At 35.0% G+C, this 61,807-nt stretch overlaps 1 protein-coding gene across 1 annotated transcript; it reads left to right on the top strand.

Annotated features, from left to right (window-relative positions):
* Positions 1 to 27,847: 27,847 nt before the first annotated feature.
* On the top strand, positions 27,848 to 55,621 carry PHOT1 (phototropin 1). The gene is made up of 24 exons (XM_011628910.3): positions 27,848 to 28,313; positions 29,966 to 30,848; positions 34,975 to 35,157; positions 36,515 to 36,606; positions 38,104 to 38,389; positions 38,506 to 38,722; positions 40,093 to 40,163; positions 41,178 to 41,284; positions 41,766 to 41,815; positions 41,957 to 42,061; positions 42,448 to 42,507; positions 42,620 to 42,709; positions 43,722 to 43,798; positions 46,012 to 46,096; positions 46,251 to 46,331; positions 46,833 to 46,936; positions 48,162 to 48,211; positions 49,051 to 49,157; positions 49,432 to 49,554; positions 51,980 to 52,031; positions 52,785 to 52,897; positions 53,694 to 53,834; positions 55,144 to 55,277; positions 55,419 to 55,621. Exons 2-23 carry the CDS (start codon positions 30,034 to 30,036, stop codon positions 55,255 to 55,257), a joined length of 3,123 nt encoding a protein of 1,040 aa, XP_011627212.2. The 5' UTR covers positions 27,848 to 28,313; positions 29,966 to 30,033; the 3' UTR covers positions 55,258 to 55,277; positions 55,419 to 55,621.
* The last annotated feature ends 6,186 nt before the right edge of the window (positions 55,622 to 61,807 follow it).

A 61,807-nucleotide genomic window follows, 5' to 3' on the forward strand; every position in this document is an offset into this window, starting at 1 on the left:
TTCTAAAGGGAAAGAAAAATGATTTATCTCATTTACATATATTTGGATGTGCATGTTTTGTTCACAATAATTCTCAATGAAGAGATAAATTGGACCCTCGGGCTATTAAATGTATTTTCATGGGGTGCTCCTCAACAAAAAAAGGATATAAATAGTATGATTTCAAAAATAAGAAATTTTATATTTCTCGGGATGTAACATTCAATGAAAATGATTCATTTTTCCAAAATTCAAGCCATCTGAAAATCGGGAATCGGGGGGAGTATTATGAAATATTTCCTATAATAAATGAAGGAAGCACACAAATCATCCAAAAAGATCAGGAATGACACGAAAATAATGTTGAAAGGGCTTTATATGGATTAAAACATTCTCCTCGGGCTTGGTATGCTATGTTGAGTGATGCTCTCTTTAAAGTAGGATTTAAGAGAAGCTCCGCTGACTCCTCCACATTTGTAAAGAGAAATTTGGAAAGAGTTATTATTGTGTTAATTTATGTTAATGACATTGTTATCATAGGAAGTGATGAAAAATTGATTTCGAACTTAAAGGCTTACTTTCACAAAAACTTTGATAGTAAGGATCTAGAAAAATTGAAATATTTCCTAGGGATTGAAGTTGGCTATCCTAAAAAGTGAATATTTGTTTCTCAACTAAAGTATGTCATGGACTTATTAAAAGAAACTGGAAAATTAGGAGCAAAACCAATTGAAACTTCCTTTGAGATAAATATAGTAATATTAACTCCTCTGATGGAGAATCCCTTGAGGATATTGGAAGATATCAAAGATTAATAGGTAGATTAATATATCTGACTATTACACGTCCTGATATATGTCATGGTATAAGAGTTGTCAGCGAATATATGCATGCTCCTAGAACAAATTACCTTGAAGTCGTTGAAAGACTTCTAAGATATTTAAAGAGTTTTCCTGAAAGAGGAATTTGGATGAAAAATTAATTCACATATCAATATTATGGGCTATACTAATGCAGATTGGGCTGGAAATCAGGATGATAGAAGGTCTACAACAGGCTACTGTATGATGGTAGGAGGTAATCTTATTACTTGAAAAAGTAAAAAGAAGTCTGTGGTTGCCAAATCAAGTGCAGAATTTGAATATCGAGCTATGACATTTGGAACTAGTGAAATTGTCAGGATAAAGTTTCTTCTTCAAGACATGGGATTTCAAACTAAAGAACCAATTGAAATGTTTAGTGATAATCGTTATGCTATTTATATTGCTGCTAATCTTATTTTTCCATGAGAGAACCAAATACATTGAGGTCAATTGTCATTTTGTATGCGAAAAGGTTCAAGATAAAATAATCAGCACCCCTTATATTGGAAATGAATACCATCTTGCTGATATATTCACATAGGCAGTCTCAAAGTCAATGATCTAGCCAATTCTTTTCAAGTTGGGCTCTACTGATATCTTCACATCAACTTGAGGGGAAGTATTGAAAACGCGTTTCCACCTCATTGCCAACCTATTTTACCACAGTTTCCATATTGGTGGTTTTTATCTTTGGGAGGTTAATATATATCACGAGATATGATATACTTTTATGGGATGTAACTATTGCTACCTTCTTCTATAAATTATCTATCTTGAGTCTTGTATTTTTTCATGATAGAAAAAGGATACAATGCTCACCGTAGATGTAGGCCATTGCCGAACCACATAAATATTGTCTTTGTGCATGTGGCTTTCTATTTTTCTAATAGTAAAATGAAAAAGTCATCGAGTGCGTAAAACAATCTCCTAGGTAATGATCCAAACGTTTAGATATATTTATAATTAGACAAGTGTGCCGGAAGTAAATATGACAATTTGATGCAGTCCAACAATACACAATAAACTTCAAGACCGACATTCATGCCTTTAGAGGCATTTTTAGCCTAGTTTGTTGGGCAAACATCACATGACGTGTTTGGATACTATAGGGATCTTGCTGTAGTTTTCAAAATGGGATCATAATACTGATTTCGATATCAAAATGAGAAGTTATGCTTATGCAAAGTCAGGGTAACTTTTAGGACTACTTTGTTTTAAATCATTTTTTCAAGGGTAAAAGTGTCAAGTCCTAATCCAATTTTAATAAATAGTTTTAATTACACTAGAATTAGGATTAGAAGGTCTAAATAAAGTCCATATATAGGGATTAAGTTAGAGTACTGTTCTTATTTGAGTCATTTTTTCCTTGAGTTCTTGTGAATTCAACATAGCTATTGAATTTGGATTTGTTCATTTTCTTTAATTCTGAATCAGTTTATCATTTCCTTTTTTAGGAAGTTTCATGTTATTTAGTATGGATTTGCATCATAATTTTGTCTATTTTAAAAAAATAATTGATGGCTATTCATGTATTTGTTGCTCTATATGAATGATATGCTTATTGTTGAGAAGAATTGTTTAAAAATACGTAAAATGGAAGACTCAACTTAGCATAGAATTTGAGATAAAAGACATAGGGTTGATTAAAATTTTTTTGGGTATGGAGATATGTAGATATAGAAAGTTGGGCAAATTAGAAGAGTACATTGAGAATGTTATCGCCAAATTTTGGATGGAGAATTCAAAGCTTATGGGTACTCCTTTTGCTACATATTCAAATTTTCAAAAGCATTATCTTTGAGTACAACAACAAAAAAGAATACATGGCATGTGTTCCTTGTGTAAGTGCAGTTGAAAGCTTCATGTATGCAATGATTTGAACTCATATAGATATTTTTCATGCCATTAGTATTATTAACAAGAATATGTCCATGAAAGGAACATTGACCTATAGTGAAAAAAATATTACTTAAGGGATCCATCAAGGTGGGTCTATTGTTTGACAGTGGCATCAAGATTGGTAATGAGGTTGTTGGTTATATTGATGCTAATGTGTGTGATTTGAACTATAAAAGATCTATTATAAGTTATATGTTTACACTTGTTGAAACTTCGATTAGTTGGAGGTCGATACTACAACCCACAACTACCTTATCTATGAGCGAAGCAAAATATATAGTTGTTATCGGCCCATGATAGAAAAAACTATTGTGATAATTAAAGTGCAATATATTTGATGGTTTATCATGTGAGGATGAAGCATATTAATGTCATATATCATTCTATCCGTTAGATAATAGTTGAGGGTGATATCTTGATAAAAAAATGCCACCAAAAAAAATGTTGTAGTGATACTTATAAAATTCATATATTACATAAGTTCAAGTTGTGCTTAAATTTGATTAATGTGTTTTTCAGATGAGTGCCCTTGGGAGTGCTTAGAGAGAAGAGGGTCACACAGAATCTCTTTTGGTGAGTTCAAGTCAAAGTGGAGATCCATTGAATTGGCTTCCATTCAAACGAAACCTATGTCGAGGTATTTTTTGGATTTCTTAATTTTTTTGGGATTGGTTTAGGTCTCCTATTTTTGTAAAGAATGAATCCTAGGTTTTAAAAATACTTTCTTACTTTCATGATTAATCCTAACCTTCACTATCCACATATAATTGACTTAAGAGATCAGGATCGCCATATGTGATTTCCTTTGGGGGTTTCTATTTATGTTATATATGTCCTTGTTATAAGAGATATTTGGGGTTTCTTCTTATGTTATATCTATCCTTGTTATAAGAGATAAGAAAGGCTATAAGTGATTGCCTTTTGGGGTTTTTTTTTTTTTTTTCTCTTTTAGATATGGACGGGGTTTCAATGAGTCGGACTACTCATATGTACATATGCAGCTCCCTACAAAAATTCATTTAAGATGATTTTTTTTCTTATTGTTTTTTTTTATAGATTCATCATTTAGGCGAAAAGAAAAATAAATTTTTAAAATTAAAAATGTAATTGTTTAGTATTTTTTATGCACTGTCGATATCTTATTTTTGGACAATACACCTGGGGGAGGGCGGTGGAGATAGAGACTAATCATTTTGTTGGAATTCTCTTAGGAGCAAACATCAAAACCTGAGTCTACATCAAAAAAAAACATACAATAACAACACTTTAACCCCTTGTTCTTTATGATTACAAAGTTTATCTCCCTATGTCCTTTTCTATAAAAGAGTGAAGCACCCAAAGATAGGCTAATAAGTGTCATCTAGAAAGTTACTCTCTCTCTCTCAGAGTGGAACAATCTTCATGAAGTTCAAAAAAGTGAAGCAATCTTCATCGAAAGATTCCAAAGTGGGTTAAAAGAACAGGGAATGGGCAATGGAGAAATCTAGTCGCGAGCCTATCTGCACATCCTTTTCAAAGTGGGCCACTAAAAGATTCTTGAGTTTGACATGTTACATTGGCTGATTGGGAGACTGCAAGTTATAATGCAATGCCTTATTTTCAAAATTTCAAATAAATATTTGAAAAAGGGATATTGAAATTATTTACTTTTAGTATAATGATGTCACAATCATTCTTGTCATCGTGTTACAGATCAGGTGTTTATAAGAATGTCGATGACTAGATTCAAAGTTGAAATTTTTTTTTTTGAACTTTATGACATACCCCAAGTCATATAGTTTGACATCTAATGGTTAGGAGTATTTGTGACCTCCTTACAACAAAAATACAATGGTCTCATTGTTTGAGTAATTATTATGGGGTATGCCACATGGAATGTAAGATTAGGCACAAATAGGATTTCTTTTGGAATTTTTTTTGTGTATCTCATTCGTAAATTTCATTTTAATTTTATCTCAAATATGGATTTTGGAGCTAAAATATCATCCGTTAATAAAAGAATAACGGGTGGCTCCGAAACAGTCTAAAAATAAAACTCAAATTATTGATTGATTTATTTATTTATTTTCTAAGTCATGATCATATTTATTGAGATTATCGATATATAAAATTTTAGATCCAAACGGACAATTGCACTTAAGGTGAATGAATCGACGTACGCACCAAAAGCGCCTCCCTCTCTATCATAGTAATTCATTTTTAAGAAACCCTTTTCTTCAACTCATTGAATTGATTCACTTCCTTGAATTCAACTCGTTGTATTGACGACAAGAAGCCCCAATGTTTAAAAAAATGGATAAGTGACTCGTATCGTTACAACCATAGCTATATCGGATTGGGAGAATCGGTGGATTGGATTAGAAGAATCGGCGGAATCGGTAATTTTTGTTCCAAATTTTTTTAAAAAATAATACAAGAAAAATTATTCATCCTTTTTTTTTTTTTTTTTATTCGCTTGACTCGGTGAAGAATCGATCAGAATCAGTGAAGAATTGGTCAGACTCGGTGAAGAATCGTCAGAACTTACGGTTCCGCAAAAAAATCGACAGAGTCTACTATTCTGAATCGACCGAGTCCCGGTTTTCTTACTAGATCCGCAACGGTCATGGCAATTCTCGATCTTGGGCATGGGCTGGGCTCGACCTGGCCCTGGTTTGTCCCTTGGCCCCATAGAGCCAGCCCAGGAAAACATTTAGACTGTTAGTTACACTTGTATTCAGAAAGACCACCTATTTGCATCTATCTTTTAAGGTGCATGCTTTATACCTCTGGACCTCACATTGTAGAAATGCGGTCAAGCTTGCATGCAACAATTTTCGCTCGGATAAAGCAAAGGTGCGTACGAAAATCTCTGCGGCAACTGCAATTTCTTGAGTCAGCCTACATTTTATGTAGAGCGTCATTGAGATAGTACTAAATCTACTAAATTCTTCAATGAATAATTCACATATCCGCACATGCTATATACCAATTGAGAGTATTTTATTTATTTTTTAAACACACTTTAAAATATAGAATTAAGGTACATATCTAAAATCTTTCAAAAAAAGTTGTTTTGATATTGGCAAAACATCTAATAGATCATTTTGACATCAAGATGTATGGATATGGAGAAAAAAAGATATTTGAAGTCATAAAAATAGTACATCTTGCAATGATTCTCTAGACCGTCAATTTTCAAGGTTTTCATGCATTTATAGATCTACTTGATTTGAACCATTTTTAGAGTTTAAAATTCTATAACCAGAGATAAAAATAGATTCTTGCACAATCCTAAAAAATTTCAATACCAAAATTATATCTCATAACAAAGTTCGAACGTGGACCTTACTTTGATTGTTTACAGTTGCAACCTTATGCAAGCCACACCCTTTTCTAAAAGGTGCGGTTTCTATAAGGTTGCAACCTAAAATAATCCAATTAAGGCACACTTCAAAATTTTATCATAATATGTAATTTTAGTGTAAAAAATTCTTACGAGTACCTTAAAATATATTTTCATATCTAATTATAAAATTTTAAACTTAAAAAATGATTAATATCAAGTAGATCTATAAACATATGAAAATCTAGGAAATGGATGGTCTAGATATAACATTGCAAGATGTACCATTTCTAGGTCTCAAAATCTTTTTATTTTTCGCATATTCATGTATCTTGATGTCCAGATGATGAATTAGAGTTTTTTCAATATTAAAACAACATTCTCTTATGGATTTTTGAGGTGTATATTGAATTCTAAATTTTAAGGTTACAACCTTATATAAACTTTTTTCCTTGTAGTGTGGCTTACTTATAGTTGATGAGGGACCCGCTAATCTAATCCAAACCTCTTCTAACTCGTCCACATACTGCTTAAGATTGGTGAGTTGTATATCGTGCTAAGGTAGTATCAATCATGAACTGACATGAGCATGTTTTTGCTCCTATTATTGTTATTTAAAGGGGAAGATACTAAAAATAAACAAAAATCGATCGTTGAGTGACAAATGGAAAACTGCAATCTATCCGGCATTGGATGCGTCCGTACCAAAGTGGGAGACGATTAACCATACATGGGTTATGTATTCATTCATGTTGTTTTTCGATCGAAAGACCTAGAGCTAACTATTGAGATTTTGGGCTATCCGGATACATACTCCGCCAGATGGTTCATGAATGTTTGTTGCCGGGGGCAACAAGATTAAGCTTAATTAAACTATCTTGCAAAATCATGAAGGTTGTCAGATCAAACCATTTAATCCGAGATGGTTACTATTTAAATTTCACTTAATGTAAGTACCTAATCAAAATTGTGGTAAAAAATTGTGAAATGTCCCTTATAAAGATTGAGGACCTTGGATTCTTGTAATTGGTCTCATTTAAGTGGCACAAGTCAAATGATGAAAATATCTTTATTTAAGTGGCACAAGTCAAATGATGAAAATATCTTTAGTTGTTGAAGGTTAAAATCAAATGATGAAAACGTCCCTAGTGAAAAAACTGAGCTCAGTGAATCACTAAAGATGATACCTTATCTGACAGTTGTGTTGTTGTCTCAATGCACTTGTTGAGTGTTGTCAATAGAATGGGTGACCTGGTTATTATTGGTATATTTCTTAACGAGTTACCAGAGTTCATTGAAATTTAAAAGTAATAATCCTTAGCATTAAATGGGAAGATTTAAATACAAGGTGCTTTGATTATTTATTTGATATTTTATTATCAACCAATAATGTCGACCACGACAATCACGGATATAGAAAAAAATAGATTTGAAGTTTAAAACTATTCTACTTTAAGCTTTATTTTTTTACTGTTCACCATAAGATGCAAAAAAGAAAAAATAAAAATAAAAATAAAAATAAAAATAAATTCTATTTTTTTTATGAGTCCATTAAACTTTTTTTTTTTTGAAGGCGTGTGTTTGTCTTTTAGAAGCTTGGGGCTTTGGATAAAGCTTGGCTTTATTAGACATGGGTTTGAAGGGTATCATCTTGGGGCTTATGTTTGGATGGTGTGTAAATAAGATTTTTATTAGGAATAGGATTTTAGAAGGGTCATCCTTATCTTGGCAATAGAAGATACGGATAGAAGGAGTACGTAACTTTGAATAGAGTTTTGTTTTATTTATTATTATTATTATTATTGGAAACCACTAAGCAACACTTATAGGTGAAAATGAACAGTGATTTTGCCTATGTTCATTACCGTCCAAAGTTCATCGTACGGTCACAATTGTCTGGTAGTGTTTCAATTTTCATTTTTTTCTACAAATTGGAATGATTTGAAATTTGGAGCTTGTGTTCATCAAAAATAGGAGAATCTAATAAAAATATATAAAAAAACTAATTCATAAAATATAAATTGACCAAAATACCTTAAAAACTTTATGGGGTTATTTTGATCAATTTATATTTTACGAAATATTTTTTTCATATTTTTATTAAGTGCGTCTCACTAAGATATACATACGTTTCAAATTTTAGATCATTCTGATTTATAGAAAAACAATGAAAATTGAAACACTACTAGGCAATCGTGACCATGCGATGAACTTTAAACGGTGACGAGCATACGCAAAATCACTATTCATTTTCACCTATAGGCGGTGGGAAGAATTTTTCTTTATTTTTATTTGTTTTTTTTTTTTTTCAAGTTTATTTAAAGGGAAGAATCCTTCTTTGTAAAGAGAGCATAAATTGAAATTGAATAAAATTTGATCTAGAGAAGAGATTGTTTTTGAGGTGGATTCCCTCTCAGACCTTGAGAGATGGTATATTCTCTCAACCATTTATGATTATTATTATTTTAATTTATTTTTCCCTGCATTAGTTGGTATCAATGCAAGTTAGATCCAGAGATAGCAAGTAAGATCTGTCAAAACCTGCTTTTACAATCGATGATATATTGCCGCAAGTCATGGATTATATGGGTCAACAAATTCAAAAGTGCTTGAACACAACATTAGAGGGTATCCGACTAGAAATAAGTGAAACCAATTAAAGGTTGCAACAGTTGGAAGATGCTACTTATCCAGAAAAAAGCACTCGCAACCACATGAACTTGTATCAAATCTCACCATGGCGACAAATCAAGCTCCACGACCGACCCGGGTTGCCGATCCAGAACGTCAAGAGCAAATTTGTTAAGATCCTTGTCCTATAAAGCATCCATGAGATTTCGGTATTAAAATCGATCTACTGAAATTTCATGGTAAGCTCCACATTGAAGCTTTTATTGATTGGTTAAGTGGAGTTAAGAATTATTTTGAATAGAGTGAATTGCTAGAGGAACGTAAGGTTAAACTTGTTGCTACCAGACTCTGCTGGTATGTTGCGGCCTAGTAGAAGTAAGCTCAACAATCTTGACTTCGTAGTGGAAAAAAAAAATTTACTGACTGACAAAAAATGAAAAATAAATTGAAAGAGAATTTTCTTCAGATCATGAGAAAAATTTCTTTTAAGAACTCCAAAATCTTCGACAAAGTGAGAAAAAAGTAGAAGATTATACATGAGAGTTTTATGGATTAGTTGCTGGAAATAACCTCCAATAAATGGAAGGACAAAAGATTGCTCGATATGTAAATGACCTTCAACTTACCATTAGGGACGACGTTTTTCTATATCGGCCATGGACTTTAAGTAAAACTTTTCAACTTGCTTTATGAGTAGAAACTAAATACAAAGGGAGCACCGATAGGCGGTTTTATACTCATAATGAAGTTTGATGCCAACCGAAATTTAATAATAATAAAAAAAAAGATATTGCAAAGTCTACGTGTTATCGCTGTAATAAGTCGGGACACCGTGCATATGAATCCTCAACAAAGAGGATGGAGGTACACTTGGTTAAGGGAAAGATGAAGTTCAAGAAGAAGAACTTGTTACAAAAGTGATCCTACATGGTGATGAAGGGAATCCACTTTAAATCAAGATTAATGTCAAGCTTTTCCTAAGCCCGAGAGAGTGATGCAAAAAAAATAAAAAAAATACTAAATTTTATTTTTTTTAATAAAACCGTTAATTCCATTTTATTTTTTAAAAGTTGTGTTTTGTCATTTGGAATCTCAAGGCTTTGGATAAAGCTTGGCTTTAATAGACGTGGGTTTTTGGGGCTCATCTTTGGATGGTGTGTGAATAAGATTTTTATCATGAATATGATTCTAGTGGGGGGCATCCATATATTGGAAAAAGAAGATAGGGATAGAGGGAGTGCGTGACTTTGAATGGAGAAATAGAATTTTGTTTTAGGTTTTTTCTTACCAAGTCTATTTAAAGATAAGAGTCCATTTTTGTAAAGAGATCAGATATTGAAATTGAGTAAAATTTGGTCTTGATAAAAAATCCTTTGTGGTATGGATTCTTTTGTCAACCTTGAGAGATGGTATATTCTCTCAACAATTTTCCTTTTTTATGTGCTTTAAATCTTAAATCCATCTTTAAGACTTTTAAATAGGACGTTGAATAAGACCTCATTTAAACTTATTCCTATTATAAAGTGGTGATAGACAGTGTTTGGATAGAACCAGTAATGGTTTGATCATATGAGTGTTTGAATTTTAAAAAATCATTGGGCTGGGTTAGGACTCGCCGCAGTTAGTCATTGGGAGCTAGGAAATTCCACCAAAGTCGGTCCCTGTCGAGAGCTAGGCGATTCCAGACCCCCTAGGATAAAATTAGACATAACTCCACTCCTAAGTTTTATCATATTGAGTGTTTTTACTAAAAATTGTATGGTCTGGCTTGGACATGCTCATATGTGATCTCATTTTTCAGTTGTTTGATTTGAATCGACAGTTAGGATTGCTCCTGTCACAATGTCACTCCAAAACAATGCTTAGTTTTAAATTTTTTCCTACAAAACTTTTTGGCTGAAATTTGGCGCGTCCCATTTCCTTATTGGGGTGCACCTGGCAAAAATAAAAAAATATTTCTCGTGAAAAATAATTGACTAAAATGGCCCTAAAATTTTTAAAGTTGTTCTAGTAAATTTTTATATATTTTTATTATTATTAGAAAAAAATTTATATAAGGGTGAGCCCCTAAATAATTAAATTAAGGCGCAACTAAAAAATTCACTACAAGAGATTGTTTCGACGTTGAAAACCCCTCAATTCAATCATCTCGATCTCAAGACTTATGGACATGAGAAAAATAAGTTTCAAGAATTAAAAATAATGCCTCTTGTAATGTATTATCTGGATTGTCAATTTTCAAAATTTTCAAGAGTTCATAGATCTCATAGATCTACACTAATTTTAAATTAAATTTTATAATTAGAAATGAAGATAAATTTTTAAGCCATTAAATTTTTTTTGATACTAAAGCAAATATATTTCGGTTCTATTTGAAAGTGCGCCTTATTTTGATTGTTTAGGACGTCGACCTTATACAAACCTCACCCTTATTTATATCATGTGTGCATGTCAGATATAAGCATGCCCCAAATTTTGCTTCAAAATGATTTGTAGAATAAACATTAAAAATGGAACAGTCTGAGCCGTTAGATCAAGATTTAACACTCAAAAACCACGTCGTGAGATTGTGATTCAAGCCATCTCAACCATCTATTGAGATCAAGAGTCACATATGCTGTATACGTAGGTAGAGTCATTGAAAGCTCTCCCTTACTGAAAACCACTTTAAATAAAAAGCCAACAAACCGCAGGACCAGAGGGAGAAAGAGAGCTCTTTGAGATGAAAACGACAGTTCATAAATTGTCTCTATTGAAAACAATACAATACATATATGTATGTATACACCAAATTGCAAAATTGAGATTGTCCGTACACTTAGGATTCGCCAGTTTGGTCCAAGGTTAATAACACAAAATGAGAAAACGAACAAGAAAAAACCCTCTTGGTCTGTTTGGGCAAGACCCAGTCTACAGGAAAGAAACAAAAAATCACCATGGATTTGATCTACAAAACTCCCCGCGGTTAAAAAAAAACATGAATAGGGTGCCAAAGCCAACTATACAAAATACAGATGAGCGGCACAATTATCATCAGAGCCAACTAACCCCAAGTGAAAAAAAGAGGGAAGATGAAAGCAACAGAGCATGCGATGTGACCATAAAGGGACAAGAGAGAGAGAGGTGCATGTGATATGAGCATGACCCATAGGCAAAGAGGTGTAGAGAGAAGGGGGTAGGGGCACAAGGGAAGTAGTAAGGTGGAGGGGCATGTGATGCCTCAGTGGAAAGACCTTCTTTGCCTGCACTGCCAAGGATTCCGGATAAGATAAAAAGACTCCTCCAAACTGTTTCACGTGCCACTGGACCCACCCCCCGCACCCCATCCCCTTCCATCACATTTTCACTTCCATTCTCTCTCTCTCTCTCTCTATCCACATTTTCAATCAGCATTATCTCTCTCCCTCTCTCTCTCCATCATATTTTCACTTGGATTATATGTTTCTCTTTCTCTCTTATCCAAGACCACAAAAAATATGAGCTCGATTGCTTTCCACTTGTAAACGCCCCAATAATAAGTAAACAAAATTAGGTGTATGAGGAGGACTTGGATATTCCACGTACCGCCAAACTGTTTTAAGCCTTCTTATCCGCAACTACTCTCCAAATGCCCAAATTACACCAAGTTTCTACCAGTGCTCCCACGTCGCTATATATATATATATATATATAGACCCACAAACTCACAACTGCATATATATCCAATAAAACAGATTCAATCTGGATCGATCTGACGATCATGATTTCATTAAGTATTTTAATTTTATTTAGTTATTTATTTTTAACTCCAAATCACTTGAAATTTTATGAATTTATTATTCTCATCAAAGTTCACATAATAAAAAATATTAAGAAAATAATCCACAACATATAAATTGATCAAAATACCCCTATAATTTTCAGGGGTATTTTGGTTAATTTTTTTCTTACAAATTTATTTTTTGATATTTTTATTAGATCCTTCTAGTTTTGAAGAACACGTGCTCAAAATTTCAAGTAGTTGATCCATCTAAAACCAATGGAAACTACTGGCCCAAATATTTTTTTTACTAGAATTATTAATTTTAGTTTTTAAAATTTACTCATTTTTTTCTATTCATAATCACCATATTAGAGATTACATGTCCTTAAAAGTTAAGTCCAAAAATCCATCTTAAAAATAAATTTATTAATAGGCCTGCATTTCTACATATGTTGGCTTGGTAGCATAAAAACCATATATCTCTATATATATATATAAGAAAAAGCTCATGTCAACCCATGGGCTCATGAAACAGTGTAAGCCTAACGGCTCAGATTGAATCTAGACCGATCCAATGATCACAATTGTATTTCGTAATTGAATTTTATTTTTTTTACAAATCCAAATTTCTTGAAATTTGGACTGTCTGATTCTTCAAGAATATTGAAATCTAATAAAAATATCAAAAAAATAATTTGCATAAATTAAATTGACCAAAATACACCTAAAACGTTCCAGGGGTATGTTGATCAATTTATTTTTTTTGTGAATTATTTTTTTTAATATTTTTATTAGGTGCACCTTGATGAGAAGAGTTTATGCTCCAAATTTCACGTTATTTGGATGTATATAAAAAATATTAAAATTATATTACTGATATATAATCCTAGCTGTCAAATCGACCCAGATTCAATATGGGCCATTAGGCTTATACTATTCCATGAGCTAGTATGCTCACCCTAGTATCTTATATATATATATATATATATGTGTGTGTGTGTGTGTGTGTGTGTGTGTGTGTGTGTGTGTGTGTGTGTGTGTGTGTGTGTGTGTGTGTGTGTGTGTGTGTGTGTGTGTGTGTGTGTGTGTGTGTGTAAAAGTCTTAAAAATACCTATAAGCGAAGTGCTACAGTATTTCGCCCTGTCACGGATATAGCATGTCTGTGATGGTTTTGCCTAAAAATCTCTACGGACCTACGGAAGCCATGGCGGTCCCCTCATATTTTTTCCTTCAAATTTGCATGAAAATATCATTCATGAAAAAAAAAATTATAGAACTTTATTGAAGAAAAATGATTACCCAAATGGGATTTACATCATTCGAGATAGAAAGAGAGAGGAGAGAGACACCCCTTTTAGCAAGGGAATCTGTAAGGCCAATAGCTTCCCTCAATATATGCTGAAAAGAATCGAATGCTCCTATCATCAGGTCCGTGATTTCAAGCCATAAAGATTTAAATTTCCAAGGAACTTTCAATTCTTTTTTACACCACTTAATGGCATTTTACGAATCTCCTTCAATAACAAAAGGCCTAACACCCAAACTTAGCCACTAAAAGTTTTAAACCTTGAAGGAGAACTGTCATTTCAGTATAGTTAGCAATGGCTACACCAATCGAGCCTCCATAAGATAGGAGAACGAGACCAAAGGTATCTCGGATCACACCGCCAATACCAGCAGAACCATGATTACCCCTGTGAGCTCCTAACAAAATTTAGCTTATACATATCACACGGAGGTGGAAGCCAAACACTCCTTGGCCTGATCAGGGCATGGCCAAGCAAGATTAAGTTATGAAGGTGAATCATAACATTAGTCTCTGAAATGCCCCAACCATCCTTTGTAACAGCAAGCCAACACCATAAGGAGTGTTTGATCCTAGAAAGAACCCTTTCAAAAAAAAGGCACTCCCCTTCAAAAGTACTCATGTTACGGTCCAACCAGATTTCCTACATAATTATACCTCGAGTAATCTTCCAAATGGTTCTTCCAATCTTTGGCAGGGTTGGAAAAGAGAGATGAGTTACAATACCTTCCACATTCTGAGTCAACAGCATAGAGATGCCCAATACAGCAAAGAACCAATGCCAAATCCTAGCAGCAAATTGGCAATGCAGAAAGAGATGAGCCCTAGATTCAACGTCTTCCTTACACAAGAGGGCTTGATTCACAAGCTTAAATATTCGAATCCCCAAACCTCCTTAATTCTTAGGGGTACATACTCTATCTCATCTCATAAGATGGAATTTTTTGTTGTCGCCATAAGGCCCCCATAAGAAATCACGCATATGAAGTAAGGACATTTGATAGATGGTAGGTTTGACAAACAAGACTGCGATAGAGTAATTCTTCCACATAGAGACAGATATTTAGGCTTCCAGAAGTCCAACTTCGTTTGGATCCTATGAAGGTTTGTAACCCAAGCAAAGATGGTGAGTCTCTTATCGGAGATTGGCAATCTCAAATAAGTGATAGGGAAATGGTCCACTTTGCAACCCCAAGCATCTGCAAGACCTGGAATCACATCCTCCTCACAGTTGATACCAATCATGGAAGTCTTACTAAAATTAACTTTCAAACAAATGATAACCGCACAAATATTAAAGAAGGTGGCAATATTTTGGATCTTCATAACATCAACATCATAAAAAAGTAGAGTATCATCAACATACTACAAATGAGAAACTTTAACCCCGTCATACACAACATTAAAGCCATTAAAGTGACCTCTCCCCTCAATATTTTTAATCATCAGGCTAAAACATTCAACATATAGAGTGAAAAAGAACGGTGATAAGGGGTCACCCTGCCTTAACCCCCTAGATGCTTTAAAGAAACCTGTGGGGCTACCCTTAAAAGGACCATTGCAGTGGGCCAAAGAAAGACAATAAAAAATCCAACTTCTCCACTTTTTCCCAAAACCCATCTTTCTCATAAGTGAATACATTCCTGCGTTATTAGAGCAATATCATTGATTAACCTATCTTAGATGAAGGCTGACTGAGGACTTGATACAACCGAAGGGAGGACAACTTTTAGTCTTTCAACCAAGATTTTTGCCACTATTTTTGTATAAGCTTGTAAGCAAACTAATAGGCCTGATATCACCCAAATTTGCAATCACTGCCTTTTTTGAAACTAGAGCAATATACGTTGAGTTCACTCCCTTAAATAACTCTCCCGTACTCATGAATTCACGCACTATCTCTAACAAACCCTGACAAGTCAGATTAAGGGGAAACCATCAGGTCTCAGGGCTTTATCTCTTGACAAAACAAAAATAACACTCTTTAGCTCACCCAAAGAGACCTCAACCTCAAGCTGAGTACTACAGCCAGAGGATAGGCTTTTCAAAGGAGCCATATTTAACCGCAGGGTAAAAGATACTTCAGAGGATAAAGCCTTTTTAAAATGATCCACTACTGCCCCTTCAATCGAGTAACTATCCTCATAATCAATACCCGAGATATTGATACCTGAGATATCATTATGCCTTTTACTAGCGCTTACAATAGCATGAAAAAGTTTGGTATTACAGTTCCCTTCTTTCAACCACTTGGAGCGGGACCGTTGTTTCTAATAAATTTTTTCCATCCTTCTTAAGCCAAAGAAAGACTTAAATGTTTCCTTTCTTTCCGAACTCATCTCTTCAGTCAGGATATTTGCTTGTTAGATATTTAAATCCATGAGTTCAAAATCAAGTACTTTAACAACATATCTATTGTCCCTCTTCCACTGGATCAGTCTCCTCTTAGTCTCGATAAGCTTCTTATGCAAGAAATCAATTGATCCCACCAATATGGTACTTTCCCAATAATGGTCAATAAGAGCAATCACTTCTTGCTCCTCCAGCCACCCAATCTCTAGTCTAAAAGATTTAGGGCTATGAGACATCACTTTAAAGGCCAGCAAAATTGGAGTATGATCAGATGAAAGGCTAGAGAGAGCACGGACAGAGGCAAGGGGAAAAAATTCAAACCAATTCGAGGACACTAGGAATCTATCTAGTTTAGACATAGAAAGATGAACCGTGCTGATATTTGACCAACTCAAAGATGCCCTTGAAATAGGTAGATCTAACAGGGAGTGGCTTTCAATAAAGCCATTAAATAACCTCATAGTAGAGTTAAGAGCAGGCATCGGACAACTCCTCCAGCCAACGAATGAGATTAAAATCTTCCCCCACATAATAAGAAAAAAGAAAGTTAAGCAACACAGAGGAGAGCTCATTGATAAAAACTCCTTTTTGTGTAAGAGAATCAGAATGAGGCCATAAAACATTAACCATGCCCTAGGAAAAATCAGGAGTTGGTTTAATAAAACCAACCAACAAGAAGCTATCCCTTACTACAGACATAAAATACTTGAGGACCATAGGGTCCCACAATATCCAAAAACCCCTAGAGGCCCCAACAGAATCAACCCCCAAAAAGTTATCAGCCCGTGAGCCCCAAATTTCCCGCACCCAAGAAAGCGTGGGGCTGGGCAATTTGGTCTGCTGCGGAATCAAAACATATGGTTTAAACTTTGAAATTAAAACAAGACATCACGTTTACACATGAGATCACCCATAGCCCTTACATTCCAAGATAATAAAATGGGGATTGAGAAGTCGAACTTGGACTTCCACACAAGGTCCAAAGTAGATTTCTTTCAGTAAGAGGGCCTCGTCCAAAGCAGCAGACTCCAAAATCGGACTATCCGCAAAAGAATCACTGCTACTCAACTCAATCATCTCTGACTCCTCCAAAAACATATTTTTTGGTATTAGGGTACTTTTGATGATGCCTTTAGACCCCAACCGAGTAGAGGACCTTATCCCAATATTCCATCAGTTCTTCGCTTTCTTCACCTTTTTCATCGGAGTCTTCATAGAAGAGACAGCAGGAGCAGAACCACTAATAGAGTCTAATCTAGCCTTCTTCTTAGCCTTGATATCATCACAGATCACTCCCAACGGTACATCAGAATCCATGCCCATATATTCTATTATAGTCCCCACCTTTGCCATATCATGCACCTCACCAACCACATCCAAAAGAGGAGGTGACTGTTTAGGCTGGGGGAGGACAAACAACGGAGACTCTACATCCATTTCTACCGCAGCAAAGTTAGACTCAAAAGCCTCTTCGTTGTCGTGGTCCTCCAAAGTATCCTCTCCTAGAGGAAGGTCTTCCACTATATCAATAACTTCGGCAACTTTCCCAATCGCAATCTCAACCTCCTGAACATGGGCATCTAACTCGTCCATTGGGTCTAGCACAACCAGAGCCAAAGGGTCAATGTCAAGTGGATCAAACCTATTTATTGAGCGGAAAGCTTGACCTTTCACCGTAGCCAAATGGAAAGGAAGAGGGTGCATCTTGGGATCACAATGAAGACCCAAAACCAGGCAAAGGGAGAAGAGCTCTTAGCAATGTAGAGCTTCATGCAAAGGGCAAAGAATATGATAATAGCTAAGACAGGGAGATTGGGATAGATATGGGAAGCCTGAAGGCAAGACGGAGGAAAGGCTAGGTGTATTGGAAAATCCTTTCCTAAAGCAACCTCATCATGACCTCGAGACAGACACCTAGATCTCTCTCCACTGCATTTGTCAAATGAAACAAAACTATTAGGTAGATTCAGGGGACTATAGGAAACAAAGTTGACCTTGAAGGAGCTGATGTGGTCCACCAAAGAAGTTGGTGAGATATTCCCTGGAATGTCGCCCAAAAGTTGGTTACCCTATGATCTGTCAAAAGTGAGATACTTGAAGATCACCACACTATCCTTAACCATCGAAACTTACTCATTTTCATTCATGGTCGCAAAAATAGGAAACTGCCCCGTCAAGTAAGGTGAGCTGACATCTTTCAAAAAAGTTCCATCGAGAGCGCATGGATACTTCCCCAAACATCCTGGCTTTTCCACAACGGGTAGATATGATAGTGTTGGTGTCTTTGCTTGACCACCACTAGCATGATGAACCACATCCATAGGAGGTAAGTCAGACCGAGGAATAGAAGCCTCCACAACATGCTTTACCGGTTCCTTAAATAATGGGAAACCATGCACCATATTTCCACTTTCAGTCAATAAATCCTCCGCTAGGGATACAGAGAAAACCGAAAAGCCTATAATTGAAGTAGAAAACTTGCCTACTGGAATTCATCTCTTGCACTCTTTGATATTTTAAAATCTTTTTTGCTGCCCAAAATTGCCTTTATGGAACTTCGTCTTCTTCTTATGGTGTCATTTCCACGTATTAACAGGCTTAGTATTAGACTCCGATATCTGAATCATGTCCTTTCGGGGAGCAACAAAATGCCACTCCTCGCCAATGGCGACCTTCACTAATTCTTCCACGATCTTACTGGACTTCGAGGCAACCTCACATTTAATTAAAATCATAAAAGATTGTTTGCCCAGCTGCAAACGAATGACTTCATGGATAACAAAACCTTCAAGCCTCTAAATTTTAACTCTAATTGATATACGATCCTTCCCCAAAAAAAAATCCCAATCTAGATCAAACGAGAGTAATTTATCTCTTACCCTTGAAAATCTATGGCACATGGCACTACGTACATCTTCCTTCTCCTTAAGAAAAAGGGCCACACCTTCTTCACACCTAGGACTTTCACCTAAAGGTAATAAGATATGCCCCAGCACCGTTTTGCCCAATCCCTTAGGCCAAAAGTGTCATTTGAAGGTGGTGAGAAGGAACCCACCACCACCATCTTTATCTTGGAAAGCATCCCCGCTACCATGGAGGGATCAATGGATAAAACAGGGTATCTCAAACCAGGAGAGCCATTACCTTCAAAGATCTCCCCTCTCTCCAACTCCTCCATCATGAATCTTGGAATTTGGGGTGGAATTTCCCTAGCTATATGGTATATATATATGTATAAACTATTACTCTAATACTTAATTTTTTTTTGAACGTTTAATGTATTTTAGGATGTGTTTGTAGTTTGGCTTATGTTATACGTAGCCAGTGTTTGACCACTTGAGCCAAGTACTCAGGCTCGCCACGTTGGTGAGTCTAAGTTTCCCCAAGTTGGGTGTACCACTCAAGGATTTTAAACAAAAATTCAAAAATCCAAAAAAATAAAAAATTTATTTATGGTATGTTTTTTTATGTTTTCTGTCATTGGCACAAATTGGAAAGTGTTTTGGTCATAAATACTTATTTTTCATTTTCCCATATTCTTTAGATTATTTCGAAAATACCCTAGTCGAGTTGTTTTTTTAAAGTCTATTTTGTACTGCTTTTTTAACCTCATTTTGATGTATTTTGTTTAATCTTACTTTAAACATACATTTCATTTTTTTGGATTTTTTTTGTTTTTTTATAATTGTTTTAACTGTCTTTTTGCTGCTACAGTACTCAGCACTACTCGGGACGAGTACTTGGATTGGGCATAGGCTGAGTCCTAACCTCGAGTAGTAGTTTCGAACACTATTAATAGAAAAGATAAAGGCACCGCACACATGCACAAAGAGAGAGAGAGAGAGAGAGAACATTATAAAGATAAAAGTATAATTAGTGCGATATAACTATAGTAATTATAGTTCCTGGAATACATGATGTCCATTTAAATTTCTATTAGAGAATAATGAAAGAGATTTATTTTTAGTACAAGAAGGTCAAAGTTATCTATAATCATTTAATGAGAAATCTGAAAGCTTAGGTGTGTCACTAAATTCAAAAAAAAAAATTCCTCTAAACTTTTATACAACCGAGATTATTTCAAATTTTAGTGGATGCCATTACTCAATAGCTGCCCACTTCATAGTGTGAGCATATTTTTCTCCAATTTGTAAGCCATAGTCGATAAAATTGTGTGTTTAATTTATGGGTGAGGTTTGTATAAGGTGTCAACCTTAAAGTAAGCTCAAAATTATGCCAAAATATAGTTTTGGTGCCGCAAAGCCTTGCAATGATATGAAAATCTATCATTTCCCCCAATTATGAAATTTGAAGTTTAAGAAATGTTGACGACCAAGCAGATCTATAAACACTTGAAAATCTTGAATATGTTAGAAGATAAACTATTTTTAGGGTTAGAAATCCTTTTTTTTTCATGTTTGTGAATCATGAGGTCGAGATGATCGATTTGAGAGTTTTTCAGCATAGGAACAACGTTCTTTAATGGGTTTTTCAGGTGCACCTTACTTGTATAGTATAAGGTAGAAACTTTATATAAACTTTTTCCTTAATTTATTTTGCTTGGCAAAATATATGTTGCAAAATTGAAGGAATGGGTTTTTTAGGTGCACCTTACTTGTATAGTATAAGGTTGAAAATTTATATAAACTTTTTCCTTAATGTATTTTGCTTGGCAAAATATATGTTGCAAAATTGAAGGAAATCAGACGGATGTTTCTTGCACCTGTATTACTTTGAATGAGGAAAATTTACATTTATGCCCTCATGTATGTTAGGTTTGGTGATAGTCAAAATCACTATACTTATGTTTTTATTAAAAGATTAAGGGTATTATAGTGAAAAAGAGAAATAGTTTCTTAGGGAGCAAAAAAGAAGCTTAAGGTGATTTCTATAAAAGAGAATCAAAGAAGATATGATACCATGTTTTTGAGGGTCACCCCTTTGGGGGTTATGGGAATGGATCTCCAATATGGAGATGAGTCTCTAAGAGAGAGGGACATGGCTTCCGAGAGAGAGGCGACATTTCCACGAGTTTTGGGTTGGTAAGTTTTCCAACTATAGAGAGATAAATCTCTCGATTGCTCTCAATGTTATTTCTCCGGTAACGATATTCCAGTAGGAAAGAGTATATTAATTGACGGTGTTGTTCGGTCGGGAGAGTCAGTTTAGAAAGGAAGATCGGTGATGGTTTTTTACAGATGTTTAGAAATAGATATTATCTTTTGTAAACCAAAACTGTAATCTTTATTGTGATAGTGGCTTTCTAGTTGTCAAGGCCGTGGATGTAGCCCTACAGGATGAACCACGTAAATTGTGTGTTGTGGTGGTATACTTTTTTATGTTTGCTTTATTTCTCGTACTCGATTTATAGTTGTATTTATCTACTTCGCATTTAGCTAGTCATGTACACTATCTTCGATAGGATGCCGGTATTTACGATTCCCTATTCTACAAGCTAGGGGTTATCGAGAACCCTACAATTGATATCGGAGCACAAGGTACGTACAGGGCTAAGGTTTGCATTAAGAAAAAGATGAATGGTGGAGTTTGATGGATACATGATTTGAGATGGAGAAATATGGAGGTAAAGTGTTTGTAAAAATTTCATAATAGAGGCAAGTGAGAAGAAATCAACAAATATATCTAATGAAGGTCTCCAAAGCAATTATGATGATTTTTCAACCAATGTCGAGATTGTTAGCTTTGGTGTTAGTTAAAATCACCGTACCTATGTTCTTATTAAAAGATTAAGGGTATTATGGTAAAAAGATAAGGGGTTTCTTGGAGAGTAAGAAAGAAGCTCAAGGTGATCTCTATAATACCATCCTTTTGAGGGTCACGCCTTTGGGGGTTATGAAAATAGATCTCCAATTTGGAGATGGGTCTCCAAGAGAGAGAGATATGGCTTCCAAGAGAGACGGTATTCCCATGAGTTTTGAGTTGGTAAGGCTTCCAATTCTAGAGAGAGAAATCTCTCGATTGCTCTCGATGTTATCTTTCCGATAACGATATTGCGGTGGAAAAAAACCTATTGATCGACCATATTGCTCTGTCGAGAGAGCAAGTTTAGAAGGGAAGATCGATGTGGTCTTTTACCGATGTTTAGAGATATGTATTATCTCCTAGAGCTTAAAAATGTAATCTTCATTGTGATAATGGATTTCTAATTACTGAGGCTGTGGATGTAGCCATACGGGGTGAACCACGTAAATCATGTGTTGTGGTGGTGTGTTTTTTTATATTTGCTTTATTTCTCGTACTTGATTTATAATTGTATTTATCTACTTTGCATTTAGCCAATCATGTGCACGATCTTGGGTGGGATCCCGATATTTGGATTCCAGGTTTCGCAAGCTAAGAGTTCTAGAGAACCCTACAAAGCAAATGCCCCAATTGCTTGTTCATATTAATTTGAAATTTGGGATCCATTTTAGAATCACCATGTGAGCTATTTCAAAATAAACAAACAAGTTATATATTTTGAGCATATTCATACTCATCATCATTATCATTGTTGGGGGACAGCAGTACAAATCTTATTATGCTATTCCACTCTATCAAAGATCGTACCCATAGTCAGACAATACGTCATAATTTCTTCTCAATATTTTTATCCATGTCCCGGGCCTTTCCTTTGTACTTATATAGAACCTTTCATTTGAACTAAAATATCCCTCTTAAACAATATTGTTCTTGATTGCTGCACATAGCCAAGCTATTAAAATCTATTTTTCCTCATTTTATCGCATACTAGAGCCACCCCTAAATTCCCTCCGTCACTATCCAAAAATTGAGTAGTTTTGCCAAAATTCCAGGTTGCGTGGTTTTTAGGGGGGTAAATCCAAGGGCGTACTCTAGTTTTTTTTTTTTTTTCTTTATATTGGTCTCCAATTAGGGTTTTGCTTGAGGGAGCATTTGTACCTTTTGCTCCCACATGAGAATGTAGTCTCTTCAAATCTTATTAAGCAACTACCCCCTTGACCGTCCACGCTATGGCCGCTACGGAGCTCAAAGTGGGAGGAAGTGTAAAACTGCAAAATATTAAAGAGGAATCTATTTGTATATCCCATTTAAATATTATAATTACAAAAATTTCTCTAAATTTTTGTATATTGGATGCATATCCCTTTTATCCATTTTTTTTTTCAATCTTACCCTAACTTCGGATATTGAAATTTCAAAATCCTAAGTCATTTTTTAAAATGATCTTTCACGTTGGATTTTGAATATTTGAAGTTGCATGGAAATTTTAATTACAGTGCTTCCTCATATATTAAAAATTTGAAGCCAAGAGTCAGATTCTCAATATCAAAAGTGATTTTGATTTTCCCTAAAATTTACTTTAAAAAATATATAACTACGGATATTGAAAATTTGAAGTTATTTATCACTTAGGATATTCAATTTCTTTAGGGGTAAATTTTGAATTAAAAAAAAGGGTGGGGTTTGTATGAGGCCAATCTTCTAAACAATTGAAATAAGGTGTACCTTCAAATGGTATGAAAATATAATGTTTTAGTATTGAAAATCTTTACGACTGTCTGAAACTTATTTTCATCTTTGATTATAAAATTTAAATATTAAAAAAGAGTGTAGATCGAGCAGATCTAAGGGCACTCAAAAATCTTGCAAAATTGACGTTCTAAATAATACATTACATGATGCATTGTTTCCAAAACTTGAAATCTATTTTTCTCATGTTCATACATCTTGAGGTCGAGATGATCGAATTGAGTGTTTTTCAGTATCGAAACAACCCCTTCTAGTGAATTTTTGAGGCACGCCTTAATTTGATTGTTTAGGACCTCGCCCTTGCCTTTAAAAAAAAGATATGGATAAAACAGATAGACCAGTGATATATAAAAATTTAAAATATTTATATAATTATAAGTTTTAAATGGGATATTAAAGGTGAATTTCTCAACACTAGAAAAAGTAAGGTAGAGATAGAAACGAATATGGAAAGGACTACGAAGAAATTCGGGGTCATTGCCAGTTGCATCCCTCATTATTTGATATTTACCCCTCTCTCTCTCTCTCTGTGCAAAATATTCATCTGGTCTGGTACTGTATCTTCCAATGAAAATTTTAATAGCCACACATGCTACTCCCCCCGTACTCTTTACCAAGGTACATAAAACTTTTGGAGCGATTGGGGCTGCTCGGTTTCCATTTGGGTTAGAAATTACATTTTGTAAATAAAATAAAAATGGAGAGAGAAAAAAGTTTATATAGAAGAAATAAAATTGTAGTATATCTACATCATCCATTTTATGGTATAAATTTGGTTGTCTTAAAAGATGTGAGAAGTCTGTACTATCTGAAATACTGTGATCTCATCCCTTCTTTTCTTTCCGAGAATGAAACTTCTATGGAATAGAAACAAATGAATAAAATGGATAGTGCGAATTACGGCAACCTTATTTCTACAAATAAGGTCAGAGCAACATTATATAAACTAAAACCTAAAAAATAGGGAAAACATAAAGGGTGCGGTTTATATAGAGTTGAGGCTCTAAACAATCAAACTAGAGCATACCTTCAACTAATATCAAGAAGAGTGATTTCAATACTAAAGATCTTTGTGAGAGCCTTAAAATATATTTTTATTTCTAATTATAAAATTTAGTGCTTCGAAAATAATATAGATCAAGCAGATCTATAAAAACTTGAAAATCTTGAAAATTGACGGTCCAAAAATACATTACAATATGCACTATTTCCGAGATTTGAAATCCATTTTTTCTCATGTCCATCCATCTTGATGTCGAGATGATCATATTTGAGCATCAAAACAACCTATTACAGTGAAATTTTTGATGTGCGCTCTAATTTGATTGTTTACCCCCTAAGCTCTATATAAACTTTTTCCAAACATAAAAATTGAGTAAAAATAAAGAAAGCGAACATTAGAACGAAAGTTAGAAGTATTTAAACATTATATTACTACACAAATGTTGCATGAAAATTTGACAAAACAATGTATATGATGATTTTTATCAAATATAATGGCATTTACTTAAAGGGTGCTGTTTGTATAAAGCCTAGGCTCTAAACAATATTAGAGCCTACCTTCAAATAGTGTCAAGAAATATGGTTTTAATATTGGAAATCTTTGTGATAGCCTTAAGATATATTTTTATATTTATTTATAAAGTTTAAAGCTTAAAAAATAATATAGGCATATATATAAAAATTTGAAAATATTAAAAATTGATGGTCTAAAATTGTGTTACAAAATACATTATTTCCAAAACTTAAATCTATTTTTTTTCTCATGTCTATAGATCTTGATGTCAAGATGGTCAATTGGAATATATTTGAGCATCAAAACAAACTCTTCTAGTAAATTTTTTGAAATAAATTCAAATTTAATTGTTTAGAGCCTCGACTCTATAAAAACTTTTCCCTTACTTAAAATATTCTAAAACACCTATGTGGTTCCTATTTTTGAGGCGTCAATTTATCGATTTAAAATTAGACGCGAATACCCAGATAGTTGGAGCCTTTTAACAATACCCCTTTTACGCCGAAAAGAAAGGGGCTGCTTTTACCTATGTGGAGCAGTTTAACCCGCAATCATAAAGGAATGAAGTTTGTACCAGGAATAGGCTATATGAAAAACAAAATAAAAACTCACCTCAAATTTTTTCTTTTTCTTTTTTTGTCTCAAAAGCACTTCCGAGAACATAAATTTTAATGATGGCTCTAAAATTAATTTTCAGTACCACTGATAAAAATTGAAACTAAAACAACAGTACAAGCCTTGCGGATTTATGAACACTTACATTTAGGGAGAAATGAACGGCCTAAATAATTTGTTGCAATATACACCATTTCTAGAGCTTTAAATCCTAATTGTTTTTTACAAATATAATGTTCAAGCTTTGATGATCTATATAATTTTTTTTCAAACCATTTTCCTATACATTTTATAACAGTTTGGTCCCGACAAGAATATAATTACATTAACCTAATGACCATTTTTATTTGAAAAAAATTCGTATAGAACCCTAATTCCTCATCTTATTTCATGGTAGACTCTCTTTCCATTTTTCTTTCAAACGGTATAAAAAAATCTCTAAGAATTTCATCGTACTCCCTCATCTCTTATTTCTTTCATTTATTCACTTTTGACCATAAAAATTAGCCTCAACAAATATTTTTATACCATTTCAACTTAATATGAGAGAGAGATAGGGAGCCCTCAACGTGACTTTGAGAGGCTGAAAAAATAAACAAAATTTAATAAAAGAATATTTTTGAAACGTTTTTTGGTTAAAATATATAATCAGGTTGGTTAAAAAAGTTTTTGGGTTAAAAAACGTTTTGAAATGTTTTTGGGTTGAAATGGTATAAAAATGTTTTTTGGGTTAATTTTTATGATCAAAAGTGAATAAATGATGGAAATAAGATATGATGGTACGGTGATATCCTTAGAGATTTTTTCATGCCGCTTAGAAAAAAATATAGAAAGAAGGTCTAAAATGAAATAAGATGAAAATTTCGAGTTTTGTTCGAAATTTTTCCTTTTCATTTTAGAACATATTTTTTAAATTTCAAACTTTTGAGATTCATCTTAAGATCACGATATGATTATTTTTCAAAATAACAAAAATGAATTTTGGGCTTTTAAACAAATTTTGACATTAATTTCTTAGGAGCCAACATAATTTGATAAAAAATTATTTTTTTACGATTAATAGCTAGGCTTAAAAGGTTGCATACATTTTAGAGTTCTAAACAGTGTGACTATTTGGGTGAGTGGACTCGCCTGAGTTCTGTTCTACTACTCGGGTCAATGAACTAGCCCCCAATAACTTGGGCTGTTGAGCCCAATAGTCTACAAGTTGAGTGTCCAACTCGGAGGTCTTAAAAAAGGTTCAAATTTTTTTTAAAAAATAATATTTCTATTTAAAACATGCTTATTTATGTGTTCTATCATTTTGACATAGATTAGAAAGTATTTCAAGAACAATTGTTTTTACATTCTTTCATCATTTTTAGATTATTTAAAATTATCTTCAGTCACAAACTAATTTTTCAAAATCTATTTTTCTTACTACTTTTTCAACCTCATTTAGATACGTTTTGTTTAATTTTATTTTAAATATATATTTTTGAAAATTTTCTACATTTTTAATTTTGAGCACTTTTTTTTGCTACAGTACTCAACCTAACTCAGCATGAAAATGGGCAGAGTATGCAGCCTGAGTCGTTGATTCGAACACTGGTTCTAAAAATCTTGATTTCACGAGAGGAGAAGAAAAACAAAATATTATCATCATTATTATCATTATAGTCTTTTTTTCTCAATTAATTGGAATCTTCTATACAAATTCTGATTCTTCATTATGCTATTTAAGTACGACAGACCATGAGCTTCCAGTATTGAACAGCAAAATATCGCTAAAGAAAAAAACTATTTTATACCATTTACATTCACCCATACGCTCCATGCCTCTCTCCGCCATAAACAACAACAGTAGGACAAGCTGGTCCCCACTTCCCAGCCATCCACGTATCCCAAAAAATCATCATACGAACCTAGAGAGAGAGAATACGACCTAGAGAGAGAATGGGCAGAGGGTGGAAATAACATAAAAACTGGAGGGCAAAAGGGGGCAAGAAAGACAACAAAGAAATGAGAAATGTCTTGTTAACGAACTCATTTAATACAAAAAAGAAACTCATTTAATACAGAAAACCCAACAACGATATATCTCACACACCCCAATCGTGTGACTCTGTCTGGTTAAAAAACGCGGCCGGAATCTGCAACTCCCTCTCTCTCTCTCTCTCTGCCAAAACCCAGAGTTTCACTACACTTTCTCTCTCTACCGAAACCCGTTTTTCATTATTCTCTCTCTAGAAAACACACACCCTTTCTCTCTCTAAAGCAGAAGCCAGAATTTTGCTCCCAGAGTTTTCACTACTCTCTCTCTCTAAAGCAGAAGCCAGAAGAACATAGATTTCATTACTCTCTCTCTCTAGAAACACCCACACTAGGAAGCCATGTGGGAGTGTTCTTAGAGGCATGGCGCTTTCTGCTACACCAACCCCAATTATTCATTCCGTCCCCTTTTCTCCATAAATTCTCCTTTGCGGTCCATGGAGGCGTATGTTTGGCGGTTCCCCGAACAGCTCTAGCGAGTTTTGCCTCCAAATTTGGCGGCTGCTCCTCTATTTTGCATTTTGTTGCTTCAAATCAAGAGGTAAACTCGTTTAGGCTTCTCCTCCTTCTACTACTCGGTTAAATTCGGTGCCATTTCTGAGTAGAAGAAGCGAGTTGATTTGAAGTTTTTGAATTTACTTTTCTTCGATTCTTCGTTTAACTCGATTTTAGTGACTTATGCTTAGCTCTTGAGTGCTGGAATTTGTTTTCATATCCTGTAAATACTTTAGTGCCCTTGATCATTCAAGTTTTATATGGGATCACTATATATAAAAAATTCAAATTAGTCCTTAAAGAGTTTCTCTTCAGAAATCGTCGGAAAAGCTTGATAATTTGAGTTTGATCAGGGAATCATCTACAATGACGAGAGAGCTATGGAGGGTTTGATTAAGAAAAGGAGAAATTTGTATGGAGAATGTGTACTCTTCAACTGAAACGGTTGTCTACTTCATTTAGGACTGAGAGTCCACTTCCTTCCCTGTATTCATTTCAAAATTGTTTGCTCTAGGTTTACTGATCTACGGTTAGTAGTATGTGAAATAATGGGAACTTGTTTTCCTTAATTTTTATTATTGTTGAATTTGGTGGATTAATAAGAACTAGAGGCAGTTTTTAACAGAGATCATTCCCAAAGGAGAGCTTTTTAATTTTATATCACAATTGACCTATAACTAGAAGAATCTCATGTTCATAATTTAGCAAATATTTAAGTGCTTTTTAATTTTAAATCACAATTGTTCTATAACCAGAAGAACTCACGTCCATAATTTAGCAAGTATTTAAGTGCTTCGTTACTTTTTTAATCATTTTTTGTTCGTCTTATTTAAGGGGTTTCAAACTTAGTGCTTCATTCTCTATTTGCAGAATATATTTGGGATCTTTTGAGTCCTATTATTCGTTTCTTTTATGCTTCACCATGGTTTTTACTTGGGCTTTCCTATGGTTTCAACTAACTTTGTATAGGGTGATTAATTGTTGCAAGTATACAACAAGTATCTACATTTTCTGCAGGTTCATTTTCTAGTTGAATTGAATTCGATTTTGTAAGTGTTGGCTTGCTTTTCAAGAGGCTTTGCAGGATTTCATGCCATTTGATTCCTTACTTTGCTTTGTCCTTTCAGTTATAGCATTATAAATTTCTACTCGGCAGTCAGTCCTGTTTTTTTATGGGTAGTTCAGCGGTAGGAATCGAACTTGATATATAGCGTTGCCACATGTCAGCTGCTAACTACTCAAGCCCAAGCCCGATTCCCAGCGATCGTCTTTTACTTTCTGGAATGCCTAAACTATGAAAATTAGGTCAAATTTAGTCAGAAGGCCTTCAATATTTTGCATCTTGGTATTAACTTGCTATCAACCCTGAAGAACAGCAGGCCTTGCCAAGCTCTCTCTAGCACTTTGATTAATCACGGAAGGATACAATCAATAGTATCAAATCAGCTGCAATGTCAGTTTGTTAAAAACTCGGATCTTAAATTCGCAAATATGATGAACCTTGATTTAAATTCGACTTGAAAAAACTTGAATAGCCAGCTTTTCAGAACATCTTATTAGCGGAAAGAGCGCAAAACCTCAGGAAAACTAAGAGAAGATGCTTGTGTTTTCATAAGTTTCCTTTTGTCAACAAATTGGAATGTTCAAACAAATGAAAGATTTTTCCTAGTTAATTAAACTCCCTGTACAATTGAACAGGTGGATGATCTGTTGTTCTCTTGTGTGAACTCACTGCAAATATTCAAAACAAAGAAAGAACTCATAACATGGACTCATCAGATGATCATCATGCCCCTAAGAAAGGTGTGAAATACCCTTACGAAGGCCCCGGGGCAATTCCCCCATTACCCCGTGACGCTCGAGGCTCTCTTGAAGTGTTCAACCCCTCAACCTTCTCCACTCAGCCTTCCTCAAAGGCCACACCCAAATGGTCAATTCCCTTCAGTTCTTGGCAAAACAAAGCTCCTGAGAACAATGATATGTTTGATCTCAATCCGGAAAAGCTGACAAAGAACAACACATTTGATTCAAAAGAACACGAAAAGCCTGAAGTGGAAGATGTCGGGTCATGCATGACCACTAAGGAGACCACTAAACCTGCCACCAGTACTGGATCTTTCATGAACAAGAAAGAATTTTACACTAAGGTAGGAGGAGAGGGTGTAGGTGGGGGCATGAGTGGAACTCAAGCAAAAGACGAGATCAGGGGCACAAATGGAAATCATGGTAAAGACGGAGGTGAAGCTGGAATGGCGAAACGAGCAGCAGAGTGGGGTTTGGTTCTGAAGACTGATGAAGAAACAGGGAGGCCTCAGGGCGTCGCGGTGAAGAAGTCGGGAGAGGCTGGGCCCTCGCAGAGGAATTCGGGGAACTCGATGAGGACTTCGGAGGAGTCCGATGGAGGTGTAGAGAGAGGTGGGATCCCCAGAGTTTCCAAGGATCTGAAGGATGCATTATCCACATTTCAACAAACGTTTGTGGTGTCCGATGCGACGAAGCCAGATTATCCTATCATGTATGCAAGCGCCGGATTCTTCAAGATGACGGGCTACCTGGCCAAGGAGGTCATAGGGAGGAACTGGTAAGCATTCCATTGGATTTGCCCCTCTCTCTCTCTCTCTCGTCCTTAGCTTAGCCACTTCCGTCTCGTCCTTAGCTTAGCCAGTTCCGTCTGGTCATAGGCACCAAATGCATTTTCCACTGTAAATGGATAGTGCAAGTGGCACAATGCAGGTGTATACGCACCCTAACACCCAGATACAATGTTGTAATTTCCAATCCTACTGATACCGTCCATTGCTATCTAATTCTCTAATTTATTTAAAAAAATAAAGAAGGGATTGTCTTCCCACTAAATTACCAAAAAAATAAAAAATCATCGCCTACCCAATACGAAATAACCATCACCTTTGTATCCTAACATTGTAGCATTTGCACCAAGGAAATGCGCTTTATGTCATAAACTTTCTAAAATATTATTAAAAAGGAAAAGTTAAAATAAGACCTAGACTTCATGAAAAAATATAAGGCTGCGACTCAAATCTCATCAAACTTGCAGTTTCGGAGTAAAATACCTTCAGATCCATCGTCTCTCAATGGATATGAAAAAGAATTATGATTTGAAGCCCTAAAAAATGTATCTATTTATAGATCTCTAAGATATGTACCTTTTTTGGGGTATAAATTTTGTAAAGTGATTTACATATGGACCTTAAAATTTTTTTTAAAATACGAAATACTTTTTTTATAGGCAGAAATTACAAAAAATGTCGATCAACCTATTTTTTTTATTTTTTATTTTTTATTTTTTTTATTTTTCAAAATTGCTTATGGGTCTTAAGATGGAATCCCTGATCCGAACCGTTTTTTTAAAAAAAGTTTTTTGTTATTAGGGCAGTTCCCCAAGTTTTACGCTACTAACAAACAAAACTAAAAACGAAAATTAAAATTCTCTCCAAGGATGTCTTAGGGGTAATTTTGAAAACAAAAAAAGTAGTTAGGTTGACTTATCTTTTTTTGGTAATTTCCACATATAAATAGATCATTTCATATTTTGAAAAATATTTTTGAGTCCGTACACTCTATTTCATAACCAATAAAGATCCTTTTGGAAATATTTTAGGTCCGTACATAAATCACTCGATTCCATAACCAATAGTAGAAATAAATTTTTGAGTCCCGGTAGGGTTTTCATGTGCCGAATGAAGTTTGATGTGAGGCTTCACTTTTTTTCTAAAACCTAACCGCGTCCTTGTTAACATGATTAAAAACATGTGGAATGAGCCATTTCACCTCACTTTTAAAAATCATTTTATTTAAGTACTCCTCAGGAATTTTATAGAAGTACCTTGTTTTGAGTTTGTAACTATGAGCAAGCGAGTTTATTTTGGTAAAAAATACCTCGAGTAATTTTTCAAAAAAAATACTTCAATTTATATTTTTACTAAAAAATTACCTGAGAAGTACCTCAATTTATTTTTGTTACCAAGAAATACCTCAATTTTTTTTCTATACCTCATTTTATTTTTTATTACCAAAACGTATGCCACTTTATTATTCATACAGAAAATACCTCAGTTTCTTTTAATTACTAAAAAATACATCAATTTATTTATTTTACCAAATGCCTCAAATTATTGTTTCTTACCTTATTTTACTTTTTATTACCAAAAAGTGCCTCAATTTATTTTTTACCCAAAAATGCCTCAAATTATTTTTTCTTACCTCATTTTACTTTGTATTAACAAAAAGTACCTCCATTTATTTTTTTTACCAAAAAATACCTCAAATTATTATTTTTGCCTCATTTATTTTTTATTACCAAAAAGTACCTCAATTTATTTTTTTTACCAAAAAAAAGATGTACCTTACTTTTAAAAATCATTTTATTTGAGTATTCCTCATGCATTTTATAAAAGTGCCCAAATTGTGCTTGTTTTGAATTTGTAACTATGAACAAGCGAGTTTATTTTGGCAATTTGACTTATTAAAGCTACTTGAGTCAACGTATTATATGAGTTCGAAACCTAGAACACGCTTTTTCAATTAAAATTCTTTCTCTAAATTTGAAACCTAGAAAAAATGGGGAATAGTTAGGTGCATTTTGGTGATTTGGCTCCACTTAAGTTACCCAAGCCAAAAACAAAAAAAAATGTAAATTCCGAGTTCTATACCCTTTAACAAAATTCTAATAAAATATACAAATTGTGCTTTCGTATTAGGCCAAAATGGCCCTTATTTGTTAAGGGTAAAAACTTAGGATTTGTTTAGTGTTGCTCTTTAAATTATTTATGCTATATATTTATGTTTTAAAATCTAATCCAACTTGTTTAATATGACTATTTAAGGTATGTTTGGATCTATTGATCATCACTGAGAATTTCTTATTTCAATAAAGTCAATCATGATAATGAACTCTATGTTTTATATAATTATTTGAGATAATCTTATATGTAGTTTTAGATATTTATGGTTTGGAAAAGCTATTTTTAGTTTATTGAAATTAATTTGCTGAAAATCATTTATTTTTTAGTGAAAAATGACTAAAAATAGGTAAGAATACCAAAAAAGATGTATAATTAAATGATATTATATATAAAACACTATATATACCAAATAATTAATAAAATAATATCATTTGAAGTATATAATTTTAGATGAGATAGTGAGACAAAATTAATTATCATCGAACATGCCCTTATTCTTTAAAATTTAATCACATTTTTTAACTTATACTATATTTGATTGGCGGTCAAACTGATTTTGTCTAAAACAAACGTCTCTTTGGTCGTGGTTGCATGGCGAGTTATATTGTTACATAACACTGCGACATGTAAGAAATTCCCACGGTAACCATTTTCTAAGGGGAGTTATTAGTGTCGGAATGATTAACCGGACATTGGTCTAGAAGCGGTTCAATCAACCTAATTAATAAACCTGCCGGTTCAATCATTGGTGGTAAAAAAAGTATTAAAAAATTACAAAAAAAAAAACTAATAAAATATGAAATGTAAGTTGAAAATTAATGAAAAAATGAATTTTATAAAATTTATTTGGGCTCAGAGGAATTTTTGAAATTTTTTAAAAAATAAAAAATATAAAAATAAATATTAATGGCCAAAACAGTTTCCAAGTTTTTCCATAATGATGGAAATCATTATAAAATACATTACAAACAAAATCTCTTATTTTTTGGAATTTTTTATAATTTTTAATTTTTTTTTTAAAATACATGGTCAGTCACCAAAACCGGAACCGTCTAGTGACCGGTTCCGATCTCGATCGGTTACTGGTTAGCACGGACGATTTTTCCAACAACGGTTACTAAGCATGACCTAGGAGTAGACACCGCAACCCGTCCTAAGAATTTTGTACCACTAACTGTTTGAAAATTCTAAGAAGCCCATTAAAAGCATGGAATTATTCAACAATGAACGGAGATCCTATTTTTAAAGAAGAAACCATGCTTATGTTTTAAGGGTGTTCTATTAGGAGTATGTTTCAAGATATTAGTGGGGTGGTGTAAGTGGAGGGATTGGAAAATTAAAAAGGTAATTCAATGGGGATTTGGGCCCTGCCTTTTTGGTGACAATGAAAAAGTGGTAGTAAGTAACTGGGGATTTGGGCCCTTATCTTTTAGTAAGAATGGAGTTAGAAACCTCATGATGGAGTTCGGCGATACTACCGTTAAGGTCCTAAGCCATTTTCAATTGGGTCCAAGTTTTCAAAAGCTAGAGTCATAGGAGCTAATGTAGACCACTTTTTACTGTGTTCGTAAGTCCTAACAAAGCTAGCATTGGACCCAATCCCGGCTCTTGTCTTTATAGAGCCGGCTTGAGCCCAGCGCTAACCAGGCCGAAAGAGGCCCTAGCTCATGTTCGACCCTAGCCCTATTCGGGCCTGACCTAGCTGCATACAATCCAATACATAAAAAAAGAAGAAGAAAAGAAAGGCCACGACGGGCTGGACCTATTGTGGCTGTGGCCCTGGGTTGGCCCGGCCCTACCGTTGTGCGGTGATGGCCTGGCTATGGCCCAATCTTTAGGCCACATATTGATCGACGCCCTAGTTTTTTATGGCCTGCCAGGCCTACTCCTAAATGATTAGGAGGAAAAAAAAACGTCCTTATTACCAAAATAGATTTCATATAAATAATGTGATTATTAGTATGATATTAATCAAATATTTTTTCTTTCTTTTTTTCCCAGCCGCTTCCTTCAAGGAGCCGGAACGGATGGTGCTGAAATTTCAAAGATCAGAGAGGCATTGCAAGCAGGGACCGGCTACTGCGGAAGATTGCTGAATTACAAGAAGGATGGCACACCCTTTTGGAACCTCCTTACCATCTCTCCTATCAAAGATGAGAGCGGAAAAGTCCTCAAGTTTATTGGGTAACTCCTTTATTTCATTTATTTATCTTTTCAGATGCACGGCCTCTTTAACTAAGACCCTATTTGCACGATGCACAGTGCACAAAACTGAGTACTAAGTGCAATTTATGTAGTACTCCGTGTGCATGTGTTGTGGGGAATATAGTGCACATTATATGGGTGCGTGGGTGCACAATGCTTGTCGGCCACTTTTCAAAACAAAAGATTCATATAATTAACATGCCCATTTGCCTCACTTTTTAATGCAAAAGGTTCATAAAATTTAGATGCCAATTGCATCACATTTTAGCACAAAAAGTTTATTTAGGACTTGGTGACAATTGGGGTGATTAATATGAACTAATGTTCCCTCTCCCATGCATATTTTGCAACTTCCCTGATGGAGGGATAGGTAAAAAAAGACTATCAACACCCTCACCCTTGTGTGCAGTTACAGATTTCGATCATGGTTGAAACAAGAATAGATGTGAACATTTCTTTTCCATACTTGAATTCGGAATTCGGTTGCATTTTCGTTAACAGCTGGCCTCATTCAAGTTGTGCTGAAAATTTTGCCAAAAATTTCCTCGATTTCGTTTATAGTTTCCATGATTAAACTGGTTGGCCATCGATTACGATGCTTTCTCAACCATGGGCATACATTGAACTCTACTGGTTTCTGTTAGGCATCTGAATTGTACTTCTAAAACATAAATTCGGGCGTGACCTGGCCTTATTTTCAGTAAAAAGTGTCGGTTCTTGAGATGCTTGCTTTTCTGTTAGCCCTGTTTCCATTTTTCAGTCATTTAAGTGCTTGGGATGTTAGCTTCCCAGTTTCTAGTGAACAATCAGACTTCAGTTCTTGTGATGTTATGAAGATTTTAAAGCATATTGTTTTGGTCACTAATATGGTTTAAATGTGATTTTCTACTTCATTTCCTTGATTTTGTTTAGAGATTTGTTCAGTTTCTGTACATACTCCGTTTGGATTCTTGCTTCTTTTTTATTAAAACAAGGGAATTCGAATGGAGTACACCTTCCTATGGTATGATCCACGTGGTTCAGAGTAACAGCATAACCGTGAGGTTTTCACCGTCCTATGAATGGCTTGCATGGTGATGGAGGGGGTTGGGTTAAACTGAACATGACCTCAACTGAATTGTAGGTCACCACTTCTTCCATCACCATCCATCCAATTGAACAGATGGTGATAAACCAGACATCAGTGTTGTTATGATCATATGGATTATACTATATTTTTCTCCTCTAGGGATACTGCCTATTGTTTTGAGAAATTCTTGCATAAAAAGGACTAAATTTGCATTAACCTCCCCTTGAATCTCTTCTCAAATTACTCTTTATCTTTTATGGCATGCAGGATGCAAGTGGAGGTTAGCAAGCACACAGAAGGGGCAAAGGATAAGACGGTTCGCCCTAATGGATTACCAGAGTCCTTGATTCGATATGATGGTAAATAACCTAAATAGCTCAAAATATACATTTTAGTATGGTTTTTGCCAAAAGATATTATGCTCTCGCTGGAGTATGCTATCTATTTACTCCCTCTGTAAAACCTCCTCTAGGGTTAATTCTAGGACCCCAAATTCTGAGAATGTCAATCTCTTCAACCCATAGATTAATTAATTTAAGTAAAAAAATTGTGTATTTCACCCACTATACACTTCAAAAAATAATGTCTCAAGATTTATCTATCCTATTTTTAGTGGGTGTGAACTATTTTTTCTTTTTGAGAATAACTATCTAGTGAAATTTACATGGTTCCCAAAATTTAGTGTTGCAGTCCTCACGTCTACGAGTATAAGTAGGTTGAGCCAGGCTGCATTAGAGGCCTGTTCCCGTATGACCTGGATTCGAGGCCCATCATGTGGCTTGTTGGATTAGGCCTGGATTTGATGGGTCAGGCCTTAATATAAGGCCCAATAGGTTCTGTTATGCGACTTTTCATTGATCTAATGATCTGGCACGAATATGTTGGGTGGACGTTCTACTCCATTGATCCAGGTTTTGAAATACTGGCAAAACCTCTGATCGTTTGTAACTTTGGGTTTGGAATTCTCATAATATACAAACTTCTATGCCACGATCTCTTATGTTTAAAGGAAAACAATCGGTCAACTAGGACCATTTTTAATACGGAAAAATATACGATGAGGCCATTCACCTTTCGGATAAGCTGGTCATAGTTCATTGACTGTTGGATGTGAAAAGGTGTAGTTGCATTTATTCTATCGACAAAGCTCAATGCTCAAAAGAATTTTTCTTGAATTTTGTGACACACTTAAGTTATCAGATTTCACATCGGATTATTATAAGTAATTGTAACCTCCTTGCACCAAAAGTGAGTAGTCTCATTGTATACAATCCCTGTTAATATTTGATGTTAAGAACAAGTCAAGGCGTGTTTGTATGGACCATAATTCTATTACTTTCGTATCATCCTTGTGTACAACTTATATGGTAAATGGAAATAATGGGAGTGAAATAAAATCCGTGCTATTCGATAGTGCTAACATGGATACTCCTAGAGCCTGTTTGGATGATATTTAAATTTATTTTGATATCTAAAATCAATATACTCTGAATAATGTTATTTTGTTAGTTGTTTGGAATATATCTTTAATTGTGTGTAATTTTAAATAAATATTCAAATTTTCAGTGATTTCCAACTTTTTTTAGGTATTTTTGGCCAAAACTATATAATATTCAGCAAATTACTTCAAATGAAGTAAAACCAAATTTTCAAAAAAGATAAACTTAGTATTTATGAGTGTAGATACACAGGCACGTCCAACATAAAAGCTGGGAGTCGACTTTGTATGTACCAAACTTTTTCAAACTAAAATTGATCAAATCATGTACTTTGCTCTCACATATGATCTGCTTTGTGATTTCTCTTCAAAGCTTAGTTCACGTTTCATGTGTTATGTCGTTTGCTTCATTGTGCAGCTCGACAAAAAGAAATGGCAGTGAGCTCGGTGTCAGAGCTCGTTCTGGCGGTGAAGCAACCCCGTGCACTGTCTGAGTCCACAAATCGGCCTCGTTTCATGCGAAGATCTGAAGGCGGTGGAGAGCAGGTTCGATCTGACCCAACTTTGGGAAGGAGGAACTCGGAGAACATAGCTCCACCAAGAAGGAATTCATATGCTGGTATAACAACCTCGATTCCAAAGATAAGTGAGATGCCCCAAGGGCCCAAGAAGCCCCGCAAGTCCGGATTGCGATCCTTCATGGGGTGGGTGGCCCTATTTTTATAAACTATCATACATTTCCATGTGAAAACGAAGTCGAGAATAATACATTTCTTTTGATAAATTACAATGTAAGCAGTCGGGATTTTCTTGCTTTCAGGCTTATCGGAAAAGGCCACTCACATGTGGATAATGGAGAAGCTGATGTTGTTGCTGAGACTGAGGAAATGATGGATAGTGATGATGAAAGATCGGATAGCTTAGATGATAAAGTAAGGCAAAAGGAGATGAGAAAGGGTATAGATCTTGCTACAACACTTGAACGTATCGAGAAGAACTTTGTGATCACTGATCCAAGATTACCAGACAACCCCATTGTAAGATTTCAAGCTCATGAAGCTCATTACAAATTGTTGCAGAAAAGTAAGTTTGGTTTAGGTCTCTTTATTGTTGGCCTCAACTAGCTTGAATTACTTGATCACAATTATTACTAATTTAATAAAATAATATAGGAAATACGACAAGATGCTTTTTCCAAAGAAATGACATTAGTATGACAAGATTTTCTTGCTTTTCTTTTTTTTTTTCTTTTTTCTTTTTTTTTAAATTAAAATGGTTATTTTGTTGTTGAAATTACAGTTTGGTGATAAACTGTGAGATAACCTTTATTAAAGTTTGAGCTTTAGATATACTTAAAATTGATGAGCTTTAGATTTTATTACTATTTTTATTTTTGGTATTATTACGCAACTCCCTTTTACATTATTTCTTTAACTTACTTAACATCAAAATTAATTGGAGAGTAAATAATTGTGCCTTTTAATACAACAAATGTGTCGCACCCCATGCATCTAATTTGACATTTAATCGCAAGTAGCAATTGCGACCACTTTGAAACAAAGATAAATAGTCTCGTAGTGTAAAATCCCATATATAATTTCACATCTAATGGCTAGGATTGATCGTAACCTCCTTACATAAAAAATAAATAGTCTATCCCAATATTTTATTTTTAACGAATTTTTGTTTTTTATTATAAGTTTTAGGACTTCTCGGCCTTGTACATTACTCGGGTGAGTCCACTTGACTCGCCCATGAAACTCGGCTTGAGTCAGGGCCAACTAATAGGCGGGAGCCCAGTTACTGGTTTAAAGAGACTTCTCCGTTATGATGCCTAGTAACTAAAGGGCAAACTTTCTATGTTTCCCCTACAACATAAAACTTATATGCTTCCCTTTATCCAGCAGTCCATTTTGAATGGAGGGTTAGGATTGTCCCAATCAAAATGTCACGTCTCTATACTATTTTATTTTTAATTGTTTTTTTATAAACTATTTTAACATCAATTTTTATACGTCCAATCCTCTATTAAACTCGCACTAGCGGAAAAAAAAATGTCAATAATATAAAATGACTAAAATACTCCTTAAAGTTTCAAAGGATATTTTGATCATTTTATTTTATCGAAAAATTATTTTTAATATTTTTTTATAGGTGCACTCCAATGAGAAAATATCGCATACCAAATTTTCTATTCAAACAATTTGTATAAAAAAAAACTAAAAATAAAAGACTTTGAAATGTCGGATCTAAGATCAAACATTGAATGACTCTCTTGATCAAAATTGTACAGCTGGATGATAGGAGAAGCATAAATCTTCTATGTTAAAAACGTTTGCCGTAACTAAATATTCTTATTTAACCTTTCCCGTAACTAAATATGCTTATTTGTGTAAAATGTTTTCAGATATTCGCTTCTGATAGCTTCTTGGAGCTAACAGAGTATAGCCGAGAAGAGATACTGGGAAGAAACTGTAGGTGAGTTTCCGAAATATTTTATATATCTTTTTGTTTATTTTTCGTATTGAAGATGATGATTTATGCTTCTTCCATTATTCGATTCATACTCACCACCAGAAGAAAGGAAAAAAAAAAAAATCTTAACCGAAGTAAATCGCTTTTTCCATATATTTATTACTTGATATAGAACCATGAAAGTAAGCTCAAGGTAGGACTGCCGTAATAAAAAAAATTACCACAAGGTTCATCACCGTCCAATACGGTGATGGAGGGATAGTGGTTCCCCAAAGATGTTATTCATTCGATTGCACGACCCACTCTTCCTTCATCACCGTCCGACTTTAGAGTGATGACCCTTATCCGACCTTTACAAAAGTGTAACATAGGTTTCTCTTTCTAGCCCTTCTCCCTCTCTCTAGCGCGTACTCTGTCTCTGAGAGAGAGAGTGTGTGTTAAGCTTTTTGAATATGGAGGAGTTAAAGAGAGAGAGAGGGTTAAGCGTTTTGGAAATATGGAGTTAATTGCTTTGATACAACAATCTCACAAAAACTCCTCTGGTTTAGCTTCCTTGCTATACACTGAAAAACAAAAGCTAGTAGAAATTGCATTGTACGATGGTGTAACAAGGCATATAGAAACAACCATGAAGCATTCTCATTCTAGAAATGGTAGGAAACTGAAGGAACAGATAGGAAACTTTGGAGATACACAAAATAAAATATCATGGGAAAATTGATTTGAGAAGATCACAAGAATGCTTAATGTTGAACATGTAAAGCCATAGGTATTTTTACATTATATTAAGAATTGGGGATTGCTGTTGAAACTTTCATGTTTCTATTCGGACTAAATCGTCTCGATATTCTGACTTTTTGAATATATATTTTCTATTACAAAATTGGACTTTTGTCATTGATCTATGCTGTTTATTAATAAATTTTTAAAATGATTGTTCGTTACATTCCTACTATTTGGTGTTGGTGGTGTTTGCCTCTCCTAAGATTTGCACAAAAATGTTGTCATTTACAACAGGTTTCTTCAAGGCCCTGAAACTGATCCTGTTACTGTGAGAAAAATAAGAGAAGCTATTGATAATCAAACGGATGTTACCGTGCAATTGATAAACTACACGAAAACAGGTGTGCTCACCTAGTATAACTTTTGTTAAGTTACCTTGAAGAAGCATCTAAGTTGATCTAATGTTTCTTTCTGCAAACCTCCTCTTTTGGGTTTCAATGTTTGTTATGAATTCTAAATATTTGCTCTTGTAAAATTTGTTGCCCTTTGGCTTTTGGAATCGTTTTCTCAAAAGTCACAATAAAGGTCATCTTCCCAGCCAGTTATTTATCAGAATATGTATTCAGGTGAAGAAGGGGACATTTGCACTCTAGTTGGTAGATTTGTTATGCATATATTAATAAACCATTATATATCTATAAACCATTATATATCTATATATATAGTGCTTGTAGTGCTTATCTAGCTATCTATTAGCATTCCTTTTATCATACGACTGGTTTATTCTTTAGCAGCAGAAATGAGATTACTTAAAATTTCATGCCATCCATAGTTACTCTTTATTCTCTTCTAAAACAAAACGAATTGTTCAAAATGGTGTAGGGAAGAAGTTCTGGAATCTTTTCCACTTGCAACCCATGCGTGACCAAAAGGTGCATCAAATTATTTGTCCTCAATCCTTTTGTTTGTCTTGCTAGTTGAAGCATGTATCCTTTTTATTAATTTGAATTATGTGTGTTAGGCAACTAAGTCTGAAAAAGAAAAAAAGAATCCTAAACGATTACTTCCAACAGGGTGAAGTCCAATACTTCATTGGGGTACAACTGGATGGTAGTGAGCATGTCGAGCCACTTCATAATTGCATTCCAGATAGAAAAGCTAATGAGAGTGCAAAGCTGGTATGACTCCACCTTGGTTCTTTGTCCTGTTGTGCTATGTGCTAATGCTTATTTTATGATGTTACTAGTGTCGTTCCTAAAGTCTCCCCAATATTCACTGGTTTTGTTTAAAAAGAAAAAAAGTAAAGAAATTTATCCTGGCTTTAGAACTCTTTTGAAAATTAAAATTATCATGATGCAATACTTGTTGCTGTCACTTGGGGAAGATGTGATGATCAAGTATGATTAGCTGAAAACTAGTAAAATATCTTGGACAGGGCTATTTCTTGCAATTCATGTATGTGGTTTTCCTTAACATAGCTCTCTCCTAGTGTTTCAATGTGTGACGCTAGTGACCAAGTTCACCTCCAATGAAATGCATTCACGCTGCTAACTTTAATGTTCAGGTGAAAGAGACTGCTGAAAATGTCGATGAGGCTGTGCGGGAGCTTCCAGATGCTAACTTGGTAATGGCTCATTTAGTCAGTCATACTTTTTTTAACAAGGAGATTTAATCTGTCATACTTACTTTTAAATTTTGGATTTATATCACTGGTGACTTATATTGAAGCTCTACAGAAACCTGAAGACCTCTGGATCACCCACTCAAAGCTGGTCCTCCCTAAGCCTCACAGAAAGGACAATCCATCTTGGCGAGCAATCCAGAAGGTAGATCCTTTCATGTTATAGTTTTTATTGGTTTTTCTTAAGCCTACAGGTGGAGTTAGTCCTTAAAGGAGACTTGAGGGTCATGGACATTGCCAATTTGCCATTTTTTTTATCACTCTCATGTTAACTACTAATGCTTATTTTACTGGCACAAATCGGCAAGTTGCATTCAAAGATAATCTGAGTTCTTGTTTTGGCCTACTGTTGAGACCATGGCCTCAAGATCCAAGGCCTTCTCTTATGGACAACAGAAGAAATATTTGCATTTTTCAGCACACAAAGTTTGCTTTAGTACTACTTTGCTGCAGACATTGAAGGAAGACCATCCATAATCATGATAATTGAATTAAATCTCACAAATATCATTTGCATATGCAGCGTAAAGCAAGCTACTCATATAGATTTCTTTTGATTTTGTTAATATCATGAACTCTCTTTGCATGATTTTTTGTTGTTTGTCTTTAATCTGCAGCACAGAAATGTTGGTGTTTTCCTTTCTTGGGAAAGATACTTAATGTTGTACAATAACCATTGTTCTTAGTAGTGTGCCTACCTGGTAAAATGAGAGTTTGAGCGTCCCTTCATACAAAACATACTGTAGCCAAAAAAGAAAGAACTAATGCTCAACTGAAAACACTTTCATGTTTTCTTGCTGTGCACATAATATCTTTGGCATCATAAAATTATTCACAGTGACTTTTGTTCGTGGTGTTATTAGTGAGTGCAACAATCATGTTTGTCTTTTATCATTTCACTTGAAATATTTGTTGTTTTGTAATGTCATAGAAAAAGACGTGGTTAGCGTCCGGGCAGTCCGCACGGCAACTGCCCATCACCACCATCCAACACCAATCTCCAACAAGTTGGACGGTGGCAATGGGGAGTTACTATGTGGACTGCCGGCATATAAACTTCTTCCTATAGAAAAATTGTAATTGTATACTCTTTATTTTCTAAACTCAAACATAAATGAGATCTTTCAATGGGTTCCTTACCTGTATGTTATCATCAGATTTTGGACAGTGGTGAAGAAATAGGCCTGAAACATTTCCGACCTGTGAAACCATTAGGAACTGGTGACACTGGCAGGTTCGTAATTTGATTGTGCTTTCTTTGGCCAGATGTTATTCAGATGTTTTCTATTTTTCACATTATTGGTCTTGATTTGTGATATTTACTTTCATTCTAAAAAAGCGAAAATCACTTAGGCAAAATGTATTGCAATATTTCTTGGATATTGTTGTAATATAAATGATTAATGAACATTTTATTTAGGGTTAATACTCTTTCGAGTAGTAAGCTGGTGTAAAAAACATTCATAATTCCTACAGAATGGATGAACAATCCTTTACCCAGTTAGTTCCTGAAGAATGGACCATGGCTTTTCCATACACTCTTAGCATTCTAGCTGATGGGAATTTTCCATGTACGAACACACTTTCTTTCCATTCGATTTGTACTCAGGCACATGGCTTGCTGGTTTAAGGACAACGGAAGTCTTTGGTGTGAGCATATGAAGGAATGTACTCTCCAATCCTACGGTTCTATTTAGTATCATCTAGTGTTCATTCTCATTGTGGTTAAATTCTTTGGGGATATTAGATGTCATGTCATGTTCTTAGGTCAAAACAAATAGAAGTAGTGGTAGTAGAAGCAGCGGAAGAAGAAAACTGTTGTTTAGTAGGGTCAAGGAAATGGCATGAGTCATTGGAGTTCAAATGATTGTGATTTTCTTACCAAGCTTCAGCATTGGCTGGAATATTCTGGGTGCCTCTTTGAATGCCTGGGAGCATAGACAAAAACTTCGACCAGTAGTGGTCCCTGCTTTTAGGTCACACCTTAGGCTACTCAAAAACAAACCAACAAGGTTGCTGTTGTACATTGGGTTGGGGTCTCTATGGGTCCATTTCATAGAAAATGGGGGCATGAGTAGAAGCATGATAATAATTAGGGAGGTTGGATTCATATAATTTTGCCATTGTGCGTTAGGTTTTAGAAATGTGGAAGGGTAAATTCTGGTGTAGCTGGTAAGTATAATTGTGGAAAAGAGGTTCCAACTGATTGATAATGAGCGTTATTAGGAAATTTTGCATAATGCTTGTGGCAAATGGTGTTACTCTTAGCTAGTAGCTCCAGATGATTGGGACATTCCCTCTTGTTCTTAGGGAATATATTAGAATGGAGCTAGAAACATCAGGTTTGTCAGAGTTCACTTAAGATTGAGAATTACTGAACATACAGCAAACAAACACAAATAAAAACTTCTTGGGCATCTTTGATCGCGACATTGATGGCAGCAGCAAGTGACACTGCCAGTTGCCTATCTAGGTCTTAGAGTTTAGGGCAAGAGACAAACGGCCCTTTGTATGGATAGTTTTCAGGGTAAGTATGGTATGGAGATTGAGGGGTTCAGGAATTCTTTTAAAGTTTTGAAAGGCTTGGGGGTGCTATGGTGAGTATGGAGTTCAAGAAGTGGGTAGGTACTAGATTTGGTTTAAGGAAGAGCATTGAGGGCTAAGCATTTCAAAATTCTAGCAGTTGTAAAAGAGGGCCTCTGTAGTATACTGTTTTTAAGGAGATATTCTTGTGGAGGTGACGCTTCTGTGAATGCTAGGTTTTTCTTCTTCCATACGTTTAGATGGATGAATGAGGATATGGGAGATAAAAAGCTCATTGGAGTTGAGAGTGAAAGCCACACAAAGTGGTTGGAGCACAAAGCAATTTCTTTAGATTCTTCCTCATTGGTGGCAGCGAGGACAATTGATGTGAAATTAAGAGAGTAACTTATGTTATATTTGCTAGCTCGGGAGTCTAAATGTGATATTTTGGGTCGCATGTGCGAAGTTGATTCTTTAGGTTTACATAAACATTGTGTTTTACCCCATCCAATAAAATCAGTAATCTGAATGTTTTTCACTTTTTTTGTTTTTCCTTTCTTGGTATGGGATTTGTCAGAACATACCAGCATTTTATTTACTTATCTCCCTAGTGCTACAACATTTCATGTCATCGTTACGGATGTTCTCTGTGCTGCCTCACTCTGGAATTTGGAAATACTCCTGAAAAAATTGACTTTGTTTATAAAAGGTGGCTCAATGTGTAGCATACGACATTATACTATCTTCCAGCTCTTTCTTGGGGTAGCTGAAAGTGCTTTTATCATGAAGTTCCACTTTTTTTATTTAGGCCTCTGTCCACTGTAAATTATGAAAATTGAGATTTTATTTCAATCTGAAATTCTTGAATTAGTTTGAATAATTATTGCACACTTGTTGAACTCGTCTTTGGGCTGTGTTTTTCAGCGTTCATCTGGTGGAATTATGTGGAACTGGAGAGTTCTTCGCATTGAAAGCTATGGATAAGAATGTTATGCTTAACCGTAATAAGGTCTGGATTGCCAAATGCTTTTATACTTTATTCTAGTTTATGTGCAACAATGCCCATTTCTCAAGAATTATCAAATTGCATTTCTTATTTCTTAGTTCGCAGTAGAGGGTCAATGCTCATTTGATGTATAAACAATCTGCCTTCTCTTTTCCAGGTGCATAGGGCTTGCGCTGAAAGACAAATTCTGGACTTGCTAGATCACCCCTTTCTTCCAGCTTTATATGCTTCTTTCCAGGTACAAGTCATTTTGGTTGGCTGCAACCAGATATGCTTTTGTAATATAGAACTGGACCGAATCTTGCATGGACCTAACTGACCTCTGGTTTTTATATAGTTGGCATTCTCAACTGATGCTTCGATGACATTTGTTAGTTGTATGCCATTCATTAAAGAAAGTACAGAACTTTAGATGCACTGTCAGCAATTCCCCTTCTGTTCCAGCTTGTTTATCTTAATTTCTTCTCTCGTGAACAGAGAACTTGGCAGCTATCCTTCTGCATCCATTTCTTTTTCTAGATCATATGTTACAACTTATGAAAAGTTCAGGCCCGATTTGCTACATTCATTTGAAGTTCATTTTTTTTCTTGTTTTCATCTTAAAGAAGTTTAACATAAATATTTATGTTCAAACATTATCTAGATGCTGTTTTACTGAGTTTTACATAAAATTATTTTTATCTGATGGATATTTTATTAGGAGGAAAATTGAAATTTACTTTTTGATACCTTTTTGCAGACAAAGACACACATCTGTTTAATAACGGATTATTGCCCTGGGGGCGAGCTTTTCCTGCTTCTAGATAGACAGCCCATGAAGGTCCTTAAGGAGGATGCTGTTAGGTATTATCTTCTTTCTCATAATCGTTAAGGAATTTTGAGCTGTGTCTATTTGCATTAGTGTTACCCATGACTTTCTGTTTCCTTTTTGTTTTGTTTTTTGTTTTTTGCTTCTTCTCTGTGATGCTTTCTATCTTTCCATACTTAGCATGGGAGGAAAAGGAAAAATATTGAATCTAGTACTTAGTTATACACTCTCATCTTTTCATACATAAAAAATTCCCAAAAGCTCAAGACAAAATACTGCAGAAGACATATGGTTCGCCGGACATGGAGCACTAGACCCATTATTAGTCAAAATTGGATTTCGAAGACCAATTTATTGCAAAGCTGCATGATTTTCTCGATAACGACTTGGTTCAATGGCTTTGGAAAGAGAGACCCTAGTAGGTTAGAAAATAAAATGCTCTAGTTAGTGTTTAATCTGAGCACTTCTGAACGTGTACTTGATCCCAATTGATGTTACTGTATAAATTAGTGCTAGTAATGACTAGTGATCTTAGTTTGCTGATGTGATTTGGTACTCTTTCACTACCTTTGGCACGTACGTCGATTTTTTTCTAAAAGTCTAGCTTTGATTATTTTCTTTGACGAAGAAAACCATCACAAAGAACACCTGCTGAGGAAAAGATAGCTAGCCATCTATTTGGAGTAGTTCCTTTTCTAGTAAAAGGCACCTATGTCAACATTTTACACTTTGTGAAAGAGTCTTAAGGAATAGGGTTGCTTCAGAAGTGGCAATTCTTTGCTCATCCTTGTGTCTTTGAATCTAGTTAAGAAGTGTCCCATGGAGTATGATATCTGGTAATCTATATTTAAAGCATAGTGAATTTTTAAATAAAGAAAATCCAACTTCAACTTCCCCATTTCACTGGTCTCTTTAGGCATACCTCATTGTCGCATTCATTTCTTTGTCCTCACTAACTGGAAATATTGAATGACATTATTTCTGAAGCTATCATCTCAAGTCTTCTGATCATGTACTCAGAAACAACGAAGACTGCACCATGAAATTTGTATTATGATCAATTTATATCCCAAAATGCTTCAGAATGAATTCTCGATGCCCATATCTGTTAGCTTCATTAGGTTCTGGATCAGAAATTGCTTATATAGTATTCTAGCTGTCCCTTTCTGAAGGAGTCAATGCATGTTTATTCCTTTTCCTTTGAGGATTTAACTCTCTCTAAGAAAGAACTTAACTAATGAAGTTACGATCCTATTGCAGATTCTATGCAGCAGAAGTTGTTGTTGCTCTAGAATACCTTCACTGTCAAGGTAAAAATCAGCTTGCCTTTATACTATAGAGGTAGAATTTCTTTGAAAAAATAATTTTCACTTTGTTTTGCTACATTAACAATTTCTTGTGCTGTTCTAACTGTTGCCTCTTTTTATCATTGGTTAAGGCTCGTCTCGCATAATTGTATTAGTTTTTTTAAATGGCTACTCATGCCAAAGATTGTGATGAGAAAAGTATAGTTCAGTCTGGTTATGACTTTAGTTTCATTTTATACAAGTGGATCTGATCCCTGTATCTATGTCATTTCTTCTATGATGAAAAATTAACTTCCCAACATGGGTGAAGCCAGATGTGACAAACACTATTTTCTTTCTTTGAGACCTCATCTACAACTTTATAAGTACAGATGTTGGTTTATGTTTTCAAGTGGAAACAACAAGCCATGCGTTTAGGTCATACAAGTAAGAAGGAAAAAAGAAAACGTGACAAAAAGGAATGCCTGGATAAATAAGTGGGAAGAGGTTGACAGATAATCAAAATATTTTTTTGTTCAAAATAATGCTTATAAAAAATAAAAATCTTAGGAAACACATGTGTTTCCTCAGTTATTTATACATTATTGATTTAGTTAAACATAATATTGTTCACCTGTCCATGTATTTTGTTTGAGCTTACACTATGCATGTCTCAAAATGACTAGCCAAATAAGATGGGTTGTATGGTACAGGATTTTAATTATATGAATGATGACACTAGCTTTGTAACTTGTAATCATTTGGGCAGATGGTGTTGTGTCTAAAACATAAGAAATAATCATACGTATGGGCTCATGCAGCGTTTTCACATTTTACCATATCTTTGTTTATTGCATCTCCAGGTATAATCTATAGAGACTTAAAACCTGAAAATGTATTACTTCAAGGCAATGGCCATGTATCACTGACAGACTTCGATCTATCATGTTTGACGTCTTGCAAACCCCAGGTACAAACAATATCTACTGATTTGTTAAACATCTATCCTCCAACCTCTCTATTTCAATAACCATTAGTTTTATCTAAAAATTATTGCTATAACCTTTTAGAATGAAGAACTATTTTCTTTCTTGTTATAATATGATGAGTACATAAAATTATGCCATTTGGTAACAACATGAGTTAAACTTTATGGTATCATGGTTAAGGAAATAAATTGCAAAAACAAAGAGCAAATTATTTATTTATTAGTAAATTTACAAATTGAGTCTATCCTTTTGCAGCTTTTGGTTCCCAATCCTCCGGACAAGAAAAAACATCATAAGGGTCAACCTGCTCCCATTTTTGTTGCTGAACCTATTCGTGCATCAAATTCTTTTGTGGGAACTGAGGAGTACATTGCACCAGTATGAGCTACCCATCTTTCTTTCTCTAAATCATAGATTTATGGTAGATGGAGCAAGTGACTGCATCTGATATTGAATGTCTTACAATGAACTTTTTCCTTGACTCATTATCTTCATTTCTTAATTATCTTATATGATCTCACAACTAATCCTAGCTTTCTAAGATTGACATGACATTTTGAAAGGTTTATGTTTCTTTTCTTTTAATGCAGGCAATGTCATTGAGCTAATTATGTATGCTACCTGAACGTCCATCCACCTCATTTGCTATCTTACATGTGTTCAAGTTTATACTTTGTGAATCTTATTTTTGACTTAATGTTATTAATATAATCTTTGTTGCAACTTTATAGATTTACTTTGAAAGAAAGTTTTCTTATCCTAGTTCTCATTCATTTCACTTTATACTTTGAATATGATGTACAAGCTTGTTGGAGAATAGATCCTTTTCATGTAGTAGAGAATGTTTCAATTTTCTAATTACCATATTTTCCTTTCGGGATTGACAGGTCTGCACAAAGTAAATACATCTATTGCATCTAATAGACTGCAATGGAAGTTAGAAATTGAGCTATTATCTTTAGGCAAACTTTATCCACTAAGCCAATTGTATATCATCCAATGGAAAAAAAGTGTTTTAAGGGGCGACTCTTGCCATCCAATGTGAGAAGTTCTAATTGTTAACAAGAACTATTAGTCTTAGCTTCTAGGCAAAAACAATTTCTTGCTTGTGGTTCTAGAAAGTTACTTTGCAACAACTTATTTCACAAGACTAGTTTCAATGGGAAGAGGGTTGGGCATGATGGAGTCACTTCTGCCTATCCAACAAGCGATGTGGGGGAAATGGGAATGTGCTATAATGCAACATGAAAGAAACCAGGACAGGGGAAGAAGTCATTATAATATTATGCAAGCCGTATGATATTTGCATAAATATGAGTTCTTTGCAATGCAGGTCAAGCAATCCCCTTTGCAGTTCCGAAGCAATGTATTACTTTCAGCTCACATGCACTACTTTGTCCGGATTGATCAATCGGAGATGGCTGTGAAATCCACTTCTTAACAGATGCTACTTTCCTATGTGATCTGTATATGCCCCTTGTGCTTCTGCCGGAAAGAACTAAAGCCTTACTCAACACAGGATTCATTAGTTTGCCACATGATTAGCTACCATGTTACCTGACGTAGGAAATGGTATTTTGAGATATATCAATCTTTGTGCCTAGCGTAATCAATTTCTGAATAGATCCAATTCAGGCTCCCCCTCGTGTGCCTCCCATTTCTGCTGATTCCAAATAATGAGCTAGATTCAAGCTCCCTTTATAGGTTCTTAGAGCAATCCCCTCAGCATCTATAGGTTCTTAGAGCAATCCAACATCCTATAGGTTTATAGATTCTAGCATCCCTCTATAGGTTCTTAAAGCAATACCTCAGCATGTTTTATCCTTCTGAGAGAAATTTGGGAAGGAGAGAGAGAGATGATTTCCTTGTTTCTTTGGTGACTTTTGATGGTTTCTAGTGGGTTGGCAATGTTTTCCTTATCTTGCTAGGTAATGCTATAGGCTTTTTGTCATTTTCTTTAACAAATAGACAAAGCGTGTTAAAGGGTTTTGGTATGTTAAGAGTTCCATGTCTTCATTTTTATTCAAGATTAACTGAAAGGTTTCTACAGTAGGTCAAGAAATAGTGTCAATGAAAAGCTTTAGGGCTTGGATTATTCTAATTACTTCAGCAAAATGATGTTTCATTGCAAGCAGGTAAAAACATATATTTATCCACTAAGAAACTGGCCAGACCTTTCATGAAGTTACAAACCTATTGGAAAAATATTTAAAATAAGAAAAGATTATGTATATCCTTTAAAGAGGAAAATATTAGATTTTAGTTTAGGTATGGGTTTGTATTTTCCTTATAAAGGGAGTATATGGAAATGAATAAGAACATAGCTAGTTTCCATTTTACTAGAGATTTGGAATTCAAATTTCGGGTTAAGGTTTTAGTAAGGTGGATATTATAAATAAAGGTGCTATAAGATATGCAGGGGAGAGAGAAAATTAGAAAAAATCCTCATGTTATATCTAATAAAAAATATTATTTATTTATTTATAACATTTTCATTATTACTTGAGCAATAATTATAGATAAATTGCTTTGAGAATTTCCCTAGTGATGCTTACAATTTGAAAAGTCATGGCTATAAAGAATCATGCTTCCTTAAAGTGACAGTGATCTTTGTCTCGCTAGATCTTAAACATAATTCTTCTTTTGATTATAATCATGTGCAATTTTGTTCTTGATTCTATTAGATCATTAACGCATATTTTCTAGTTTTCCTATTTTTCCGAAATGAATAAGAAGTGGCTCCACAACATCTGCAAATGACTTTAATGTCTGGTATGTCTGAAGTTTTCAAATTATTTTGCAGGAAATTATCACAGGTTCTGGCCACACAAGTGCAGTTGACTGGTGGGCTCTTGGTAATTCCTCTATTATCTTTGGAAAAATACTGTGATACTGTGTACCTCAGTTATATTTTCGTTGCCATACTGCTTTAAGTGTTGCTGCACATACTGTGATAAAGCAAGTTTATAATCAATGGCTAAACAAGAGGAGCATATGCACCGATTGGATGGCTAATTTCATCTCAATGCTTGCATCTTGACTTCTGATGTTACTTTTCAAGTCAACTTCTGTCTTTGTCATTTCTATAATACTTGTCCTTAATATTTGGAGAAAACTCGTCGAGTGACATACACAGTAGTAAATGTTAATTTACTTTTGGAAAATTGTTTCATGCGGTATGGACAGCATTTCTACATATGCGGTCTAGAAAGTGTAAAGCATCTGGATGTAAGTACGTGTTCCACCTAAAAATAATGGAAACTAACAGTCCAAATGTTTTCTTATTAGAATTGTTATTTCTAGTTTTTAAAATTTATTTAATTTTTCATATTAATGATCTCCATGTTAGAGATTACATGTCCTTAAAAATTAAGCCCTAAAATCCATCTCAAAATAGATTTATTAAGAGGCCCGCATTTCTACATATGCAGGCTTGGCTGCATAGAAACCGGGTCCTTTAATTTTTGTCGAGTGAATAAGTTACCCTGGCTACAATCAGTTTCATAATTGTGATTATAACAACATTGGCTCAGGTTTTAATTATACTGCATGGCTGCAAGTATAATCGGATTATCTTGATTGAGTGATTATCCAAACTGTTTTCTTAGGCATTCTTCTCTATGAAATGCTTTATGGCTACACACCGTTCCGAGGAAAGATAAGACAGAAGACATTTGCAAATATTCTTCACAAGGATCTTAAATTTCCATCTAGTACACCGGTAAGTTATTGTCCAGATTGGTGAGTCATTTCTTTTGTTGATAATAAATACTATATAAGTACAGATGGTCATTGTTTTCCACATTTTATTCCTTCATTCAGTATACTTATAATCAAATGGTATTTTTGTCAAAGCTTAATGGTGATTTGTTTAGATTCGAAACCTGAAATTTCAACAGAGTCTACCGGTTTTCACTGTCACATCAAGTTATTTGCTTTCACCTTCCAAATCTTATCTTTCCCAATTTCGATAGCTGATCACAGATTTTTTTCAGCATCAAAACCATGGCATTATTTCTTGTCTCATTGGTATAGTTTTTATTGGTTGTCAAAGCCAACATGGTTCGGCTACTTAAAACTTTTACATAGTCTTGATCTCTAAACTGACCTTGCATTATCTATTTTTCCTCATTTACTCTTATTTCTCTCCAAAAACAATCAAGTTGACCCTAAAAGTTGCATTTTATTTTTTGGTTAAAAAAAGATAAAAGTCGTGGAAGCAATTCTTTAAGTGTGCAGTAGGGCTCCAGATCATTGGAATGGTAATTTTCTTAATGCGAACAGTTTGGTTTGTCATGTATTGAAACTTTATTCAACAAAACTAAGTGTCCAACTCGCTCAGTTGGACTCATATGATGTAAGTCTCTGAGGGATCAACCTTAAAGAGGGAGTTCCTGTGGATTGTTTTATTTCTCAAGGAATATAACATATTTTGGATGTGATGTTATGCTGATGTATCATTCTTTATGTATGATTAGCCCATGTTTGAATTCACTTGTTTATTTGTATTCATGCAGGTAAGCCTTCATGCAAGGCAGTTGATGTACCGTTTGCTGCACAGGGATCCAAAAAACAGATTGGGTTCTTCCGAAGGAGCCAATGAACTTAAGCAACACCCATTTTTTCGTGGAATCAATTGGGCTCTTGTCCGGTGCATGGTTAGTGCACCAATCCTTACCTTAGTAATCAATTGTTACTCGTGTAAGATTGATATGCTAGTTCTTTTTGTATGCATGAATTACCTCCCTGTTTTGCTTTGAAATTATTTTCTAAACTCCTTGAATACCATAATGCTACTTTTAATTGCAAAAGTTACCATATTTTATTATCAGAGGTATAGAGGATAGTCACCGGAAGCCGCGAGTTTCTGAAAAAATTTTCTAACCTCCACATTAGAAAACTCAAACGAGACCAAAAAGGCCATAAATGGGTGCACCAAACTGTGGCAATAACGTCATTGTTTTCACACACCCATCGAAAAGAGAGAAGTTACCCAGCTTGGACTTCCACTATTAATGGGGAGCCCCATTTTTTCACCCCTGCTTATACTTAAAACACTGCTGAAACATCCATGAGACTACCAACAAAGAAAGATCCTTTTCTTCTGTTCCCCTCAAAAAGGAACTTCTGTAATGTGCTATAACCGCTTAAGACTGCATTTTTTATTGACCATAAAGGTGAGAGTGATTTCATTGACATGACTAGTGACTTCTCCAAATGGGGCCTAATTAATCACAAAAAATTTATGAAAACTATTTTATCAGTCTTTTCTTGAAGCTTAACAAAAAATCTCCACAAAATTGTCCTTTTTTTTTGAAATTCAATTTATTTCTATTTCCACTTCTTGGACAAGTAGATTTTTTTTCTCCTGGTCTTTTGGCGATTTTCATATGTAGTTCTGCCTCTGTTTCCTGAGTTCTTAAATTAAAAGTTTATTTTGTCTCTAAACTACCAAGAACTTGCCAAATTTTATTTCATCACTTGCTGCCGACGATGCAGGTGAAAAATATAATTTTAATGATAAAAACTAGTGATACAAAATGGAGATGAGCTTATGAACCCAAAAATATTTTCGAAACTGGATAGGAGTGGACGCATTTTCTGAATGTTCCTTGCAGCCCCTCAGATAACATGGAAGTAGCTAATGTAGATAGTTGAAGAATATTATATAATTGTGATTTCTATAGTACTGATTCTTGCCATGGTTCCACACTTTGCTTGTCTAACAAATCAAGATTACCTTGACTCGTGCTTAAATCAAAGAACTGAGTTCATGATTTGGTGATAGAAGGTCTTTGTCAACGCGACTATTATGTTTTTGCACTTGGGCAATTTAATTCGGTTGGCCTTAAGGAGAAATCTAGCATTGCTTTGTGTGTCCACCTGAGTGATTTAATTGAGTTGGTCTAGAAAAGAAATCTTACATTGTTGATGTTTTCAATAACTTTAATTTCCTGAAAATTTCAGAGCCCTCCTCAACTTAATACACCTCAAGGAACAGACAAAGAGGCCAAGGAAAATGTCAAGGACAGCTTCCAAGAAAAAGAAACACTCATTGATATACAGACCAATGTCTTTTGAAAACCTACTGCAATTTCCTGGTAAGCAAAAAATCTAAGAATGAACCATCTCTGAAGTTTTAAAATGAATCAGTAGTTTATGTACATAGTATCGAGAATGTTATAGAAATTATTTGCTAAGCCTTTTACTTCTTAAGTTTTCACTATTTATTTTGATTGCAGAATCAAATACTCTTTATGGAAGCAACCCTACCAGGATATGCTTGGATCAATCTCCAGTTCTCCTTTCATTGAGAACATAGGTGCTTGTGATGTTACTAAGGATGTTTATTTTTTTGTTTATTGATTTATTAATTATTTTATATGGAGTGTTATGCTTTTCCTGACTTTTTTCATTAAGTGGAATTTGAAAGTTTGATCGAACATTCTTCATGTCTGGGTGAATTGAATTTAGGCATTTGTCAAATATAGATAACGAAAATACCCAAACTACTATGAAGTCCTAGTGAATAAGAACATAATTTTCGATTCGGGAAACACCTACTCTAGTTTATCAATATAAAACTCGGGTTTGCCCGAGTTGAATTATATATAATAGTGTTTGTGTTCTATTTGCAGCAAAATGCCAAGTTTCATAGCAATAGCAACTTGCTCTAAATAATGGTTTTTTTTTTTTTCCTGCACAAAAAAATTGAAAAACTCTGCTTCGTTACAAATGTTGAACTTGGCTAGTTCTGGGTGTCGAGGAGCTACTTAAATCTTTTAGTTGGCAAGTCAACTCGACAAGGTGGGTTTGAACCATAGTTACCGGGAGTGGGAGTGGGAGTGGCAAGTCAACTCGACAAGGTGGGTTTGAACCATAGTTACCGGGAGTGGGAGTGGGAGTGGGAGTGGGAGTGGGAGTGGGAATGGGAGTGGGAGTGGGAGCGGGAGCGGGAGCGGGAACAGGAACGGCTCCAGTTCCGGGAGCTAGAGCGTTGGATCGAGGGCTGCCTAAAGCTCCGGAGCTCGAGGAGCGAGGTCCAATGAGGGTAAAAGTTGCGGATCAAGATTCCGTATAAACAGGGAGCGCGTTCCCAATACATTACGATTGAGGTCCTTATTTAACGGGAACGCATTCCATGTACAATGGGATCGTGTTCCCATGCTCATTAGGATCACGCTCCCATAGACAACAACAATGGGATCTCATTTAAAGTTGAGTCGCGCCTCCATCTAAGTAAAATGCTTTCCTATTTGGAATGGATCGAGCTCCATTCAAGGTTGGTTCGCGTTCCGCTTAACTTGGAGCCAATCTCCACATGTCCTCTCTCTCTTTCTCTCTCTCTTTCTCTCTCTTGACCAAACATTCACCACCTCTTCAACCTCCGCACCCTTAATCCAATGGACCCATCTTCCAAAACATGCCCCTCTCTCTCTCTCTAATTTCATAAGCAGAATCGTCTAACTTCACAATGAGTTGTCTCTTTCTCTCTCCTCAAAAGCACAATAACAACAAAAATCTACATACCCATCTCAACTTCGTTTGCTAGCAGTTGGGGACCTCCAAGGCGATCACCAAAAGGCCAAACAAGCTATGAAAATGGCTAAAATCTTCGATGAAAAATTATTCACTGGATTGCAGGCAACTCCATTGTTGTGAAGCTTGTGATATCCTTGACACAGGAGGAGAAGAGTTCAAGCTCCTTTATTTTTTTTGAAAAACACAAACAAGATTTTACAGGGGAACCATGAAAGCCTGAATATACAAAGAGATTTCAGGTATGTTATAAAAGTTGGCCTTGACGAATTCAAGAAATTTCAGGTATGTAATAAAAGTGACTAATTTTCTATAGGAATTCAAATGAAAAATATTTGTAAAGGATTGGAAAAGCAAATTAACATTTTTAATAAAGTACCCAAAAATGACCCATTTGGAATTAGGGCTATAATAGCTGCTTTGAGTCTTGGAGGCCCAATTTTTACGTGCTTTTTAGCTGCCCTACTATTTTAATGGTGGGTGGCTCTGTTTTTGTTCATGGTGGGATCCTCCCTAAAGATGGAGTTTTGAGAACGTAGGGATCGCAATCCCAAAATTCTGAAAGAGGGGATCTAATTTGTTCGGGAACACATTCCGTGGGATAGTGGGAGTGAGATCCGTGCGGTAGCGGGAGCGAGATATATGTGGTAGCAAGAGCGAGTTCCATTGTGAATGGGATCGAGAATCCTCAAGATAGGAACGAACTCTCAAAAAGTTGGGAATGGGTTCCGGACGAGATCCTGGCCACGGAGCGCCGGACATGGGTCCCGGAGCGGGAGCGCCGGACATGGGTCCCGGAGCGGGAGCGCCACCCTAATTGGGCACTCCCGGTAACTATGGTTTGAACCAGTGCAGGAAAAATTGAATTAAAATGATTAACTTTATATAGGGTCAGAAACGGTTCAATTGGCCTAACCGGGCATGCCCTGCATGGTAAAAGTGTTAAAAAATACAAAAAAAAAAAATTCTAACAAGATATGAAAAAATATTTAAAGCATCCTTAAACAAAACACATCCAAAACAATTTCCAATCTTTGCCAAAATGATGAAAACATTAAAAAATGTATGACAAATAAAATACCTTCTTTTTACAGATTTTATATAACTTTTTTTATATGTTTTTAAAATAGCCTGCAGGTTCATCAAAATCGGCCGAAATCGAAACCGGCCAGTGGCCTGTTAACCATGCGGTTAGAATTTGAAGAGCCCGATTTTTCCTACACTGGTTTGTATTGGGTTTATGTGGCCTTTAAAGGCCTTATGAGTACTTGTAAAATAAAATGATATAGTGGAACATGAACTCAGTGGGAGTGTGGTCCCTCGCGAACCATACTAAGCAAACAATGGTTTGCTGATACCGATATGTGCTTAACGATCTAGGGCAGTCGGTTGGAAAAAACCCATGTTACCTGGGTATGAAGAACAAACCGATGAGGGTTTATGGGTTAGCCCTTGATGAGGTCGGAGAACATGCCTGGATGAGTGAGCCAAGGGACTGTGTGACCCTTATGTGTGATGGTAGCCTATAGAGACGGGGACCAAAGCCTCATCCATGTGCCATCACACGGCATGCATATCGATAGATCATTCGGGAAAACCAGAAATTCACCTTTTCTGGTGAAGCATATGAGCTATGGTTGCATCAGGTCTAGGTGACATTGACTCGTCTCTAAGGGATGACCTAAACTCCACAGACTAGGATTGCGACCCCTTCATTCATCGACCTGACTTGGTGACCCGTTAATGAACCCCTGCTTGGACTGTGGGTCATATGAAACACTGGGTTGGTTCGATAAAACTAGTGTGGTCAGTCCACAGTTCAAGGTGGCGTATCCCGTTATTACAGATTGGATTTCTAAAACCATATGGATCATTTTCTCATCATATTAATTTAATTGTGTTTATTTTATTATTGAAATGATTTGTAGTTTTATTATTTGAATTTTTATGAATCTCTCAATATTTTATTTGTGATTTTTGGACTTATAAAAATACAGTTATTGTTCTTACAAAGTTATAAAAATTCAATTATATATTTTAAATTATTTTATTCAATTTTAAAAATAATATTTTTTTTATAATATTCTATGGGGGCCCATAGTGCACATGGGCCCACCATGTGGCATGTGGATGGGGGCCCACATGTGCCACAAAAGGTTGGCACGCCCCACCCTCTTTGGATTCTCTTGTTTGCTTTTAAGATAATATTAGTTTGATTTGTGGCATGCGGTCAAATCTTGGAAAGGGATATATTGACCATGGCTTTATCTATTTTGTAACAAGTTTGTTTTAAAGAGATATGGTCAATTTGAATTGATATGGATCTTATCTTATTTATATTTAGTAGTATTTATCTACTTCATATTATTTGACATATCCTTATGGAATATGTGACATGGATCGTACAATTTTATTGAATGGATGCTATTTATTTTATTTAAATATATGGATGGGAAAATGGTATAGGAAGGAGGGATAATGGTTCATGCACTTTCCATAATGTTGATAGCCCATCTATGAAATGGATGGCTCATATCTCTCACCCCACAAGTCTCCCTTGATCGATGGTATATGTTCAATCTTACAAGAAGAGGCAAACTAAGGAAAACCTTAAGAAACCCTAATCTTATTCAAAGCCTATAAAAAAAGATTGTCTCTACCCAAAAATCTCTATACCTTTATCTTTTGTACCTAATTTCCATCTGTCTCTCTCATATCCCAAAAAAAGGGTACGCACTACTCTCTCATGTTTGATCTCTCTCACACACATTTTGAAAGAACCTAAGGGTTTAAGTTATTGAGTTTTTCTCTCCTATCTCTCAAATATGGATTTACGGCTAAGGGTTTTAGGGTTTAGCAAAAAGAGAATCCATCTCTCTCAAACTAGGTTGCTAAGAGAATTCACCTAGGGTTTGAGTTTGTGATAAAAGAGTTCATATTCCATTGGTATGGCTTGGCCGAAATTTGCTTTCCCGGTTCGAGATTGAAGCTAGACCGTTAATCACGGACCATCCGATGGTAGTGACTCAGTGTGGGGTATCATAAACCCGGTTGAGGTAATCTCCGTCACTCTTCTTTTTTGTTTCTTACAATCTTATCTTTTATTCTCAAGTATAGTATATAGTTATTTCAATGGCATCAAGTTGTTAAAATTTTGGTTTTATTGTTATGTAGATTTTATTTTGAAATTTATCTTATTATAATAAAGACCACCCGTAAGTGATCTTTTATCAAAAAAAATGGGTGAAAAAAAATAAAAATAAATTGTATTCCATGGTAAAAGATCATATAGGTCTTTCTTGCAGTTTGAACCCCATTTTGAACAAGATTAATATTTTCCTGCACAAGAATAAAAGGGAAAACCCGCCCATTGTTGCGAGTCAAATGGTTAACCGGGGGATTCAACTCATTCTTATTCGGGGGCATCACCGAGTTCGAACTTTTGGGCACAGCTTTCTTGGATAAAACGGTGAAACTGAAATGTCACCACGTAGATCATATACAAAGCACAAAGCCAAACTGCTGGAGAGGTAAATCATTCAATATTCTACGTGGTACTGAATATGAAATAGGCCTCTATCGCATGGACCCTTGGTCCAAGTAGGGGTGGCAATGGACCAACGAATAGACCCGACTTCGGGTCCGGGTATGGTTCTAAATTTTAGACCCAAAATATTGGGTTTGAGTTCAAAACCTGGGCCCAAAGACTATTTGGGTCCAGCTGACCCGAATAATATGAGTGTATGTGGGTAGCCATAAATGTTGCCAATACGTTTGTTTCTTAGGAATTTTTGGTTATTATGTAAAATAGTATGGAATGTGAGTATATGTGGGTATTCGTAAATGTTGTGCAGTAGTATAAATGTTGTCAATAATATGGGTATATGAGCCTTAAAAAAAGGTGGAAAAGATAAATAAATAAACTCAGCTATAGCCCACGTGTCTCACATAAACATTAGGTTGGCAATAGATCCGACCAGACCTAGGACCCAATTGGTAGACCCGATCTCAGGTCCAAGTATGGGTTCAAATTTTAGACCCGAAAGGTCGAGTATGGGTCCAAAACATCGACCCGAATACTATTCGGGTCTAGGTTCGAGTCCAGCCTGACTCGACCTGTTGCCACCCCTTGGTTCAAGTTAATCATGTGGACCTCCCATGCATAACCATGACATTGGATTATAGGGATGAGTCGAAACATCCTCGAAGCGACTTTTTCTTGACTTAAAATTTGATTTGGCATTTGAGTAAAGCACCTATCAAAGTTACAGGATTCACATCAGCCAAGGGATCCCGGCCCTTAGCCAAGGCGATTTATTCGGGCGAATTTGAATGACTCGCCTAAATCTCATGGCCAAAATGTCCCAAAAAAATAAAAAAATAATCAACATCACCCCTTAAAAGTCCATATAAGCTTAAAAAAGCACAGAATACATGAATTTAAAAAAATTAATTTATAGTTATGGATATTTAAAAGAAAATCTAAAAGAACGAAATATAAAACTTAAGATCATGGCAAAAAATATGAACCAATCTTTGCTAAGAACATCCAACTCATTTACAAAAAAATTATACAATTTTTTGTACTTCTTACAATTTTTTAAAATATTTTAAAACTTTTATGCATCCTGAGTTAAACACATAACTCGGGGCTACTCGGCCAAGTCCAAGAGACTTTGGCGAGTCTATTAACACCAATACTTGTAGAGCTATTGTTCATCAAATAAATTATTCCAATTCGAACTTGGGGAAATTTGAATTGGAGAATCTTTAAAACTCTAGCTCAAATTAAATTTTGTTAGAGAGTGAACTTGAAGCCAAGGGGACTGACTGGCACTTTATGGACCCCAAATATCTCAAGAAGTTGGTTATTTGAATGCACGTATGTAATTATTTTAGTTTGGGTGTGTCATAAAGTTCAATATTTTTTTTGAAAAACTATCATAAATATATCTTAATTTTTTGTTTATTAACAGAAAAAAAAACCTCAAATTTCGTAAACCTTACTTTTCGTATTTTGTTGATCAAAATAGTTTTTATGGTAGTCGCAATACTGTGAAAGCACCACGGTAATACAAAGACTATCTCGGTA

This window comes from Amborella trichopoda, chromosome 8 (assembly GCF_054954075.1).
Source record: "Amborella trichopoda isolate Santa Cruz 75 chromosome 8, AtrichopodaSantaCruz75HAP2 v2.0, whole genome shotgun sequence".
Classification (NCBI taxonomy): domain Eukaryota; kingdom Viridiplantae; phylum Streptophyta; class Magnoliopsida; order Amborellales; family Amborellaceae; genus Amborella; species Amborella trichopoda.

Bases quoted from the DNA above. Each gene is read 5' to 3' on its own strand.
- PHOT1 (XM_011628910.3), top strand. From the start codon at position 30,034: ATGGACTCATCAGATGATCATCATGCCCCTAAGAAAGGTGTGAAATAC. The intron at 40,164-41,177 runs GTGAGTTTCCGA...CATTTACAACAG, and splicing joins ATACTGGGAAGAAACTGTAG to GTTTCTTCAAGGCCCTGAAA. The intron at 53,835-55,143 runs GTTAGTGCACCA...TGAAAATTTCAG, and splicing joins GGGCTCTTGTCCGGTGCATG to AGCCCTCCTCAACTTAATAC.